Source organism: Lathyrus oleraceus, chromosome 5, assembly GCF_024323335.1.
Source record: "Lathyrus oleraceus cultivar Zhongwan6 chromosome 5, CAAS_Psat_ZW6_1.0, whole genome shotgun sequence".
Lineage (NCBI taxonomy): Eukaryota > Viridiplantae > Streptophyta > Magnoliopsida > Fabales > Fabaceae > Lathyrus > Lathyrus oleraceus.
Genome location: NC_066583.1, coordinates 380,626,507 through 380,698,595, shown reverse-complemented (window position 1 = coordinate 380,698,595; position 72,089 = coordinate 380,626,507). Strand labels below are relative to the sequence as shown.

The following is a 72,089-nucleotide window of genomic DNA, read 5'->3' as shown; positions in this document are numbered from 1 at the left end:
AAGTGGTAGAAAAATCAACGCAAATGCATGAAAATTCAAGTTCAATTACTAGTGACTCTTTGTCTTACATCATAACTTGGTACTTTTGCTAAACTCCAACACCATTGGTCTTTAACTACCCTTAACTACCTATTTCTCCACAAGTCATCCATTTACCTAATTATCCTTAACTACCATAACTTTCAAACAAATACAAAACTTCCAAACAAACACAAATCTCAACTACCATTTTTTTTCACTCAATCCTAATCACTTTTAACATTTAATCCTATGGTTGAAATTGTTGATCCAAAACTAAGGATTAAATTAACTCATAACCGTTGATAAACCAATTACTTAGATCATAATCCAAGGGTGATCATTCATCTATCAATTTTATATAAACATGTTATTTTTCATATTTTAGGGGTTAACTAACGTAACTTGGAAAATTCACAATTAATCATTATTTTTCTACCATTTTTTCTTCTTAATTTCTCTCTCAATATTTAGCTTCTCCCTCACCCTCACTAAAGTTCATCTTCATCACCATTTAGAACTTCACATTGAAGTTCTAAAATGGTGGAACTTAGCCACAATCCAGTTTTAATAAATCATCAATCAACAATCCTACATTATCATCAATAATCATCTAAAGTTTATCAAGATTTATCAACAATCATCATCTAAGATTCATCAATTCAAACTTATTCAACAATATTCTACATTCATGATTCATCTTCTACATTCACTCGTCGTCAAGAATAATTACCAAAGCTTGGGAGTTAATTAGATTTATGGAGTTTATTCTTGAAGCTTTCCGGGTTTTTTTTACGCTTCGATTTTCAACACCAACCGAAGCAAATCACCGCTCTGTCAGTAATCCTTGATCTCTTCCACACCTTTGCCATGAATTATAAGATTTTTGTTTGATGATCAATTTTAGCTACTGCTTTGAATGTTGCTTATCAAATAAATATTTATTTTGCATAAAACACACAAACTTAAAAATAGTGATTTTTTAATTCTTAACCATTAATTACATGTGAATATATCATTAGAAGCAATTTTTTGTCACGCTCCTGAATATGCAATTACTTTTTCACGAATCATTATAACGAATGTGAATCGATCGATTCTTTACATATTTTATTTGTCACCTTTTCGCTCGATTCTTCAAAATTCATGGCTCATTTGCAAAATTCAATCGTATATTTGGATTCCTCGCAAAAAATCGAGTTCGGCGATATATAATTTCCATATTGTTTATTGAATTTAATAATTTTGATAGATTAAATTCATGAATGTATGAATAATTGATGAACAAATGCATAAATTCAGAACATACAGTCTTGTGAGACGTGTCCTACCTCTTTTTTCTTTTTTTTTACATTTCTGCACATTGCCACGTGTCACAGCGTGACTGATTCAGCATGACATATAAGACAAAATAACATATATGACAAAACAGGAATAAGACAAAATTGATTATGTGGGTCTTTTGGGTCATCGAGCCTTATTTTAATTGTTTTTTACACCCCTAATCTGAGCTCATTATTCCTTTTGTTCTTGATTCATTTTGTTGTTTTTTTTGTTTAGTTTTTTTTATTAATTAGTTCATATAGATTTTTTTATGATTAGTTTAATTAAGTTAGATTTTTAGGATTAGTTTAATTAAGTTTGATTAAAATAGTTTTCTTAGAACTTGATTAATTTTTAGGTTTTAGTTAGGATATTGATTAGGATTTAATTTTGTACTTAAATTGAATATTCATGTGAAATGACCTTTTACCCTTAGGATTATTTTTGTCATTTTAGCCATATAAATACATGTTCCTTTAGGACTAAATTTTTAATTAGAATATTAAATAGTTTTAATCATGTTTCTGATTAACAAATGCATGCTCCCCTTAGGAATAGCCTAGATATAATCATAACCCTTAGATTAGGCAAATAGTTTCAAGCTAATTCAAACCTTTAATTCAAGTTGATCAAAAGCAATTTTGATCAACTAAATCCTTTGAGCTTGTATAATCCCACAGTCTATTCAAGTGATTAAAAGATCCTTGATCACATGATAAGACTCTTTTTGTAAGCTGTGGACCTCGAGACCTCAAGTCAGACTCTCAATCAAGACAGCCCAGTCATATCAAGCAGTGGATCATACAAGGCACATCAAATGTGGTTCTTCAAGAGATTGTTAATCAAGGTTAAAATTGGGTGGCATACGCCTTAAGCAATAGAGAAGGAGTTAGAGTGGAGAGTTCCTATCCTTATTCTGAATATCTTTGGGTACGAGACGAATGACCCAGTTGCTCAGCGTATTCACCTCTATTTATAGACTTTAGCACAATTCAAATCATATGATTGTCAAGTCTCTCCCTCCAGCAAGCAACATCAACACAAGGAGCAACACATATTCTTCTCCAACAACTTGAAAGTTATGATGAGAACCATATGCCATAAGCCTTAAGTAATAAATAAAGAATCAAAGTGGAGAATTCATATCCTCATTCTGAATATCTTTGGATACGGTACGAATGCCTCAGTTGCTCATCGTATTCGCCTTTACTCATAGACTTTAGTGTGGTTCACATCAAACAACTGCCAAGTCTCTTCATATTCTATTATTAATCATTTCTTTTGCTTCAATCATCTCGCTGTCAGTCCTAGTGGGCTGAACTAAGAAAGCTATGACTTTCTCATTGCACGATGATAATACGTAGGCAGGAGAATTCAATTTCTTTACGAGCTACCCTATTTATTAATCTTCATTCTTCATTCATCAATCAATACCATCCTTTTGAGATCAAATATACTTCTCCTTGGACTTCATGTACATCCTTTTAGGATGATATAGCGGCAATCCACCTTGTGAGCCAAGAGTTGTTTGGATTGTACCCAAACATTGCCCATTTACTCTTCGGTTCAGAGTCTTTCCCTTCATGGATCCAAGATATTATTCCTCTTTGATCTCAAAGTGATCATTTCATAGCAAGTGATATGTTATTCCTTGTACCCAACCATACTTTCTTTTGGGCCCCGTATATACCATTTTAGGACGATATAACGGCAGACCACCTTGTGAATCAAGAGTTGGTTGGCTCGTACCCAAACATTTAATTCATTTCTTTTTTGGCTAAGACACCTATTTACTTTTTCAGTTCAAAGTTCACTCTCCCTTGTGGGTTCCCTGGATACTATCGTTTTGGTGCAAGTTATACCATTCATCACTGTAATCATATCCTTGAAGTTGTTTGTCTTGTTAGTCTTAGTTGCCTATGCAAACACTTCCTTATCTCTTCCTTTGTTTTCGTGGTTCCACGAACTACGAATGCTCTAATTTTCTCATTGCACGATGAGAATACGTAGGCAGGAGGATGAGAATCCTTGGCGAGTATAATCTTAATTATTCCTCCTTCCACCTTAGGGCACCACTCATATCTTCCATGATCCATAATCTACCTTCAATCATAAACCACTCACCTTAGTTGTTGGTGTAAGCCCTAGAGGCCAATACTTTTGGTACTTGTATCGAATTATTTATTAATAATAAAAGGCTTTTTCTTTATTATGTTTATTTAATAAAGTCCCTAGAATAGCTAGTCCGTTTAATGTATCAAGTATGACTTAATCATGAGATCACATTAAACATAAGGACATTATTCTTAAAGTATCCGTAGTCGAGATTTATTGTGAAGTGGGATAACATTAAAGCATTAAGACTATTATGTATATAGACTGATGATCACATCTCATGGATCACGGATAAGGAGTTATCAAGTCTTAAACATAGGTATGAATATTAAGAGTAATATTTATACTGGATTGACCCGCTATGAGAATACTATATATAATGTTATGCAAAGTGTCATAAGTTATTCTCATGGTGATAATGGTGTATACCACCCTTCGACCTGAAACCACTATGGACCCTAGATGTAGAGTCGAGTGCCTTATTGCTGATCAAACATTGTCCGTAACTGGATGACCATAAAGACAGTTGATGGGTACTCCACGAAGCATGCTAAGGGACATGAGTGACCTAGACGGAATTTGCCCATCCTGCGTAACAGGATAAATGTCTATGGGCCCAATATTGAACTGGACAAGGATGACACGGTCTATGCCTTGTGTTCAATATAGACATAAGGGAAAAAGGGTAATTGTACACATAAGTATTATCACAGAAGAATTTGTCAGATCACATGACATTTTCGTGTCTTGGGTAGCAGTGATGTGTTGCTAGATACCGCTCACTATTTATTATGTTAAATACGTGATTTAATATAATTGCCAATGCCGCTAAAACCTACAGGGTCACACACAAAAGGACGGATTGATGAGAGATAGAGTAACTAAGGAACACCGTAAGGTACGATGCACTTAAGTGAATTGTAGAACGTCGTAAGGTACGATGTACTTAAGTAGAATACGGAATATGGTAAGGTACCACGCGCTTAAGTGATTTTGGCATATTATAAGATATGGGCCACATACACTTAAATGGGCTTTTTAGCTTGCAGCCCACATAAGTGGTTCTATAAATAGAACCCTTGTGCAGAAGCATTAAGTGCAGTTGCAATTTCGTTTTCTCTCTCTCACACACTCAAATCCTTCATTCGTAACAGCTAGCACTGAGATTGAAGGAATCCGTTCATGTGGACTGAGTAGAGGCGTTGTCATCGTTCAACGTTCATGATCGCTCTGTAGATCTGCATCAAAGGTTTCAATCGTCACAAGAGGTAACGATTCTATCACTGATCATGCCCATTCGTAAGGATCACTAAAGGAGAAAATTTTAAATTCCGCTGCATTTTGGATCGCCCTTCTCCTTCATTAGTGGCATACTATTTCTTTGAAACCAAATACAGTTTTTCTTTGAAATTCCATATATATCCTTTTAGGACGATATAGTGGCAGTCTGCATTTGTAGCTGGAGTTATTTGGCTCGTACCCAAACATTTTATTCCTTCTTTTTTGGCCAATAAACTTGTTTCCCTCTATGGTATAAATCCCATTTCTCCTATGGATTACAATATGCCATGACCTTTGGTTTCAAACTATATATCTTCTGTCACCATTACCAAATCCTTCACTTCTGTGACTATGGTCATTCATCCCATTCATCTCCATGATGCATTCATATACTACTTTCATTAACTTCATGTGATATACTGTTATCTTTGATCCAAATACATTATCTCTTTGAGCTTTATCTTATGTCACCTTGTGAACCAAGAGTTGTTTGACTCGTACCCAAACACTTAATTCTCTTTGTTTTCCGCTATACATTTCGTCTATTCCACATATTGGTCAACGCCAGTTTTACTCTTGGGTTCATATTTTATCCTTTGTTGGAGTCAAACAACATAATTATTTGGTTTAGACCATATTTGTTATAACAACTTCTTTTCACCTTCTGCCATTAGTTCTATGAAATACGGAGCTCTGAATTCCTTATTTCACTATAAGGACACGTAGGCATGAGGGACCCAATCCTCACTGAGCCCTTTATATATTTATTTTCCTTTTCCCCTTATGCTTTCATAAGTAATCTTTAGATCATACCTATTTGAGCAAGAACAATCAAAACGGTTTCCATGGAGTACCATGGATGTTAGGGGTGCTAATACCTTCCCCTTGCATAACCGACTTCCTAATCCAACATATCTCTTTCCCCCAGGTTTTATCGATGTTTTCCTTTTCTTTCAAGAATAAATAAAGTTCGATGGCAACTATGTTATATGTTCGAATATGCGATATGTTTGGGTATATTTCCGCTAGCTTCAGTGTAAAAGTGTTATACGTTATTTCACATCATATGAGTGTTAAACGTATCTGGGATGCTCCTCAAACTCTCTACGAGGGAATAAATGACATCAAGGATTCTAAAATCAATATGTTTACTGAGGAGTTTGAACTATTTTCTATGGAACTCGGAGAATCTATGGATTCCATACAAACTAGATTCCTCCATTTAATCAACAAACTAAGCAGTTTGGGTAAACCTTTTCTAAAAAAGATTTTTCTAACAAAATATTGAGAGCTATGTGCAGGGAATGGCAACCAAAGGTCACTGGTATAAAATAATCAACTTATCTTAGTACTTTGGATATTACAAGACTGTTTGAAAAACTAGTCGAGCATGAGAATAAGTTGAAACGACTTGTCGATAGCGAAGTAAGGTCGAAAAAGAAAAGAAAGTTAAATATGAGAAACTGGATCTTTCTTTAAAAACTTAATCATCAAAAGGGAAGAAGTCAAAGGAAGAAAGTGACAACTCTGACGAATAAGTTTCTAAAAAGGAAGAGATGAGTTTATTCGTCAGACGCTACAATAAATATCTAAAGAGAAACAAGCTCAAGTATACCAACAAAGGTCTAGTAAATTTCAGAAATACTCACCCACCTAAGAAATATTACAAGGAAAATGATTATGATATCACGTGTTAGGAGTGTGGAAAATTGGGACATTAGAGAACCACTTGTCCAAGTCTCACCAAACATCATAAAAATAAAGACAATGATTTCTACAAGACGAAGGGAAAAAGTTCCAAAGGTCGTAAAGCCTACATCGTGCGGGAAGAAGATGATGAGAGCTCCTCCTCCGATTCTTGCTCGAGTTCAGATGATGAATGGGCCAACTTTTGTTTGATGGCACGTAAGAAAGGTGAAACGTCAAAGGTATATAATTGTGATTCTAATAATGAGTATTCTTTATAGTAAATTATAGAAATCATTCAATTACATGTATGCAGATTCTATAAAAGCGTTTAAGAAAATTTCTCTCAAAAAATAAATGATTTTAAAACTTAAAGAGGAGATAAATCATCTTAATCAGGCTTTAGAATCTCTTAAGGAAACACATACATCTCTAATGAATGAGCGTTGTAATATTTCAGATACTTTAGTTGAAAAATGCTAATTATGGAATGTGTTGAGTGTCAAACTTTAAAATATGAAATTGAAACTCTTAAGGGACAACTAACACATGATACTCCACTATCTTGTATTTGTTCTAGTTCTTCAAGTGAAAGAGGGAATGTTTTTTAAAAAAACTCTCATGCCACTAAAAGAAATAGAAGAAACATTTCGTCTAAAGTTATTTTCCATTATCGTGAAGATAAGGGTCACACTAGGCCTCTTTTTCATGTTAGGAGCATTTGGGTTCCCAATGGTAAAATGAAATGGATTCCTAAGTGTACATAAACTAACCCAAAATGACCCAACTAAAATTGGGTACCTAATTCTATCTATTATTGTTTTGTGCAGGAGTGTCTAGGAATCTTTATGGATTCTCAAGACAAGTGAAGGAATATGTATCAAATCATATATTTGATCGTATTGTATTTTTTTTCTATATTAGTGTTATTATTTGCTAACGTTACTTGTGTAGGAAGTTTAGTCCTAAATCATCGTAATTGGTATGATCGTTTCATTCTCCTTTATCTTAATGTAGTTGTACTTTATTTATCTAATTTTCATTTAATTGATTTTCATATGCATAGAAGAATTTATTCATGTTGCATTTGATGAGTCCTCACCCAAAAATATGGGGAAAGACATTTGTTATGATACTTCAGGTTTGATAACAGAGAAGTTGATCAATGACAAAAGTTCCAAAGAGGATTTTCCACCTTCAATATAGGACGAGGACATTAAAGAGGATAAAGACTAAATCTTACACGAGGATGATAAACAAGAGACCCCGAACCAACTACCTCAAGACTGAACAATCACAAAAGATCATCTGTTGGATCAAATAATGAGAGATATCTAAAGAGGTAGTTTACAAATTCAAGCCCATGGGTATAGAAGTATGGTGTGTACCTCAAATGTGCTTATTGAAAAAGATGACAGAAGAGTAGATTTCAACGTAACCAGGTATAGAGGTATAATCGAATCCTTACTATATTTAACTGCAAGTAGGCCATATATCATGTTTAGTGTGTGCATGTGTGCTAGATATCAAGCATCACATAGGGATTCTCACTTTAAGATCATAAACGTATTTTGAGGTATCTTAACAAAACCTTCCATCATGGTCTTTGGTATACTACAAGTAATGCTTATAACTTAGTAGGTTTTTCTAATTTCGATTTTGCGGGGTGCAAGTCGGATAGGAAAAGCACTAGTGGTACCTGTCCCTTATTTGGAAGATGTTTAGTTTCTTGGCACAACAAGAAGCAACATAACATTGCTCTTTCTACCACCGAGGTTGAATATGTAGCCGTTGGTAGTCATTGTGAATAAGTTTTATGGCTAAAGCAACGATTACTAGACTATGATTTAACACTTGATTGCGTTTTAATTAAGTGCGACAGTACTAGTGCAATAAGACTCACTAAGAATCATGTACTTCATTCACGGACCAAACACATTGAGACCCGATACCATTTTCTTAGAGATCATATAGAAAAATGGGATGTTGTTTTTGAATACGTTGACGCTAAAAGTAAACTTGCTGACATTTTTACAGATCCATTGCCATCAGATCCCTTCCACAAGATTTGTAGGAATTTGGGAGTCTTAAACTCTTCATGCCTTAAATATAATGAGGATTTTGTTTAGTTTCATTTGCTATATATTTTGTTTTCAGTAACACTCTTTTGTAGCAAATTATAGCTTTTACCGAACTACAATGGTATATCTATGTAACTCTTGTATCTGGTTTATATCATTCTATGTGTTTGTTCTAAAGTTGTGCATTGGTTTGCTTATTTCCTCCTTACCTTACTCATTTATCTCTAGCTTATTTTTTTATTGTTCTTATTTGCATTTAAGTTTTTTTAAATGCTATTAATAATTATGTGCATTCGAGCATTTATATATTTGTTCATGTGTTATTTATGATTGTTAATACATTCATTGACATACAAGTTTTGATAACTTAACTATTAGTTGTTGAATGTTGGTGTTGCATGTCTATTGGCATTTTGTTGCTTGTGAGATGCCTATCTTCGTGTTCTATATCCGATCTTTGTTGTTATATATGCCTAAATTGCATGAGTCAGTGGAATAAGAGCCATATATGATATTGATTCAAGTTAGGTGGAAAGAAAAATATCAAAGTCTCATTAAAATTTTAAAAATTTGGGATTTGGGTGTTTGATTCGAATCAAGCACAAATCCTGATTCGAATCATTTTGGACAGAGGAAAACCCAAAAATTTCAAAACAATTTGATTCGAATCACATTTTACACATGATTCAAATCATTAAACTTTGGATCACCTTAGTCTCAATTGATTCGAATCACACTTTACACATGATTCAAATCATGCAAATTTCCATATTTTTTCAATTAGCTCATCCTGTTTGATTCAAATCACATTTTACACATGATTTAAGTCACATGGTGTTTGATTCAAATCACACTTTCCTCATGATTTGAGTCAACTGAAAAATGGCTATAAACTCTGTTACTATTTTATTCCACTTCACTTGTTCATTTGATTCAAATTATGAAATGCCTTGATTCAAATCTAAATGACTTTTTCAACCATTTTCAAAGCTTAATCTCAAGCATATATAAAACCTATTTGTCATAATTTCTCAAGTAACCAATCATAGTGAGTATCAAAATCAACATTGTGATTATGTGAAAAATCATTTTCATTTGTTTTGAAAGTTCAAAGTTCTTGCAACAAAATTCTTTCATCTTTAACTTTAATTTGATTTAGATATTGATAATGATAGATTTGTAATTGATTGAAGGAGAAACGCTCTTGAAACTAATCGTTCTTGAAGATTTGGTTGAGATTTTCAGGTTGTTTGCAAGATTGAGGTGATTGGCAATGGTGATGTCAAATTCCATTGAAAAGAAGTAGGTTATTCTCTCTAGAATTTCTTTAGTAGTGACCTTGTGGAAGGCTAAGGATAAGGAAGAGTTCTTCTCAAATCTTTTTGGACAATACATACGAAGTCTAGAAGAAGATTGGTGATATTCAAAGATTCAAGAAGCGTTGATCGAGTAAAGATTATGCAGAAGAGTTTGACATTGTTCTATATACAAGTCAAGATCCAGATATGAAATTTTAGTTTTCTCATAATTATTGTGGATTGGTGATTGTATGAATTGTTGCAAATATTTGTCAAATAAAAAGGAATAGTGCAGGTTCTAATGAGAAACCATTGAAGAGTGCATGTAAGCAAAACAAGGACGAACGCGGAAGCACTATAAATCTTGGTGTCTTCTCTTTTTTACTCTTGCATTTAATTTCGTAATATTTTCATGCTAAAATATTTCAATTTTGAGTGTAGTTTATCGTTTATTCAATTGATAGTGATTTATTATGTAAGCGTTAGGGTTTGTTAGAATTGGATACCTTGTTGAGTTGAATTGGTGATCAAATTATGAGAAACGATTGAGGTTAGAATTTACTATATTGAATTGTTGTATAAACAAACCTCGTAGATTATACAATCAAATCAATTGAATACATTGTGTTTCTTCGTATTCATCTTTAGTGTTTGTGAAACGATTTAGTGTTAACGTGATCAAAATTTCAAATACCCTGACAATTTTTTTAAAAAGCGGTTGGTTATTTTTGGGTCTATTCACCCCTCTCTAGACCGTTTTTCTACTCCCATATTTACACCCAACAATATTGATCATAATTTAATGTCAACTACTTTTTGAAACAGAATGTTTTCAGTGGTGAAAATATTTTGCAACTTATGACAAATATTTCATAATAACTTTGAAGAAGATTATAAATAGAAAAACGTTTACTCTGGTTGTATTTAAAAGAAAAAAAATACACTTCCCATGTTAAAAATCAAGGTGTTACACATGCGTAGAGAGAGAGAGAGAGAGAGAGAGAGAGAGAGAGAGAGAGAGAGAGAGAGAGAGAGAGAGAGAGAGAGAGAGAGAGAGAGAGAGAGAGAGAGAGAGAGAGTATGGTATACTAATCGTTGGAAAAGGAAGAATGCTGAAGAAAAAAAGAGTGCTACAAGAGGTAGATTCTTGATACACAATAGGCGAGCAAAATAGATTAGCACCATTAACAACAACAATTATGGCTAATTGAGAGCAGAATAGAAGGAATAACACTCTAATATGGTGATCTAGTTCAGAAATGAAGAGCAGACAACACCACATAGGGGAATAGAGAAGATTGATAGGATCAATCTAAAAGATTGTAGTGTTCTTGGATCGATTTTCGTTCTTGAAGCATGAAAGTTTAATTGGTTTGGGGAGCGTCATGTAAAAAGGTTTTATGTTCACTTTTGAATTTCTGTGAAAAAATATATTTAGTTTTGATTGTTATCGTATATATATATATATATATATATATATATATATATATATATATATCATGATAGAATTAGAGTTTGGTCTAATTCAATCCTATAAAGCCGACTTATAAGATGATGAGTGACACTCTATATAAATCATTTGTAGATTATATCTTTAATCAATGTGGAACTTAAGTTTTTCCCAAATACAACATAAGCAAAAGTAGAACATACAATAAAAACAATCGCCAAATCAACCAAGGAGAAGATCAGCGAAGACCCGAAAAACACCGGCTGAGCACCACCCAAAAAGAACCATGCTAAAACTCAGAGAATATACCCATTTACACCAAAACCAATTCGCATAAAACACCAAAGAACGACTAAACATCAGAGAGATAAACTATAACATTTGATCTGCTATTGTGCTATTGGTTCAAACATATTATAAGATTATGGAGCAATCTTAATTTTAAATTTTTTTTATAAAATTAATTTATATTAAAATTTGTTCACCTGGTATGTATTTAGACATATCTGGATATTTTAAAACAAATGGAACAAAATATAAAATATTCGTTGTTTAAATATTTAAATTTTTTTTTATTTGAATATTTTTTAAATAGAATGAAGTCATCTGCAAATAAAAAAATAAGAATAAGGATGATAAGTGAAGAAATAAGATGTAATATATAACACTTTATTTTGCCATGTACCATATACTTTTAACTAATCCAAACAATAAAACTATACTATTTCATTCCATATTTATTTTAGTTAGTCACATTGAGTCGATTCAAATAAAATTTTAATATTTAAAAAGTCAAAATTAAATATTTTATATAAAATTAGTTTTAAGATTAATTAATTTTTGCAAATACTAAAATAAAAATATAAAATTCAAAACAAAATAATTTTGACAAAAAATCATAGTTATTAGCTCTTTAAACATATTTAACTTTTATCGTAATGACCATTAACATTATAATAATAAGTTATTGTAATATATATATATATATATATATATATATATATATATATATATATATATATATATATATATATAATTCTATTATTTATGTTTATTTTATATATAATTTAAAATTTAATAAAAATAATAAAATGGTCATAATTTCACGCGCATGAGAATTAAAAAAAAAAACAGACAAGAGACTAGTAATAATAACACATATCAATTAAATTTATTAAATATTATTTAAAAGTCATATACATATTTAAAAAATTAGCAACTTATGTTTTAACTATACGAATTTTTTTACTCATGCATCAAATCAAATCAAATATTAATTATTTATATATATTTTTTTGAATAAAACACAAATTCATAATTTAGGTTGGAGAAAGAAACGACTCACAAATTCACAATAGTATATAAGAAAAATACCAACGTCGTTTGCAGGTTTCAGATCTCTTCTCATTCGATCATTCACAGCGAAATTCATCATCAGCAGAAGAAGCTTCTAGAGAGAAAAACGAAGAACCAATTTGCGATGGGTTACAGAAACAAGAGCTTGGTGACAAAGGATCAAACTATTTCTTCATCTTCAAATTGTGAATCACTGAGTGATGCAATGCTCGTTTTCACTATGAATATCATTGGTTTACCAGTTGATGTTCACGTTAAAGATGGTTCTGTGTTTTCTGGAATTTTCTATACTGCTTCTGTTGATGACCGTTTCGGTACTCTTCTTTCTCTCTCGTTTGTTTATTCAAATTGGAAACTCGTTTTCTATATTGAATCCCTCAAAAGCTTGATTAGGTTGTGATTCTTTTTGTATAATTTGTACAGTTCTCATGATTAGTGTCACCTTACTTGAACAATTATTGAATTTTTTCGTTGTTGTTGTTGTTTCCCCCAACTCTATTTGGTCTTATTGTAATCTATTTTGCTTAAACCTGATCATAGATCCTAAGAAAATTGATAGTTTTAGGGTTCATTCATTTTGTATGACTCCCATTGTCTAGGAGAATCTTAGGAATTGAGTAAGCAATTCTATCAGAAAAATTCATATGTGCTAAATTACTAACTACTAATTGTACTCATTATATAATCTTTGTAGTAGCGACACTTCAGATTGAAGACCTGTCTGGTCTTAAATGTCTGGTATTCGGGAAAAATGACATCAACACATGTAGATATAATCAATCACTTTCTTTTTCTAAATTTATTTTGGGTGTCTATGTGTGGCAACATGTAGACACCTCTCTAGCACCGACATCTCTGGAAAAAAAAGTGTATCAGTGTCGAAACTATCACCGGTGTCGACGTGTCTGTGTTGGTGTCGTGTTTCCGTTGTTCGTACTTTATGGGTAGACACCAACACAAATGACACCAACACATAAGTTTTTAAATGTCTATTTGTCTTAAATGCCTATGTGTTGGTGTCTAAAGGTCGGCCACACATAGATGCTCGAAATAAATTTAGACACTGAAAGTGATTGACTATATCTACATGTGTTCGTGTCAACAACAACAACCAAGGCTTATCCCACTAAGTGGGATCGGCTACATGGATCAACTTTCGCCATAATGCTCCAGTACTGTGCTTCTACTTCTATTCAAATCGTTAATCTCAAGATCTTTCTTAATAACGAGTGATAGGAAAAACAGGCTGATTTAACCTTCTTAATTATTTAGTTTTGGCGTGTAACCATAAGTGGTTTTTTTTCCCAAGGGAATGAATTGATTCAATTATACTCTAGAGAATTTTGTATCTCAGTTTTTGTTTCTTAGCGGTTAAATGATTACACGCGCTATAACTTACTTGTCACTAGTCTAACTAACTAAGATTGACTCACTTAGTCAGTTACATGCTAAGGTGCTATACATTTCAGTAAGTTACATGAGAAAGTGTTCCCTAAGGTGCATCCCCATGATTGACATGGTGCATTCTATGAATACATTAAAATTTTTATAATCTGTTATATAATTAAAAACTCATCAGCATTCACTTACTTTGCTGCTTGTTTAGGTATTGTTTTGAAGCAAGCAAGGATGACCAAGAAGGGAATTGGTCACAGCAATGTTGGAAAAGAGGCCTTGATAGATACACTAGTGGTTCAATCAAAGGATCTTGTGCAGGTCATTGCTAAGGTAAAACCATTTGTCCATGCAATGCATCTTTTATGAATACATTTTTTAGAATATAACTATGTGCTTAAGGTTAAGGTACACATGACTTTGTGCGTAGGGAGTAACACTTCCCGGGGATGGTGATAATGGAAAAATAACTGGCGAGGATGAGGAAGCAGTTACACCCAAAGTTTGTTGTTCCGAGAACCGTTCAGTGGATGCAGAACAGGTTAATCAATCAAGGTATTGTCTTTATCAAATTCATTCAAATGGACAGAGATATGTGTTATGTGTAGCCAAGTTAATTTGTTATTAAGTTTCATAACCAACCGCCAAGGAAGCATTTGACTATGTCTTCACTGCTTGACATTTGTCTTAGTTTTTGATATGATTTTCTCATACAAATAACTCCGATTAAGCACCTATCTTAACATGACATTGTTAAGCTAACATTTTTGCAAAACATTTTATCTCTTCCAGAATGTTAGACCTGAGTTAGGAGCCTTGTTTTTGAGTGAAGGCACTTTTCTGCCATTTTCTAATACACTAAGAATCAATGATTTTGATATTAGCACGTACCAATCTAAGTTAAAACATTCAAAACATTCAAAACATTCTCGCAACTTGAGTTTTCAGGTTACTAGGAATTTTCTATCTTAAGCCAGGAAAATATGTACTTCTTCGAGTCACTATTATAAGCAAATATTTCATTTTGAGATTTATTGAATAACTGATATATTTGACCTTAAATATAAACCAAGTACATAAGTTATTCAAGAAAACTGAAAATTAAATATTTACTTATAAAAGTGATCAGAAAATATTTTTTTAAATATTTACTTATAATAGTGATCGAAGGGAGGAGAGAGTATCAATTAACTATTTCTTCTTTGGTTCTTGTCTAAAATAACTCGTATACCTCAAGTAAACCCTTCACAATGAAATATCATGAAGCCTTTATCTATTCACAAATTTAGATTAACTCATTATATGTATTTAGATTTACTCATTGGTTGGTTGCAAAGTCAAGCTCCTACTACTGAACTACATTGTTAGACTTCTCATAAAGAAAAATTGATGACTTAGTCTCAGAATTTGGATTGAGTCTAACTCATTCCTATAAAACCGACTTGTAAGGTTAGGATTGACCCAATTTATAAACACAACACTTGCCATATATCTAAGCAATATGGGATTAAATTCATCCCTTCAAACCCAACACAATGAAGGTGTTGGAGGCTGCAATGAAGGCGAGACAGATGCCGCAATTAAGGCGACTAGGGGCGAACCGTATTGAAGGCGGAAATTCCAACACACCCCTCACGCTTGGGCCTCAATGAGTCTAGGGCATGGACGATGCGGGAAGCCCAACAAGTGATCTAGGATAGACTCTAATACCATCTCAGAATTTGGATTGGGCCTAACTCATCCCTACAAACCGACTTGTATGGTTAGGATTTTCCTTATTTCCTTAATTCCTTTCAGTTGGTTTCTATCATACACATCGTGGATTCACAAAAGGGAATGTTAAAAAATAATGTAGGACACTGTTACATAACGAATTGGAATGTCAAGTGACTTGATTATTTCCCACCTGCCAGCATGCAATTTTGATTTTGTTAATTACTAGTAGGGTGGTTACTCAATGGTATTTAGATATATAGTGTATTGATTGTTCAACTTAAGGAAGAAGATTGAATTTGCTCTTAAATGATATGTTCGAATTTAATTTTTCGTTTATCGAATGCTGTCATTTAGTATGCCTGTCTTTAGTAGTGTATAGTTAACACATTCACATTGTAAGATACTAAGATTTAGGCTTTATTTACAACAAATTTATATAACCAGTTTGTTAAAACTAATGTGAATCATGATAAAACAAAAGAAAGTAGAAATTCTTCTCTAATTCTTTATTTACCCAATGGTATTTTTTCTTTTCTTGGGCGGATAGCTTTCCCGTATCATGTACTTATTGGCAGTATTATACTTAATTGTTTTGACTTAAAAATGGATATTTAGATAGCACTTAACCACATATATTAGATATACATTTTTGTGAAATGTTATTTCATTTGACTTAGCATATTCAAATATCAATTTAGAGTTCATCCTTACCATGCTCCCCACCCTCCCTTGCTACTGTTCTCCAACTTAAGGAGATGAACTATCAAAAGTGAAGAGAACTATTTTACTATATAGTTCTAATTTCCATAAGAAAAACATAAAGTATGATGGACTTCTTAGATTATTGCATTTGTAATATATATGGTATGATATCAACTCTTTGGATTATATCCTTTTAGAGCATATTTTTTAAATGTGTAGATAAAATAGTGCGCTTCTAATATAAGTCTAATTTGTTAAAAATTTAATATTTAATATAAGAATCCTCAGTTGCTATCATAACAAACAATTAGCTCCAACTTGATAAAATTGTTTTCAGAAAATAGAGATCTATGACATTATTTTCTTTTGCCCTTCTGTTCATGCCAACTTTCTACTGACAGACAAGCTGGAGATAACAACTCAAAAGGGAAGGCTGATGACTGCAGGCAGAAGTTTGAATTTCACAGTGAAAAAAATGTATGTTGACGTAAGCATAGCTGCATTTTTGGTGGTTTGATTTTTTTTTTTAAATTCTAAAGCTGTGATTTTCCACAGGATGAAAAGATTCAAAGCCTTGATTCAGGCCATGAAAGTGAGTTGGATTTCTCATCTCGTATTTAATTGACCCCCCTCTTCTTAGCACTAGATGAGAACATTTCTTTTAAATTCTATGTTCCCTTATCAATTCTTATGTACTTGAATTGTAGTTATTACATGTCTGGGCCAAGTTAAAGCTGATAAAGCCAATGATCAGGGTAGTGAAAGGTCTACTTCACCAGATTCTACATCTACACATTCCACCCTTAGTGAAGATCTCAGTGAGGCGTCACATAATATTCCAGCAAAAATTATTGAAAAATCTGCTCCAAGGGGTGCAGATTGTACCAGAAATGCAAAGGTAAATAAACAAGTTTAGCTTCCATCAACAGATGCTGGCAATACAGTTCCTGATAAAAAAGGATGTAGATGGAAGGTTTATTTTGTCATGACAAAGCACATTGGATGCATTTGTGCCCTGTTTAATGCATCTTATTAACTGAAAGTCATTTTTGGAAACGTATGCGTTCATACATCATATATTTCTTCTTAATACTCAGTTAGCTATAGTATCGCTTAATTTTGAATGGGTGATCTGTTAAATTTTAATCTGGTTAGAGTATTAGAAAATAATAATATCTTATAATAACTTTATATTATATTGTAGTGTCTTAGTTTATGTCATAAGATCACTTCATAATTTTAGATTATGGGTACAGTACCCGGGGCGGATACTGATACCAGTACCGGATACGACATTTAAAAAATAAGAGTTTTTTTATAAAATGTACGAGTAGAAAACTAAATCGTTAGATTCACGACAAAAATTACTATAAAAATTTAAAAAATAATAAGTAATGTTAAGATAATATATATATATATATATATATATATATATATATATATATATATATATATATATATATATATATATATATATATAAGAAAATCACAAATTTCACTCAAAACTGAATAATGAAAAAAAATAAAATACCACAAGTAGTACCAGATACCGGTACTTCACTATTTTAAAAATACGCATGCTTCAAAGCTTAGGATTAGTTTCTATTATAATATCTTATGGTGTAGTGTTTTAGTTTATGTCATAAGATCACTTCATAATTTTAGATTGTCTCTTAGTCTATGATGCATAGATACAGGTACGGGTAGGAATAGAGTGGGAATAAGTTAGACCAACTAACAGGGCCTATGGTCTAGTCCACACAGGCCCATGCCAAGCCAGACTTTTTTTAAGCAGAAAAGGCTTAGGCTTTTTTATAAGCCTATTTAGCTAAAAAGGCTAGGCCACGGGCCATATAAAAAGCCTTTTAAACATGAATAAATTTATTATTGTTATATTGTATTTTACACTAAATTAAAATACCAAAATAAAGCATAGTTATCTTGAAGAAATTAGGAGAATAAGTTGAAAAATCCTTATGAACAATGTTGAGTTGTCATAAGTTATTTCAATACGTTCTCTCAAATAAAGAGTATCATAAAATTTGTGTTAATAGGTAAACTCGAACGAGTCAATGAAAACAAATAGTTATGCTCGTTGATCTTTTAATTTTTTAGTCTATTTAACATTAGTTGAATTGCTTATTTACAAATATTCAAATAAAGTAACTTTTAAAATGCTAGACTCAAGCCTAAAAATAAACCTATGATAGGTTATAGGCCAGACTTAGGCTTTTAAATTTTAGCATGTCAGACTCAGGCTTGGCGCTCGGCCCAACCCATTCCCATTCCTAGGTATGGTACCCTAGTATCAGTACGGGATACAATATTTAAAAAAAAAGGTATAGGTACGTTAATAAAAAATAAGAGTTTTTTATAAAATGAATGAGTAGAAGACTAAATCGTTAGATTCGAAACAAAAAATTACTATAAAAGTTATAAATAATGTTAAGATACAATAACAAAGAAATTAAAAAATATAAATATACTATATTGATATTTGAGAAAATCACAGATTTCACTCGAAATTGAATAATGAGGAAAAATGAAATACCACGTGTACTCGGTACCGGTACTTCACTATTTTAAAAGTATCCATCTTTAGAGCTCTTAGGATTAGTTTCTATATTACTTAAGATGTTATAATATCTTTATATTATATTGTAGTGTTTTAGTTTATGTCATAAGATCACTTCATAATTTTAGGTTATCTCTTAGGCTATGATGCATAGATATGGGTACGATACCCAGTGCGGGTACTAGTACCAGTACGGAATACGGCATTCAAAAAAAAATCAAGGCACATGTATGTTAATAAAAAATAAGAGTTTTTTATAAATGGTATGTTAATAAAAAAATAAGAATTTTCTATAAAATGTACGAATAAAAAACTATATCGTTAGATTCATAACAAAAAATTACTATAAAGATTCAAAAAAATAATGTTAAGATACAATAACGAAGAAATTAAAATACATAAATACATAAATATACTAGAAAAACACAAATTTCACTCGAAATGGAATAATGAGAAAAAATAAAATACCACGAGTACAGTACGTGTATTTGGTATCGGTACTTCACTATTTTAAAAGTATCCATGCTTCAGAGCTCTTAGAATTAGTTTATGTAATACTTAAGATATTGTTATAATTTGTTTTATGGTTTCCCTATTTATTTAACATTTGAAGTCTTGTATCCTTATAAAGAAGGGATTAACATTTAGTCTTCCGTATCAAGATACTACCAAACTATTAACAATAACTATTAGAGTTTGACATAACCCATTCTTACAAAACCGGTTTGTAAGGTGACGGGTGTCACTCTATATATAAAGCTTTTCAAGGCTCTATCTCTAACCAATGTGGGACTTGGGATCTTTCCGATACACCCCTCACGCCCAACACTCTATTGAGCTTGGTGCGTGGAAATAGTGGGTGGCCCATGGTCCGATCGCTAGGCTCTGATGCCATCTCAGAATTTGGGTTGAACCTAACTCATTCCTACACAACCGTGTAAGGTGAGGATTGCCCACACTTCTAAATACAACACAAGCCATATAGTAATATGAGACTAAATTCATCCCTTCAAACCCAACACAATGAAGGTGTTGGAGGCTGCAATGAAGGCAATTCAAATGTCGCAATTAAGACGACTAGGGGTGGACCACAATGAAAATGGAAATTCCAACACCCCCTCATGCTCGGGCCTCAATGAGCCCAGGACGTGGTTCTGATACCATCTTAGAATTTGGATTGAACCTAATTTATTCCACAAAACTAGCTTGTAAGATGAAGGGTGACACTCTATATAATTTCGTTTCAAACTTTATGTTAACCAACGTAGGACTTAGAATCTTTCCAATAATAACATTCAAGCATTTATTCTTTTTCTCCATTTTTTTTTAAAATCTAGAACTCATGATTTTAACATATCTATTGCTCCTTAGATACGCCATCCATCATTTATTAAGTTAAGAATACTAATCTAAAATTTAACAGACATTAGTTTGTCTATGCAGCAGCTTGATAAATAGCTGGTGCCAATTGTGATATAATATGGGTTTTTAGTTTGGTTTGTTGATATACCTTTAACTTTTTCTCTGTGACATTCTTATAGGAATTTAAGCTCAACCCAGCTGCCAAGATTTTCTCCCCGTCTTTTGTATATCCTATTTCAGCACCTTCTGCTGTGCCAACAGCTGCAAACATGGTTTACATGCCAAATAGCTCTCCAGCTCCAAATATGGTTTACATGCCAAATAGCTCTCCTCCAGTACATGTTGCTACTCTTCAACCTGAAGTCGGATTCAATAATTTTGCTTCTCGACCTTCTGTGCCTGTTAAGGTTTCACAGTATGGTAATTTGACAGTTGGAAATGCTGGCAGTGGTTCTCAATTTTCACAACCTGTATGTATTAAAATTTTTACTGATATTCTGTCTCTTGTTTGCATTAGCATGTTTCTTTGAAACACAGGTACTGTCAAAAAACATTTGCTTAGGAACTCATTTTTGTCATTTTTTCGATTTCTTTGGCGGCAGATTGTTGGTCAACTGGCACATAGGACACAACCTCTTCAGTATGCTGCACATTACACTCCAGTCCTATCTGAACCTGCTTATTTGCAATCAAACTCTCCTGCTGTAAGTACACAGATATTATGTGCCTGTACCATCTATCTAATTTAACATTTCTTCTTTAAAGGCTATTAATTGGTTTAGGAGGAATCAAACGTTCCCACGAGATATTGTCTTTTTTCTGAGTGCAGGTTATGGCTGGACGATCCACCCAGCTAGTCTATGTTCAACAAGTTTCCCACGTAAGATAGCATGTCTATAACCCTTTTCACCTAAGGAGTTTCTTCAATTTGTCTTGATCAAAATTAAGCCAAAACCAGAAGAAATTACTTCTATAGTAATAGAAAGAGAGAAATCAAAGAAAGATAAATGGGAGAGAGTTGCATTTTTCTGTTTTCTATTTCTGTTCTATAAAGTTAGTTACACAATACAACAAGCTGAATAGCTGAATATTTATAACTCAGCTGGACTCTGCTGACTCAGCACAGTCAATTACAGATTGTTAGAGCCCTTAGGCTTAGTTTGGCTTTGCACTTTATTTTCCTAATGCTTCTGTTACTCTATTATATATAAGGTCTTATATAACATTAAGAAATTTGCAGTGGATAAAAAATTAAAAGAAAATTTGTACGCAGTACATACTATTGAGCTGAATTTCATGTGTAAATTTATTTTCATAATATAGACTAATGATAATTGCACAAGGAATAACAATGATGATAAATCCCAACAATGTCTCTCAAGTTGGTGAATGAGTATCTATCATTATCAGCTTGTTAATTAGATCCTAAAACTACGCTTTGGTGAGTCCTTTATTCAATACACCTGCCAATTGATGTCTTGAGGGAACATAAGTTGTAGTGATCAAACCCTTGTCTAGTTTCTCTTTGATGAAGATGGAGTGTGTGTCTCTCCCTATGCTTTGTCATGTCATGCTCACTGGAATATGTGCAATGCAAGTGGCTGATTTGTTGTTAAACAATAGCTTCTGGGAGTTTCATGTACAACTCGTAAGTCCTCCAACACAATGTTCAACCGCAGTTGTTCACAAATTCCCAACGTCATGGCTCAGAAGTCAACTTTTGTGCTTGACTTGCCAACTACATTTTGTTTCTTACTCCTCGGTGCAACTAAGTTTCCATCCAAGGACATGCATTAGCCCGAAATTGATTCCTATCTGTGACTGATCTTATATAACCAACAATGGTATAGACACTTCCATAGATGAATCTCCACCTTTCTTTTATTAGTAGTCCTCTGCCTGGTGTAGACTTCAAGGTTTGTAAAACTCTACACTGCTTGTAAATGTCTCACTCCCAAGTCATACGTGATTTGGCTAAGAATACCAATTGCATATGCTAGGACAGGTCTTATATGCGTACAATATATCATTTTCCCACTAACCTTTGATATTGAGCTTTGTCAACTGTAAGAATTTCTTTCATCATTTCCAATCCCATGATGATTTGATGGGTACAGTGGCAGTCTTACAACCTAATTTCCTATTTCCCTTAAGGACATCAAAATCATATATCCTTAGGAAAATGAAGATTGCTTGTTATTGTTAGGAATATTGTTAAGTTTGAGTATAGAGAAGAAATGTAACTCTAGTACTGCTATAAAAGATTTTATAGGTAAACAAATCATGTTTCCTTCTCTCAGGGCAATAGGCAATTCATTTGGGTTAGCAGAAACATTTAAAAGCATATCTAAGGTATCAAGAGAAAGGGTAGGAGAACCAATACCTTCGATACTTACTAAGTTCAGATAATCGGACAAAATGTTGGCAAATTTGGATTTCTTCTGTATTTGTACAAGATTTGTGATGTGCTGTTGGGATATGGAACACGCTGATAAGTTTGTTGGTTAAGAGACTTAGTTAGTAAGGCTGAGATTGTTAGATGAAATGCATATGGCACGTGGCCTATAAATAAGAAAATGGGGGGTTAAAAGAGACAACAGTCAAGGCTGAACCTGATATAACACGCTGTAATAGGGCAGATTTGTGATGTGTTGTTAGGATTTGGTAAGACTTGAACTAAGTTTTTAATGTACAAATTTCAAAGACTTAAATGTGACATAGGAATACTCTCCCCCCTGAACTTGGACACCAGAGAAGAAAGACTTATTTATCATTGAATGTGGCCTCCATAGAGGCAATGGAGCGACAATTTTGAGGGTAAGTACACCCCAAGAAACACATTTGGTAGCATAATGATCAAGTACATGGACGTACATTGCTAGCCTGGTATTGATTGGCAACGGTTGCCAATACTAGTACATGACACTAAGTCAAGCATGGTGGGATAAACGGTATCAGGAATGATGGCTGGACATTCTGCCACATCCCACTAGAAGCTTGTTGTGTAAACTCACATGCAGAGAAGTTCACTTGCATGCAACAGCAAGTAAAAGGTATGGCAGTGGGCTTTTGGGGTTATGCCGGGCTGTCTCTGGTGGTCTCAGTAGGTTTTCTTGCAACTTAGGCTTTCTTGGTGGCTGAAGGGAAAAACATGATACAGAGAAGGGGTGAACAAGCTGTAATAGGGCAGAAGCAAGGAAAACAACTGCTATCAGATATTTTGATCTTGAAACAGATTCTTCCAAATCGAGAGAACTTTTACTGAATACTATTTCTGAGTTAAATTCACATGATGCCGACCAAGATCTATTAATAATTTTCTAAATTACGGTTCTATTTCACCTGTACAAATCTGTCATAAAATAGATATAGTTGTACTAGGTATAATATAATATAAAATCGTAATAACAAAGGTCATTCTCAAACAGATGATAAGAGTGTGCTATTTTCAAGTATCCTATGGATCCTTATAAAGGGATGTGACTTCTGTGAAAATGTATGGATGTATCTATTTGCTAACTGAACCAAAAGTTACGCAAGCTTTTCTATATTTTATATTTCCATGGTCAACCAAATCTAAAGTGCAAAGCATTTCCTTCCCTGCAGAAATGTTTATTAATTTGATCATAATATCTAAGTCTTTCTACTTGTGATTGAAGGATTTGGTACATGGTGTAACGGCTCCATTCCCAACCCGCCCCCTGTTGAATCACGTACAATTTCCAAAGCATCAAGGTAACAATATGATGATCTTTTTATTGCATTTGTTTTTCTTTTCAAAAGCTCTCTCAAGAAGCTGCCAAAAGAAAAGTGACTATTTCCTGAAAATAAGCTACACTCATTAGCACTTTCCCTATTGATATGAAACATAATTGAATCTTGACGTCCAAATTGAATAAAAAGTATGAATCTGCATTTCTTTTTGGCTAACTGTTCTATATTTCAAAAACAGGTGGAGCATTTAGTCAAGCAATACCAGTTGTTATGCCTCCATCTGTCATAACAAGTGCGCAACAACAAACCTTTGCATTTCAAAACCACATTCCAGTTTTGCAACCTGGCTTTTCTCCGCCTAGACCTATTTCAATCCCAGGATCAAATGGTTTCTATGGCACCAAATTTTCATGAAACTTTCATTCAGATTCTTGTGTTATATCCCCTCTCTGAGTTAAAGCTCATTTTTCTCTGCCATTTTTTTTGATTATGTCTTAAATTTTTTGACTTGTCTCATTTATTTCCCTTCTCTTGGTGAGAAGTGTATAGTAGTTTTGTGCTGGTTCTTTAGAAATTTTAGGGTTATACTTTTTTAGAAGAAAATTTTTGTGAGTCCTCATGTGAATTAAGAAATTTTTATTTTCTTTAGGGGTTGATATTGAATGGTTGGCAATTGCACTTAAATGGTTGGCTATAAACATCATTGAACATTATTGAATATAGATTTGAAATTGGTCTTTCATATTTAAAGAGATAGAAAAGTGATGTGACATTCAAATTTTATGTTTATTTTGGACATTTGATAATTAGATTTTGTTTATGATAGCTATCTTCATACCTTTATTTTTTCTATTTAGATTTAATGAGATCATAGACAGATAATTGTGTTAACTGGATACTTCAGTTGAGATTACAAGCTATGTAATATTTACTTGTTAAAATTGTCTATAAGGAGATTGTTAGATTTTTCAAAAGAGTACTCCCTTTAAAATGAATTATGGCTAAGAATGATCAAATAACTCATTAAAAAAGTAGTTGATTACATTTAAATTATGCAATTTCAATCAAAATAGTTAGAATATTTTTAAAATTACCTGTGCTTAAATGATGTCTGGGTTATATATAGAATCTTGTCAAGAAAAAAGAAGCCAAGATATAGTATCATTAAATATAGAATAAATTATTAACGTTTTGTTTATTTTTTATTTTAAAAGAATTAACATATTTGTTAAATTCCTAGATTTAATTATGCTTAGTAAGTAATGAAAATGTTTGACCTAAAAAATAAAATTATTCCAAAAAAGTTAATTAAAAATTCGACAATTTTACATGGACAATAAAAATAGATTTGGATATAATTTTTGTATTTTAAATTATAGTTTTTTTAATTATATTTACAATTTTTTTTTTGAATTTAGTCACTAAATTCAAAAACTGTTGTGTTTAAGTTTCTAACATCGGCTTATTAGGTACTATTCTGGTCTGATTTATAAGCAAAAAAGACAAGTTTTATGCTTATTAAAAAATATACTTAATTGCATTTAAATTTCTTGATTTTATGTGAGAGAGACAATACAATTACTAGTATACCCTCAATTAAATTGTCTTATAATAATAATAAAGTAATTAATGCAATGATACTTTTGGAATAAAGGTATTAAATGCATCTAGGTTTGTTGACATTTGCTTATATTTAAGATCAAAAAATTAGAAGATTTTTACTTATAAATAAGGCCGGAGGGAGTACTGTAATACGATTTCATTGCTTTGTGTTGCGAATAATTATTTTAATGTGGATGGTGTGATTCTTATAACTCTCATTTCTTATTTCACCCTTATAGTGTGGGTGACGCTTTTGAAAACTCAAAAATATTCTCAGATTTTTCTGAAAATGCATATTCGAACATACCAAATTTTATTTTTGTCAAAATTTAGTTTGAAAATGCATATGTGAATATTTTTGGAGTGAATTCAAAAATAAATCTCTGAAATCTTCTATGCATGTTTTTTGGGCTGAAACATTATTCTAAATTTGTATTTTTTTAATTCAAAATCATTTTAATTTGATTAACATTGACATTTATTTGATTCAAACATTAATAAACACGAAAATTGTAGAACAAGGTAATGCGTTTATTAAAAAAAAATCCAATCTTATAACAAACATTATTCTCAAAGTATGGAAAGAAATACAAAAACATCTCAAAATACAAATAAAAGCATACTCTAATGCGTATGCCTAATCCTAACCCTCCTACCCATCCTTTGTCGCCGATAACCCAAAACATTATGTGTCTTGGTAAGAATGGAGCATGTTAGGGCAACCACATTATCACCACCTCTTTCGAACAACCTAGACTATATACCCTCCAACGTACGCATAATATTTTTATATATACACATTAATGACATGGTCATCCATTGCCTGTTCATTCTCTAGGATCTCCTCATGAGCAGAACTTTGTGGATCCATGAGCGTCCAAAGTCATGGTAGGGTATGAGACACTATACAATCAAGCCATGTAACCGCCCGCATAAGACCCATGACTTGTGCCTGACATACTATGATACTCCTCTGGTACTAGATGACTCTCGTAGTCCGCCAATATGTCATCAAGATGTATGCAGACTATGCTATTAAGAGCAAACACGAATGGGGATCTCGAAATAATTTGCACATATCCAAACTGACGCATGAATCGCTTAGGCAGATACTTGCACATCAGATTTGTTCCACATGCCATCCATCCGGAGTAAAATGAAATAGGCTCGAAGGGAACAATGTCTTGGTTAGTGTTGTATGGTGTTCAATCGATGTCATTGTGCCGAGTCTGCTCAATGTACACACAGAACAGACGCACAACATCATTCCCTCTCCGCAGACAAAGAAAGCAAACACGTGTCCAATCCTTAGTATACTCTAGCACATAATCAAGCACGTGTATGCGGTGAAAGTGGAATATGATCCATCCCTGAAAATGAATCAGAAAAAAATATTAGTAACAAGTGTAAAAAAATGGTTCTAATATTAATAGTGGCTATGGAAATTACCGTAAGCAGGGTGCAGGAGCCTGCCATTTGCTTTGTCGTCCAAAGAGAACCTTCGCTCAACTTAGAGTACAAATATACCAAACAGGCAGCCCCCAGTTCCACTCGTGAATGGCCGACAAGTCGATGAAATACTTAAGATATGCGACATCGACGTAGGTTGCACTTTTGTCCACAAAAATGGACGTGCCAACCAAGAATAGGTGGAAACACCTTAAAGCATACTCCCTGTGGCAGGTAACCTATAGATCATCACCATCGACATTCTCGGCCAACTCCAAGTTGTTTTGATATAGCGTCTCCAAGTAAGAATTTTTTTCATGTGCATCTCTGGTGCTCTCATACTGCATCATGGCATCCATTGGATCAGCTCCCAAATAAATGACCATCATCTCCTGGACTTTATCATATCTGATCCTTGAATGATCAAGTAACCTCTCCCTAATGGGAAGGTGTAAAAGGTAAGCAACATCATCCAGGATGATCGTCATCTCATGAATGAGGAAGTGTAAATATGTCGTTTCCTTATGTCATCTCGTAGCAAAAGCCCTCTACATGCCATGGCTAATGGTCATTTACCCGGAACAACACATTCCTGCAAGACCGGAGTACTGAAGGACACTCTGGAACCAATGATTCTTAGATTGATAAAGCTTCATAATCTTTTTGTTAGGGTAAACAAACTTTAAACAATTGCACTCATGTTAAAAAAACAAAATAGAAGTCGCAGAGTAAATGTTTAAAACATATAAATAACAATTGTTAAGAAAAACACCTCTCCAACCCAGACATGCCCAACAACATGATCTCTATAGTATATCAGTAAGGAGGTGTCAGAAGACCTCATGAAAAAGATTTTGTAAGTGGAGGAACATCATCATGTGAAGCAGTAGGAGCTTCCTCTCGGTCTATGTGATCAGAGGATACGTGCCCCTGGAATGAGGACCCATGTGACAGGTGTAACACCCTTCTAAATACCCCAAAATATTTCAATTAAAATAACAACATATTAATCAGAGTAATTATGCCCCGAAGGGTGTCACACAATCATTTCACTGCATTCATCAATTCTATCCTGTCATGCTCATTTATTTAATCAAAATAAGATTTATTTGCATAATTCGCAGCGGATACAAAATATCGACATTCAAAACATGTACCACATTACATGTAAAGTGGATCAACAACTAAAATAAAACATAGTCAAACATCCCATCCCGATGTTACATCTACCAGAGCATGACCCACTAAGGAGACTACACTAGACTCCATAGCACTAGCTTCTATTCAACTCACTGCTCGTTACCTGAAAAATAGTTGTAAGGGTGAGTTCCTCAATCAATATAATAAGTATTATACAACAGCATGTAATGTTAAGTAATTAACACATTAATTCACCCTAACCAGACTACACGCTCAGCAACGGCAGTATCCATTCAAACATCACATTCAACAGTAACATATAACGTATGTATAACCTCAACCATACTCAACATCAACAACACAACACACAACACACATATAATACTGGAATACATCCATTCATATTATATGCCATACATTCATTATGCAATGAGACTCTATGCATGCGGTACCGACTATTTGTGAACATATAGTTCAACCTCACCGTCCAAATCCAGGCACGGCTACCAAGCCCACTAGTCCCACTCATTTGAGACCTAGTGACTCACTCACTAATTCCTCACCATGGGAATTAGCTACCACCCCAAATGGGCCATGAAATGCACGCTAATCACCTAGCATGCAAACAATCAACAACAGTCCAATAATGACTAACTCACTAATTCCTCACCATGGGAATTAGCTACCACCCTAAATGGGCCACAATGTGCAAGATAAACACCTAGCAAATGCAACATCAACAACAATTCAAGAATAGACACATGCTCACACTCTAAGCCACAAAGCAGTCTATTCACAATGCATACATAACTGATACATTCACAGCATCATGCATAGCATCACACATCATTAACACATTTTATCACAACAGCATATCATATCATGCCACATAATCAAACACAGTATTAGCACACTCTACTAATACCTATACTACTCAAGACCCAACAAAACAACAACAACATTACAACGATATCACATCTGGGAGTTTAAAACGTGAAATCTGTCTGTCGAACTGATATGGCGAACGCCATTAGGCTAATGGCGAACGCCATTAGCGTTAAACGCTCTCATTCTGGAAAAACTGTCTGTCAAACTGATATGGCGAACGCTATTAGGCTAATGGCGAACGCCATTAGCGTTAAACGCTCTTATTCTGGAAAAAAAACCCAAATGGCGAACGCCGAAGGCATAATGGCGAACGTCATTTGGCTGTTATGTGCATAGATGTTAAATTTCTACGAATTCCTTTCAATTATCATCCAATTTCATTCATCCACTGGCTGTTATGTGCATAGATGTTAAATTTCTACGAATTCCTTTCAATTATCATCCAATTTCATTCATCCACTATTCCACAAATTCATCATACATCAATCTAATCAGAGATAAAACAATGGTTATCACTACCCAGTACATATTATCATATAATACCCTTTAACCGATGATAAACCCCCCCTTACCTGAGTTAATCCGGCAAATCTCAAGCTTCAAGCTCTTCTCTTCTCCAACCTTCTTCCTCTTGCTCTGCCTTTGCCCTTTTCCTCTTTCACGATCGCTTCTCTGTTTTTCACGTAAAAACCTTTTTACCCCAAATGGGACTTTTTCCTTAATTCCAACTTATATATATTTTCCAATAAATAATTATCCCAATAATTATTATTCCAAAATAATAGTAATAAAAATCCAAAATTCCAATTATTCAATTAAATTAATAAAAAAAATATTAATTTAAATTAAATAATTATCTTATTTTAATTGGGGTGTTACAACTCTCCCCCACTAAAAGAGTTTTCGTCCTCGAAAACATACCTCAAGCAAATAACTCCGGATAAGACTCCTTCATCTGACTCTCAAGTTCCCAGGTCACATTGCCACCTGCTGGTCCTCCCCAAGCTACCTTCACCAAGGCAATCTCTTTACCCCGCAACTGTTTCAACTCTCGATCCTCGATCCTCATAGGTGATGTTTCAACAGTCAGGTTATCTCTCACCTGTACATCATCTATTTGGACTACATGCGACGGATCATGAATGTATCTCCTCAACTGAGACACATGAAAAACATCATGCAAATTCGCAAGCGACGGCGGTAAAGCGATACGATATGCTACCTCTCCTATCCTTTCTAAAATCTGATAGGGACCAATAAATCGAGGTGTCAACTTCTTTGACTTCAAAGCTCGACCAACACCAGTTATCGGAGTAACACGAAGAAACACATGATCTCCCTCTTGGAACTCAAGTGCCTTCCTCCTCTTATCATGATAACTCTTCTGTCGACTCTGAGCAATTCTCATCTTCTCCTGAATCATCTTAATCTTGTCTGTAGTTTGTTGAACAATCTCCGGTCCAACCACAGCACTCTCACCGGACTCATACCAACATAAAGGTGTCCGACATCTCCTACCATACAAAGCTTCAAACGGTGCCATACCAATACTCGAATGAAAACTATTGTTGTAGGTAAACTCAATCAACGGTAAATAACGATCCCAAGCACCTCCCTTTTCCAAAACACAAGCTCTCAAAAGATCCTCTAGCGACTGAATCGTCCTCTCAGTCTGACCATCAGTCTGCGGATGATATGCAGAACTCAATCTCAGCTTAGTTCCCAAAGCCCTCTGCAAACCTTCCCAGAATTTCGATGTAAATCTAGGATCTCTGTCCGAAACAATACTCGACGGAATACCATGCAAACTTACAATCTTCTCAATATACAACTCGGCTAATCTCTCTAACGGATAATCCATTCTAATCGGAATGAAATGAGCCGATTTCGTCAATCTATCAACAATCACCCAAATAGCTTCAAAATTCTTATTTGTCCTCGGCAAACCAGAAACAAAATCCATACTGATACTATCCCACTTCCACTCTGGAATAGCCAACGGTTGCATTAGCCCAGACGGCTTCTGATTCTCAATCTTTGACTTCTGACAAGTCAAACAAGAATAAACAAAACTCGCAATTTCTCTTTTCATTCCCGGCCACCAAAATAACTTTTTCAAATCATGATACATCTTCGTAGCTCCAGGATGAATACTCAAACCACTACGATGTCCTTCCTCAAGAATACTCTTCTTAAGTTCTGTGACATCCGGAACGCACACCCGATTACCAAATCTCAAAACACCATTCTCGTCAACTCTGAATTCACCACCTTGACATTGATTCACTAGAGTCAACTTATCACCCAAAAGCACATCGGATTTCTGACCCTCTCTAATCTCATCCAGAATACCATTCGTTAACTTCAACATTCCCAATTTAACACTATTGTGAGTACTCTCACACACCAAACTCAAGTCTCTAAACTGCTCAATTAAATCCAATTCCTTAACCATTAACATAAACATATGCAATGATTTCCGACTCAATGCATCAGCCACTACGTTTGCTTTACTCGGATGGTAATTCAAACCAAAGTCATAATCCTTCAGAAACTGTAACCATCTCCTCTGCCTCATATTCAGCTCTTTCTGATCAAACAAATACCATAAACTTTTATGGTCACTGAAAACCTCAAATCTTGACCCGTACAAGTAATGCCTCCATAACTTCAGAACAAACACCACAGCTGCCAACTCTAAATCGTGTGTCGGATAGTTCCTTTCATGAACCCTCAGCTGTCTCGAAGCATAAGCTATAACCTGCTTATTCTGCATCAACACACCACCCAAACCCAACAATGAAGCATCACAGTAAACCTCAAATGGTTCCGACGAACTCGGTAATATCAGAATAGGAGCAGTAGTCAACCTTCTCTTTAACTCTTGGAAACCTTCTTCACACTTTGAGTCCCAAACAAACGCTTGCCCCTTTCTAGTCAACATCGTCAACGGTAACGCCAACTTAGAAAATCCCTCAATGAACTTCCTATAATAACCAGCCAAACCAAGAAAACTCCTTATCTCAAAAACTGACTTCGGAGCTTCCCACTTAGATACCGCTTCTATCTTAGAAGGATCAACAGCAACACCGCCTCTTGAAATCACATGACCAAGAAAACTAACCTCTTCTAACCAAAATTCACACTTTGACAGTTTAGCAAATAACTTCTTTTCTCGCAGAACTCCTAAAACCACTCTCAAATGCTCAGCATGCTCTTCTTCAGATTTCGAATATACCAAAATGTCATCAATAAACACCACAACAAACTTATCTAGGCACGGATGGAAAATCCTATTCATATACTCCATAAATACTCCAGGCGCATTAGTCACACCAAAAGGCATTACAGAATACTCATAATGTCCATACCTTGTTCTGAAAGCAGTCTTCTGAATATCCTCAGTCTTCACACGTATCTGATGATACCCAGATCTCAAATCTATCTTGCTGAACACACTTGCACCAACCAACTGATCCATCAAATCATCAATTCTCGGCAAAGGATACCGATTCTTGATCGTCACTTTATTCAGTTGTCTGTAGTCCACACACAACCTCATAGTACCTTCTTTCTTCTTAACCAATAACACTGGTGCACCCCACGGTGACACACTCGGACGAATAAATTTCTTATCCAACAGATCTTCCAACTGACTCTTCAACTCCGTTAACTCAACAGCAGACATACGGTACAGAGCCATCGATATCGGCCTAGTACCAGGTACCAAATCAATCGAGAACTCAACTTCACGCTCTGGCGGCAATTCATTCACTTCTTCAGGAAACACATCAGGAAAATCACACACCACCGCTAGATCGCCAATCACCAGTTTATCTTTAGCCTCCAAAGTCGCTAACAGCATAAACAACTCTGACCCATCTGCTACTTCCTCGTTCACCTGCCTAGCTGATAGAAACAAACTCTTTCCTTCCTCAATCTCAGGAAAGATCACAGTCTTCAACCGGCAATCTGCAGCCAAATGACCACCTTTTCCACATTTGAAACACTTCTTCTCAGCACTGGTACACTCATGGACACGATGTCCAGCCTGACCACATCTGAAACACTTAGCAGGGGCACTAGAATCTCCCCCACTAGGCCTTTTCATCCCACTCTGCCTCTGAAAACCTTTGCCAGCTGCATACGGTTTTCCACGATCAATCTGATTCTTGCCTTTCCTATCAACCCTCTGCTGATAGCTCTCAGCTCTGGCCTTGGAATCCTGTTCAAAAATCCTGCAACAGTCAACCAGATCAGAAAACACTCGGATCCGCTGATATCCAATAGCCTGCTTGATCTCGGGACGCAACCCGTTCTCAAACTTCACACATTTCGAAAATTCTCCAGCAACCTCATTATAGGGAGTGTAATACTTCGACAGCTCTGTGAACTTAGCAGCATACTCAGTAACAGACCTGTTACCCTGCTTCAGTTCCAAGAACTCTATCTCTTTCTTTCCTCTGACATCCTCTGGAAAATACTTCCTCAGGAATCTCTCTCTGAACACAGCCCAAGAGATCTCAGTATTCCCAGCAGATTCCAACTCAGTGCGGGTAGCAACCCACCAATCATCAGCTTCCTCTGACAGCATATGCGTACCGAACCTGACCTTCTGGTTATCGGCACACTCAGTCACTCGGAAGATTCTCTCTATCTCCTTCAACCACTTCTGAGCACCATCTGGATCGTATGCTCCCTTGAACATTGGAGGATTGTTCTTCTGGAACTCACTCAGTTGACGAGCAGCTCCCATTCCCGCAACATTCGGATTTCCTCCAAGTACTCCAGCTAGCATACCCAGAGCCTCAGCAATCGCAGCATCGTCTCTACCTCTTCCAGCCATCTCTACTCTGAGAACCCAACAAGATAAAACAATAAGTACTGATAGGGTTATACAACACCTATCCCGTACAGGGGAAACAGAATAATTACGACTCGACTCGACCGACTATGCTCTGATACCACTAATGTAACACCCTTCTAAATACCCCAAAATATTTCAATTAAAATAACAACATATTAATCAGAGTAATTATGCCCCGAAGGGTGTCACACAATCATTTCACTGCATTCATCAATTCTATCCTGTCATGCTCATTTATTTAATCAAAATAAGATTTATTTGCATAATTCGCAGCGGATACAAAATATCGACATTCAAAACATGTACCACATTACATGTAAAGTGGATCAACAACTAAAATAAAACATAGTCAAACATCCCATCCCGATGTTACATCTACCAGAGCATGACCCACTAAGGAGACTACACTAGACTCCATAGCACTAGCTTCTATTCAACTCACTGCTCGTTACCTGAAAAATAGTTGTAAGGGTGAGTTCCTCAATCAATATAATAAGTATTATACAACAGCATGTAATGTTAAGTAATTAACACATTAATTCACCCTAACCAGACTACACGCTCAGCAACGGCAGTATCCATTCAAACATCACATTCAACAGTAACATATAACGTATGTATAACCTCAACCATACTCAACATCAACAACACAACACACAACACACATATAATACTGGAATACATCCATTCATATTATATGCCATACATTCATTATGCAATGAGACTCTATGCATGCGGTACCGACTATTTGTGAACATATAGTTCAACCTCACCGTCCAAATCCAGGCACGGCTACCAAGCCCACTAGTCCCACTCATTTGAGACCTAGTGACTCACTCACTAATTCCTCACCATGGGAATTAGCTACCACCCCAAATGGGCCATGAAATGCACGCTAATCACCTAGCATGCAAACAATCAACAACAGTCCAATAATGACTAACTCACTAATTCCTCACCATGGGAATTAGCTACCACCCTAAATGGGCCACAATGTGCAAGATAAACACCTAGCAAATGCAACATCAACAACAATTCAAGAATAGACACATGCTCACACTCTAAGCCACAAAGCAGTCTATTCATAATGCATACATAACTGATACATTCACAGCATCATGCATAGCATCACACATCATTAACACATTTTATCACAACAGCATATCATATCATGCCACATAATCAAACACAGTATTAGCACACTCTACTAATACCTATACTACTCAAGACCCAACAAAACAACAACAACATTACAACGATATCACATCTGGGAGTTTAAAACGTGAAATCTGTCTGTCGAACTGATATGGCGAACGCCATTAGGCTAATGGCGAACGCCATTAGCGTTAAACGCTCTCATTCTGGAAAAACTGTCTGTCAAACTGATATGGCGAACGCTATTAGGCTAATGGCGAACGCCATTAGCGTTAAACGCTCTTATTCTGGAAAAAAAACCCAAATGGCGAACGCCGAAGGCATAATGGCGAACGTCATTTGGCTGTTATGTGCATAGATGTTAAATTTCTACGAATTCCTTTCAATTATCATCCAATTTCATTCATCCACTGGCTGTTATGTGCATAGATGTTAAATTTCTACGAATTCCTTTCAATTATCATCCAATTTCATTCATCCACTATTCCACAAATTCATCATACATCAATCTAATCAGAGATAAAACAATGGTTATCACTACCCAGTACATATTATCATATAATACCCTTTAACCGATGATAAACCCCCCCTTACCTGAGTTAATCCGGCAAATCTCAAGCTTCAAGCTCTTCTCTTCTCCAACCTTCTTCCTCTTGCTCTGCCTTTTCCCTTTTCCTCTTTCACGATCGCTTCTCTGTTTTTCACGTAAAAACCTTTTTACCCCAAATGGGACTTTTTCCTTAATTCCAACTTATATATATTTTCCAATAAATAATTATCCCAATAATTATTATTCCAAAATAATAGTAATAAAAATCCAAAATTCCAATTATTCAATTAAATTAATAAAAAAAATATTAATTTAAATTAAATAATTATCTTATTTTAATTGGGGTGTTACAACAGGCGGTTCCTAGAAGTCGATGCTTCCTGCTCATGAGGCCTAAGGACAGTTCCCTGCCTAACTCTGGCTTGCTCACTCTAAAGCTTAGCCCTCTCACATTGAACATAAGCGTGATGGGTTTCACAACCAAGTTTCAGTCTATCATCGTTGTTTACATCCATTTCTCCTGAAACAATACGAGAAAAAGACATCAACTTGCATCCATGAGAGTTTCGAGTATGCATCTCCGAAAACCAGTAAGGATGCAATTCAGATATGCACCTCTGAAAAAGATTGTCCATGCATAAAGGGCAAAAATTGATACCAGTCTTGCCCCAACAACCCATAATGCTGCCAAATCCATAGTGCATGTCTCTAACAGCTATGTATTACAAATTTGAATACTATCTAATGCATTTATAATAAACTATTTTACATAATACGTTAATCAAAACTCAAAATAAGTTAAACGAGAAACTTCCTCAAAAAGTGTGAAGTATGAATGGGTGTTGAGGATAAAATGCTTGAAATAGAAGTAGTGTTTATGCTTGAATGAGTGTATGTTCATAAAGTCCCTCAAAACTCTGCTCCTTGGTTCCTAAAGTCGATGTAAATTGTGCAACTAACCTAGGTCTTTTAGGGCACCATGCGGCCAATGTAGAGTTCATCTTTCATGTGGCATGTCTAATGGTCATAACTTATTTTTATTTATCGTCTAATAGGCATAATATTCTTGAGAGGAAATTTTTTCTAATGCTCTTAACTTATCTCAGATATAAGTTATGGAAATGGCTGATTGTGAAGGGAAATTACGAGTAAAGTGTAGCGAAAAAAATATTTTTTCCATATGCTAGATCCTTACGAATAGTCATGATCATGAATTGAATGATTACCTTTTATAGTGATGAACTTTAAAGTCGAATTCATAGTGATCACGAGAACTACGTGAATAAATTCACCTTTACTCAGTTCGCAAAAATATAATATCTTTCCTCCTAGTGATAGTTGATTCGAATGAAGGCTTAGAGAGAGAGAGAGAGAGAGAGAGAGAGAGAGAGAGAGAGAGAGAGAGAGAGATGGGATTTTTAGGTTTCAGAAAGATAGGATTTCAAAAAGGAATTTGATCAAAACTTATTTACTTAAGCATAAGGGTTCTATTTAAAGAACCACTTGTGTGAGCTGCAAATTGAATTAATCCACTTAAGCACATCGTACCTTACTGTATATTGTATTGCCCTTAAATGCATTGTGCCTCATGGTGTATCATGTTTCCCTAATTAACACTAGTCCATTGCAACACCACACTAGTTTCACTTATTTATTTATTCTCTCGTCAATTTGTTCTTATGTATGTGACCCTGTAGCTTCTCGTGATATTAAAATTATATTAAGTCAACATTTAATATAATAAACAATGAGTGATATTTAGCAACATATCATTATTACCCAAGTGACAAAAAAATGTTATGTGATATGAAAAAACCTTTCTATGATAGTGATTATGTTTAAAATTACTCTTTTACTCTAATGTCTATATCTAACTTAATGTATAAATTGTGTCACTCTTGCCCAATTCAATACTGGACCATGATATGTGACATACTCATCAACCATCTTTATATTCATCTTATTATAGACACTATTTGAATACCGATAAATTACTCGACTCTACATTTAAGATCCATAGTGGTTTCAAGTCAAAGGATGATATACAACACTATCACTATGTGGATTATTTACGACACTTACTTAACATTCTATGTTGTATTCTCATGGAAGGTCTATCCAATACAAATATTACTCATAATATTTCTACCTTTGAAAAGATTCGATAACTCTGCATCCATGATCTGTGAGATGTGATTCTCAAGATATCTACGTAATAGTTTCTATTATTTAATATTATCCCACTTCACAACAACGTTGGGCTACATATACTTTAAGAATATTGTCCTTATGTTTAATGGAGTCTCACGATTAAGTCATACTTAATGTTTCATCAAATGAACTAGTTATTATAAAGACTTTATTACTTTGAAAAAATAAACATAATAAAGAAATGATTTATTATTAATAATAAATTATTTGATACAAGTAACAAATTCTAATAAAATTATTATCCTATAGAGCTTACACCAACAATTTTCCACTAGCACTAGAGAAAGTTAAGCATACACCTAATACCCATAAATCTAGTATGCCAAACATGCTTCTACTATGCAAAAGACTTTGTCAGCGACTCATCGACATTGTTAAGTGTTGATATTTTTCATATCTTCACATATCATCTATATATTATCTCTCGAATGAGGTGATAGTTCCTAAGTATGTGTTTAGAATGTTGGTGAAATGTAGGTTCCTTACCTTGTGTGATGGTACCATTGTTATCACAATAGAGATAAATGAGATCCACAATGCTAGGGATTACATACACCTTTTGTTCCTCCATTTGAAGCAACAATATACTCAAACTCGTTCTAGAATAACTGATTATATCCTACTTTGAACTTTTCCAACTCACACTACCACCATTTAAGTAAAACATATAACCAAATTGCAATTTGAAGTCATATTTATCTGTCTAAATGCTAGCGCCAATGTATTCTATTACAATGAGCTCTTCCTGGATTCCATATATAAAAATGAATCTTTAGTCCTTTTCAACTACTTAAAGATATTCTTGACAACAACCCAATGAGCATCATTGGAATCAGACTAGTATATACTTATTGCAGTTAAATCATGTGAGACATTTATTCGAGTATATAACATGATATACATAATATATCTTATTTCATATGCATATATGGTCTTATACATCTGATCCCTTTATTCCTTAGTTAAATGGAATTATATTTTTGATAGACACAAGCCAATGTTTTATAGGTATGAATCCTTTTCTTGGAATCATGCATATTAAAGTGTCTTAGAATTTTGTATGTGTATGTAATATGACTTAGGCCAAACAATTTTTATGATATATCTTTATAGATTCTAATTTCTAATATATATGTTGTTTCTCCTAAGTCCTTCATAAAAAATCTTTTCCCTAGTCAATTTGTTATTTGCTGCAAGGAAAAGACATCGTTTCAAATGAGTAATATGTCATCTAAGTATAATAACAGAAATAAGATCATGCTCCCACTAATTTTATTGTAGACACAAGGCTCACCTTCATTTTTAATAACTCCAAATTATTTTATAGTTTCATCAAAATGAAGATTCTATCTTCTGGAAACTTGCCTCAATTAATAGATTGATCGTTGTAACTTGCAAGTCTTTTTGGCTTCTTCTAGAATGCAAAAACCTTACGAACATCTCTTGTACACACCCTTAAGGAGATTCCTATTACAGAAAGCAAACTTGACATTCATCTCATATTTTATAATCACGACGACAATGATATTAAGTAAAACCTTAACGCTTTTAAACGGTGTAAGTTGTCATCATATTCTACCCCATCTTTTCTTTGTTTTTTCTTCTTCCTAAATTCTAAAATTAAAATCAAAAACCAAAAACCTCTAAAACCTATTTTAATTTTTTATTTTTTAAAAATAGTTTTATAAAACTAAACTATCATACAAGTTTTATAGTTTTTCAATTTTAAAAACTAAAAAATAATTTTACAAAATCATATTAAACAGACCCTAAATATTATTAATAAATACATGAAGGATAAGGAACACATGTTAAAAAGATTGGCAAAATTTAAACATACAAAACTTGAGTATGCAAAATATTTTTATTATTATTATTTTTCAAGCAATCTTTTTATTATTTTTAAAATTAAATTAAACATCCATATAAAAATATCAAACAATTTATTTCTTTGATTTCCTAAGCAACCAACCAACCACCAAGAGAGAGATTATTTCCTTGTAAGCCTTTAATTTTTTTGTTATAAAGCATTGTTACAAAATATAAGGAAGTCATGGGAGAGTTTAATATGGCTTCATCACAACACCACCAACAAAATATAACCAACCACCTTCCATTTATCTATAACTGAAATGCTCTCCTGTAAAGAACATCAACGGTTCAACAAAGAAAGATACATTATTTCGGGAGAAAAAGTATCTATGAAGAATCCAAACTTATCACCTCTTCTAAGCTTCTTGGTTTAAGCAAACTCGTACTAGTCACTTCCTATAAATTTCTCCTTTTTCACTACCTTGTCATTACACTTTGCACAGTGCACCTTTCCATAATAGCTCATTCTAGTTTCTTCATCAACAATCTCTATTGCTTTTTGGTTCCAAAATAGACTTTTCTTAGTGACCTCTCTAGGAAAATGTTATGCACGTAAACATTACTACCAATTAATATCAATATCAATGTGTATCAACATACTCAGAAAGTCTATAACACGAGTTACATTGTCTTACCAGAATAATTTTTCGTGCCTTATAACCATAATGATCTCTTTTTTTCAGTAATGTGTTTCCTCTCTATCATCTTCCTCTTCATCTTTCGAATCTTCATCATCAGAATCTTTATCAATTTAGGATCTAGGAAAGCCTCTCACAACCTCTTTTGTACATTCTTCACTTCCTCCTCATATGCTTCAGATAACTTGTCATCCCTTCACAATATTAACATTTATAAATTCATTGACAACACTTAAAAATACTCAATATAGTGTTTTACATATTACATACACATACGTAATTGTAATTATAATCATATATAACATTTTTAAATAACTACAACATAACAACCATACATGCAACATCATAAATGATAAAGTTTCAAAAAAAAATCACTTGCAAATCAACTAACATGACATTCAAACACTAAACATATTATCTTCATTTTTCCCCCGAATATCTCAGCACTTTGAAGTTTCACCGATGGCTTTTTTTGGGGCCAACAAATGGTTCCTTCATAGCCTTTCTTACTTCACCCACTTCATTTCTTGCAACTGCATGTTCTTTTCCTTTTCCTTTCTTTCTTAAACTTGCATCCGCGATTGCTTCTTCATTCACACCTAAAGCTTCACCATAAAGGTTGTCAAGTCGTTCTTGAATCCAGTCATTCTTCTTCTCTGAATCCGACGATAACCTGCAAAAAAAAAATGTTAACGATACAAATCTTGAATCCATTGCACCAACTTATAATACGTGAACATGCAACCATACCGGTTTGAGAAACCACTCGATTTCTCTTGATTCATTATTGCAGCACTTGAACCTCTTTGTATTCCTTCAACTTTTGTGCTTAACACATTGATTGTTTTTCCACAAGAAAACCATATTTTCCTTTTATACTAAATGATTTGGGCTAACCTTGGTTTCAATACTCATTCCATTCTGAGTTTTTCACGTTTTTTTATTAACATTTTTTGTACATTCAGTTTCTTTATATTTTAATACCCATATTACAATTATGTACATTGTGAGTTTTTACATCAATTTTGCTTTCCTTTTATTTATATCTCATAATTTAATTCTTAATTTAATTTTATCAAAAGTTACATAATTTACTACATTTTCAAGAGTTTATATTTTTAATAACTCAATCTATTTTTTTAAATCAACACATTTTCCTCACTCAAAGCCTTTTTTACATTTTCTCAACAAAAAACTATTTTATACTTCTACTTTGATTTTTTCTATTACTAATTTTCAATTTTCAAAATTTCTTTTGATCAAGTTTCATTTAATCACTTATGTATTCAACTATAAAATCTCTTTTTATTCAATATAAATAACAATTAACCTTCCATAAACTATACCTCTCTAACATTCTGGCTCGTGCATGCGCACGAGTTTGTTACTAGTTACTAATTAAATACAGAAAGAGAAAAGCATATCGATAACATGACCATTAATTAATAATTATCCATAGCCATCAGATTAAAATGAATTAATGGTCAAGATGTCGAGTAACAATCAATCACTTACTCTTGGAGTAAGAATCTCTCTCTCTCATTTGCATTTTTTTCATGTTCCAAAATAAATGTCTTCTTAGAATAGCAATACGATCTTTTTTTCATTACTATACCCCTATTTATTAACTTTCACTCTTTTCAACTACTCTACTAACTATAATAAATAAGAGTATTTTAGTAGGATAATGCTAACTTGTGCCACTAGGGCACAAGTTAAGAATCAAATGAAGAAATGTTATCTTGGAAATTGTGTATTAATTTTAATAAAAATATAAAATTAATTTTTTAATTGTTTTTTCCAATATAAACTTTCTATAAGGGGTTTTCTTAACTTGTGCCCTTGGGCACAAGTTAGCATTATTCATTTTAGTAAATGATATTAATTTTATCATTAAAATCAACACATCTAATCATTTTCTTAAAAAATATGCAGAGCTTAAATAAGACATTTATTGCGAGACGGGGGAGTAATTAATTTTATTTTATAACAATTGTAATTATTGTTATTTTTATTTCTAATAGTTAGAGTATTTTTATTGATTTTCCATCATCAAATCTAACTAAGCCTATTTCATCCCCTCCATTATATGAATATAAAATTTTCAAACCACGTTAATGTATTGTCTTTGATGATTTGTCATGACCACTTTATTCTCTTTGGTATTCTTCTTTCCATGATAAAATATTTGAACCACCTTCTCCTTATGAGATAGGAAAATATCGATAAAAATTTTGCATCCCTACAATGGGATGTTATTGGTGCTAGAAATTAAGTTGAATTAACAGATTAAAAATGTTCTTTATTTTGTTAATATATTAAAATAAAAAAATAAGTGTAAAAATATCAAATAATTGGGAGGAAATATTGAATTGTTTTAGTTTTTTGAAGAGAAAATATGATAAGTAAAACACATTTAAAGCCTTTAAGTTTTGTTATAAAGCATGGTTACAAAATATATGGGAGTCATGGGAGAGTTTAACTGTGATTTTGGTATCATAGCAACAAGCACCAGTGGTCTAGTGGTAGAATAGTACCCTGCCACGGTACAGACCCGGGTTCGATTCCCGGCTGGTGCAAATTTGAAAGAGCTGTGATGATAAGTATTGTGATGTTCGGTAACATTACTTCTCCTGAAATACTGGATGAAAATATGCCTCTGAGCTCTGATTTTTTTATCATTAATTACCACCGATCCAGAAACTACATTTCTGTTGGACACAAACCAAACAATGCTACTTACTACTTGGATGAATTAATGATCGCTGCTGCTGTTGCTGCAGACTTGTTCTATTCAAACACCTTCTCAAATTATAGTTTTACATTTGCACTAGACACACAACAACATCGGATTATGGTTATGGTTTCTTTTTCTCTCTTTATTTATTTATTTATGGAATGAGTTTCAACAAGGATTGGAATAATTGGTTTTCATATGCTGACAAATTAATGTTAGAGCTGTGATGAATAAATATTGTGATGTTCGGTAACATCAGCTCTCCTGAACACTGGATGAAAAGTATATCTCTGAGCTCCATTTTTTGTCCTTAATTTGCTAAAATGATTCTTGACAACTCCACTGTTGAAATCAATTACATGTCTATTTAGAAACCAAATTGTAAGCGGCGGCATAAGAGAGGATTCTAATGAGAAAAATATTAAAATGATAACAAGAGCTTTGGTAAGGCTGGTTTATTACAGAAGGCTGATAATCTTGCCACAACCATAATCCACTGTTTACATAACTATCATCATCAACCAAATAAAAGTTTACATGTTGTAGAGCTCGTTGTGCATAAAAATAACTTCATAAACATTTGGTTTTTTTCAAGGCAGGTACTCTTGATTGTCATAGTCTCTAGTACCTTAGTGTTGTATAATATATTTTACAAATTCGAACTCACATTCTCTATCTGTGTAGCCTTTAATGCTAACTATTTTAAGGTGTGACGAATGACATTCTAGAGCAATGATGGGATTTGGTGGAACCTTCAAACATTTTGAACAAAGATATATTGCACCCATTCAAAAATATCAACTGAATATTAAAATGTTGAAGAATTTGAAAATGTGGAAGTATTCCTATCAACGACCTGTTTCCGAAGTCATCTCCCATACCTATGTGAGTTGCACACGATAGCACATTAGAAATGTATCCTCTATATTTCATATATCTTATGTGCATATATAGATTTAAAAAATTAGTTAATTAATGTATATTTGTACACTAAATGCAAATAGTGTAAATACAATAAGGATATAGTTAAAAAACAAAATCCAATTATATCTTAAATTTCTAAAACACTTACGTGTTTTGAAAAGAAAAAAAAGAAACTCTAAAACTAGCAAAATGTAAAATGGATGGAGAATTTCTCTAAATAATTACTTATGAGTATAAATTCATACATCATCTACATGCAAAATCCTCGATATCAATTATCAAAATTTGAAATAAATAAGGGAATGTGTGAATTTCAATATCACATTCATGAGAATAACATTTGTATCCACGAAACAAACACCCCCTTAATCTTTTCATAGCACTCCTTCAATTATTTTTTTCTTTTTTCACTTGGTTTTTAGAACTAATGCTTGATTTTTTATTTATCAAAAGAGATAGTGTGATCCTTTTTGTTCATGGAATAACATAACTTTAAGCATCGCTAAGGCCTCGTCTTCTTTATTAATTTTTTTTGACAACTTTAGATGGTATACTCATGTCTCTTTCAAACATAAATTTGTTAATTTGGATTTCATTATAACTAGAGTTTTTCATGGCGCATTGGTAGTAATATTCTTTTTCTTCTCCATGATTCATGATTTTAAGCATATTTAATTTGACTATCTTATCGTATACCTTTAAAGCTAGTGCCCTCTTCTTCTAAGTTGATGATGTAATTATTTCTTAGCAAGAATAGTCGACAAAGAATCAATTAATTTCTGATAAATCTAATATCAAAAAATCTACAGTAAAATTAATTTATCCACCTTTACCAACACATTTTTTACAATTCCATATTGTGTCGCTTACTCTTACAATGAGAGCTTCTTCTCATGTTATATCCTTAATTGTAAAAGGGATAATGGCACTTCCAAAATCTTTTCACTTTAAGGGTATATTCCTTTGCAAGATGGCATTATATATCACAGTTTCTATTAGAGATAAGGTTTAGCATAACCACTTTTGTAGGTTGTTATCCCCCTTCCACTTTTATCTCTACTGTTAGTTAGTTTGTTGTTACTTCTTAAACCCACAATAGCATATATAAACAGCTAATTGTAACCTCTTGTTTCATGAAAATATAGATGAATGCATTTCCATAGTTAACTTTCAATATGGCATCCAAGCACAACAATCCTGATGATGATTAATCTGAGAAATAATCTCCTTTCATCATCATCCCACCCAACCCTGCATATACTCTGAATAATTCTGATAATCCAGGAGCTCCTCTTGTTTCTGCAACCTTGAATGACAACAACTACCGCACATGGCTTCAAGCCATGAAAACGGCTCTACGCGCAAAAGTGAAGATCAATTTCGTTGATGGTTCTATCAAGAAACAACCTCGCGATTCTACAGGTTTTTCCAGCTGGGAGAAAGTTGACTCTATTGTCATGACATGTATTATCAATGCGATCGATCTCAATCTACATGGAAGTATTTCTCATGCATCAACTGCTCGCGACATTTGGATCGACCTTGAAGAACGATTTACTCATATCAATGCATCACACATTCATCAATTATGGCACACCATATGCCTTCTGTAGAGAGATTCTGACATGAGTATAACAAAATATTACACCCAATTCAAAATCCTTTTCGATGAGCTTGATGAAATCCAACCGCTACCGGAATGCAGTTGTGGAGCCTTTAAGTCTTTAACCAAAAGAGATGATGATCAACGCGTTCATCTATTTCTTGGTGGTCTTGACAACGACCAATTTTATCACATCAAAGGCATCATCCTTAACTCTGATCCTCTCCCACCATTGTGCCACATTTTCAATCTCATACAACGAGAGGAATCACAATTGACAATTGAAACAGAAAGACGTGTTAACACTAATACATGTTCAACCTTTCACTCCGCCAAACACGACAAATCAAAGTGGCGCGAATATCCAAAACTCAAGTGTTTCAAAATTGTTGATTATTTTGCACATTGGGAACCTAGAAGAACTCCAAGAACAGACCACAACAAGCATGAAGGATAATAACTTTCTACATTAGTTTACAAACATGATACTATAAAAGGTTTGACATTAGGGCATGCTCTCATGGCACTCACACCAGAAATCCAGTTCCTCCCCTCGATAACATGAGCGGTAATGTACAAGCAACTCATACATGGATACTTGATAGTGGTTCATCCCATCATATGACTTATTTGCCATCTATTTTGTATAATATTAAGAAATTGTCAACATCTTTTCAAATCATCACTCTTACTGGAACATCCATCCTTGTTGATTGCATAGGAGATGTATCTTTGTCAAATAATTTCATACTACATAATATGCTCCCAGTCCCTTCATTCGACTGCTACTTGATTTTCATTCATAGATTGAATCGTGATCTATCTTGTACGGTGACTTATGATCAAAATTGTTGCATAATCTAGGACCTTCTTATGAAGAAGAAGATTGGATTCGGTAGCATGTGTGAAGGTGTTTATATGTTCAAAAAGCCATCTCAACATGGATTCTTAGGGGTAGCTAAGAAAGATTTAACAACTTTGTGGCACACTAGAATGTGATACCGTTCTCCTCAAGCTTTACAACAAATTTCACATCACCTTCAATGTACTTTTGACTCACATAAATCAGCCTGCTATGATATGTATCATAAAGCAAAACAATGTAGAAACTCATTTCCTTCTAGTAATAATAAAGCTACTGCAACTTTTGATTTGATCGATTGTGATCTTTGGGGAAAATATAATACTGCTGCACATAATGGTGCACAATATTTTCTCACCATTATTGATGATTACAGTAGAGGCACTTGGGTGTATCTAATGAAATCGAAAACTGAAATGCTGCACCACTTGATCACTTTCTGTAATTTGATTAGGTGACGATTCAACAAAACTGTCAAGAGAACACGCAGCGACAATGGCACATAATTTGTTAACTCAAAATTATTATATTTCATTCCCCAAGAGAGCATAATTCATGAAACCTCTTATTTTTATACACCACAACAAAATGTATGAGTAGAACGTAAACATCAACATATATTGAATACAACGTGAGCGTTACATTTCCATTCAAACCTTCCACTACATTTTTTGGGTGACTGTGTTTTAACTTCAACATACCTAATCAATATAAAACCTATTGTTTCTAATAAAGGTCTCACCCCCTATGAGTTTCTTTTAGAAAAGGAACACCAATATGATCATCTACGTAACTTTGGATGTTTATGTAACATGAAGAATGTCTCCAAACCACTAGGAAAATTTGATCCGCGAGCTGACAAATGCTTATTCATTGGATACCCATACATCTAGAAGAATGGAAAGTTTATAATCTTCAAACTCATACCTTCCATACATCTAGAGACATCTTCTTATATGAGTATACTTATACCTTACTTCAAGCATCAAACCTACCTTCCATCAACAATAACAAATACACTTCAAAATACTACAGTGATGATGAAGAACTACATCCCCCACAAACTAAAATAGTTCCATCACTTGCAGTTATCCCCTACCAATGCATAAGAAACTATCATTGCATTGACCAACCTTGAAACTCATGATGTTGACATCTTGCATCGGGACCATACACCCAAATCCCCTACCAACACATCTGAATCAGATGAGTACAATGCACCCAATCCCGTTTCAGCTTCAAACATTCCATACAATAATGAAGATGATATGATTATGGAGGAGTACAATGAGGAACATAATAATGCTGGAATAGAGTTACCACCAAGAATATGACATCCCCCACAACACCTCAAGGATTTCTATTGCTACAATCTGCACTCAAATATTAAATTCCCTATTTCAAATTTTGTTCACTATGATACTTTCTCCCCTAATCATAAATCTTACCTTGCGACAATTAGTAACACTGCAGTACCTACATCATACACTCAAGCAAGTAAACTGCAGGTATGGAAATATGCCATGGTTTAAGAACTTCAAGCTTTAGAGGATAATCAAACATGGGAACTAACCACTATACCACCTGGTAAAAAATTAATAGGTTGTCGATGGGTGTACAGGATTAAACACAAGGCCAAAGGAGAAATTGAGAAACATAAAGCTCAATTAGTTGCAAAAGGGTTCACTCAAATCGAAAGAGGGGACTTCAATGAAACTTTTGCGCCCATTGCAAATATGACAACTGTTTGATGCTTACTGACTGTTGCAGCAACCAAACAATGGATCCTACATCAAATGGATGTTAACAATGCCTTCCTTCATGGCGATTTACATGAAGATGTATATATGAAACTTCCACATGGCTATAACATTACGCTTCCTAACGTGGAATGTTGGTTGAAGAAGTCCTTGTATGGGTTATGCCAAGCCTCTCAAAACTGGTATTCCAAATTATCAAAAGCATTGATTGACTATGGTTTCAAGAAGAGCAATGTTGATCACAGCCTCTTCACGTATACTAAGCCATCTATCTTCATAGTTGTCCTAGTTTATGTCGACGACTTAATCATCGCTGGAAACCATGATGAAGCTTGTGCCAAATTCAAACAATACTTAAGTCAATGCTTTCATATGAAAGATCTTGGAAAACTTAAATACTTCCTTGATATTGAACTAGCACACACCCAAGAAGGCTTATTTCTTTGTCAACGAAAATATACACTTGACATTCTTATTAAATGTGGCATGCTCGGTTCTAAGCCTTCTTCATTACCAATGGAGGAAAATCACAAACTCTCTTTGGCTAATGGACCACCATACTCCAATCCATTAAAATATAGACGACTAATTGGCCGCCTCATTTACCTCACAATCATAAGGCCAAAATTAACATTCTATGTTCATGTATTGAGCCAGTTTATCCAAACACCTCTTCAAGATCATTGGGACACAACCATGAGATTCATTTAATACCTTAAATCATCCTCGGGTCAAGGCATCGTCTTACCTAAAAACAATAATTTTCAACTAGTTATTTTTGTGATTCGGATTGGGCATCATGTCCCATAACACAAAAATTTACATCGGGTTATTTGATGAAACTTGGAAACGCTCCAATTTCATGGAAAACAAAGAAATAAGTAACCATCTCCTGCTCTTCCAGTGAAGCTGAATATAGAGCAATGACACATGCTACAAGTGAAATTATTTGGCTACGCAAGCTACTAAATACTCTTCAAGTTCCATGCACACGTCCTACACGTTTATACTGCAATAATCAAGCAGTTGTCGCATCCTAAATTTTGACCACCTTTATACTAATGTGTCCAGTAAATCATATAAGTCATCTGGTCAACCCCAATGGCCTAAAAAGTTAAAGGGGGATCATTTTGACTTTTTAGAAAAATGGCCTTGATCCCATTTTCAGATGATTAATGGGTTAATAATATCATTAAATCTTGAGGTTATTTGTTTTAGGATTAATTGGTTTTAAATTTTTGTTCAGGGCCAATGGGGGGCTTCGATTGACAATAGTAAAATTATTTATGTTTTATTGAGATTATTAACTTAAGTTTATTATTCAAAATTTATAAGGTTAATTGGATTTTATTAATTTATAAAATGTTGTTTAGGTTAGGTTATTAAGTTATTTATTCCTTAATTGATTTATGATTAAATAAATAGATTAATTAGATTATTTTTGTTATTAGATATATTAAGTGTTTAAGAAGGTAATTAACTTGTTTTAAAATTAATTAGGTTTTTTATTTTTCGTACAATATTCTTATTGGGCTTTTTGTTGTGAGTTTAAAAGATGGTCTGGCACAAACCGGACCCCTTCCAATTGGTTCAAGTGTGACCCAAGTCAACAATTCAACCGGATAAGCAAGACCATGGTCCATCACCCATGACCCAAGTCCAATTCTTCCCCAATCCAAAGCCCTAATTTTGCGCAGTGGTGAATCAAAACAGATCCAAAGAATCAATTTCAAAATTCAATCAAAGTTTTCCATTATTGAATCAACATACATTTGAATCACGAATTAAAATTGAAAATGGACTAGATACATCACAATATCAGTTACAATTCAGAATCCTAATTTTATTTTTCTAATCAAATCTCAATACAATTAATTACAACACAAATCAAATTCTAAATTTCCTAAATCAATCAATCTAATTAAAACCTAAGAGCTAAATTAATCTATATAAACCTAATGCTAAAACTGGATTAAGGGGACGAAAAAAAAAACCCTAAAAACTTCTTGAATTGCTATTGCGACAAAACACTCACCAGAGCTTGAATTATCATGAGATTTGGGTTTCACATTGAAATCCTAATTCTCCTAAGCTTAGCCTTGCACCTTGCATCTATAAATAAAGAACAAGAAGGAATTAGAAGGATAAATAGGTGACAATCTAGAGAAGAGCAGAAATAGAAGATTAAAAGTGAGCTTTTACCTTTATTGGGGAATCCATCCTCTCTGAAGGTTGGTCATCCAATTTCTTTGTTCTTAATGCATTACTTGTTTTGATTGCTTGCCTATGTATTCTGTATGCTTGATAGTATTTGTGTTTGTGTAACAACCCGTATAATATATATCTAGAATAATATCATACAACTATTATTATTTGGTATTGACACAATCATAAGTTCCTATTGGCATCATTATATACACATGTCCAAACTAAAAACATCGAGGATACATGTCATCCAATAAAGCCTAAGAATAAAATCTAATAACTATGTATAATATCTTGATTATACATAACTTCACAACGAAATATAACAATAATCAACATCCCTTGAAACATTAGTAGACAACTCCTCATGAATTCAACCTGCAAGGAATACCTGAAAATTAAAAACGATAATGGGATGAGATAATAATCTCAGTGGGTTCTCCTATCCTATGGGTCCACTCAGCTCTACAGGGTTTCTAATCGATTCTAACTCAAATATTCACCTTCCGTTACTTGTGCATCACTCGCACCTAGTAACTAGGACTTGAGTAACTAAGAGATAATCACAATGTATGAAAACATGCCACTTGAGTTCACATAACTCAATAAATCACTATTCGGATTCATGAAACATCAATCCCCAAATGGACTTACGTCTAAGCCAGGCTCGGTTGACGCATGCTCGTATGATTCGACTTTCACGGTGGATATTAGGTCCTCTATGAGGTTTAATCCTCAGCTCAAGTGATTGTCACTTGTATGGGACTGTAACCCACTTTGAGTATCTTTTACCGTATGGGACTCTAACCCACTTTGGTGTCCACCTTTCCCCCATGTCCTCCATGGTTGGGGCTCAAACCCAATTGAGGCATGAATCATTGGTGCCACATCCCCACTTGCCTCTTTACCTAAGCCTTTGAAGAGGTATATGCACAATCACAAATAATTTTGAATACATGATTAGTTCTCATATACTCGTGATTGTTCTCATAAATCACTAGGTGTTCACAACCACAAATTCTCATGATATCATATCAATTCTCATGGCATCATAACATGATCCATTCTCATTACATAAATCACACATGTTCCATACAAAGTATGCCAATGCATTATTCCTGTGACTACTTGTCTGTTGTACACACCACGAAACGATTACATTCAAGCATCACTATCTAAATCATTTCATCACTTAAGTTATCTTTCTAAGTCATTTACCTAGTATTCTCCTAGGTTTACCTCACTCATAAGTTTTAGTCATTTTATTGTGTAACCAATACAATCATAAGCTCTTAACCATTCATGCAAACACACAAATACCACAACAAACAACATATATAACATACATTAACATATTGTTCATAGCATACATTAAAGTCCACAAGATGACATAACATGCTACAAGGTCCATAGGCAAGGTTATCACTCAACCTACCTCAATCTAACTTATTTCACTTCCAAGTTTTAAACAACATGTGTCTGATCATCCTAAGTTGGGGGTTCATCAGACTAAAGGGGAAAGATTTAGTGGAATAATTCATATACACATCTCTATATATCATATGCCTCTACGTTAACTTCATAACGTATCCATCCGTTCATCAATATGAGTTATCAAACTCATTAACCGATCATTCCAACCTAGTCGATATTCTAGGTTGAAACACACACAAACTCATATAAATCGACCGATTAATGTTAATCTAATGCATACACATCATGGTACAAGTTATAATACGTCCAAGGTGGTTTAGAAACACAGAAGAAGTGGTTTTAGGAAAAACAAGACTGGACCAATCATTTGCACTAAGAGCCAATCGATTGTATGAAGTTACTATCACGGTGTGAATCAGAGACCAAGCTATTAGGTTAACTTGACTCGTAAAGTAAAATGTCACCACCAAACTTTAATTTATCTAAGGGAAGGGGAAAAGATCAAATACCACATAAATATGCAATGCAAAATAGTACAATAAAGGGATTGAAGGTCTGGGGGTTTGTTATGAAAAGGGAAGGTACTAGCACCTTAATCATCTATAGTATCCTATAGGAACCTCTTGAGATATTTGTGTTTGGTTATTGTTTTTTGCTAAATATTGGTGAGATGAGAAGAGAAGTGTATTTTATTTCTTTTTTGATTTGAAAAGACATAAAGTCTTATGTCTAGGATCAAAATACCATAGTTCGGGGTACAAATAACAATAGGATTTGTTTAGTTAATTTTAGAAGAAGAGACAAATTGTCATATTAAGGAGAATACTCATCTAAATCACCAAAAATATGAGAAGATGAATCTTTGCATCATTATGAAGGAAGGGCTCCAACTTGGATATAGAATCTACAAGTATGTCATTAACTCCTTCGTATGGAAAAGAATCAACATCAATTTCAATCATTATTATAAGGTAGGATATTTATATCTCAACTATAAAGATGATTCATGTTTAGTCTATTTTGAGAAAGGGTTTAAAATGAAAAATCCAAGTGGCAAAAGTTTTGAGTGAGATTTGTGTTTTTTAGTCTTATAGAAAGAGTTTGATATGCTTAAAGTGTTTTTAAAGCATTTATGAAGAAAGAAAGTTTAAAAATTCAATGACCTAAAGTCAAGGTTTTTTTTATGAAAGAAGTTCAAGTTTGAAAAATCCTAAGATTGAAATAGGGTTTAGAAGGGGCTAAAGGGCACAAGGTGGGTAAATGAAGCTACAAACACACACAATGAATATGCACATGATAATAAGTCAACTATAATCTGTTGCCCTTGGATTGGAACATAAGCACAAGTATCATGCAAGAAATATCATGGATTAACAATATGCACTAAGCAAGCATGTGAACAAAATCACTACCATGTATCAAGCTTAAACATCTTAAGACACCAATAAAGTCCATCAATAAAGAATGGAGCAAAAGGCATGGCATAAAGAATAGTTCATAACACATGGATCATACAAGCATACAAGCATGTTAAACCTTAAACAACTATGTCATACATCAAGACTAAATAAATGTTTAGGAGTAAGTTCAAAGCACATCAAAACATCATTTTATGACAAAATTTCACATCATACAAGAGTTCAAGTCATTAAGGTTCATACATTAGGGTTTCAAAGCAAGTCATCAACCATAAACATCCATGTACTTCAAGCACAAATCAAGTCTAAGTCCAAGTTATGCAATGTTTAGTCATTTTTCGTTCTAGATAGCCTTGGCTAATTTTCTAAAAGGGAGCAAAGATGTATCTTTTATTAGATAGGAAAAATGTACATGTATAGCGAGAGTAGTCATCCACGACTACAAAGGCATATTAATTCCCGCAAAAACCCATGGTTCTGGATGGGCCAAAAAGATCCATATGCAATAGTTGTAAAGGCTTATTTGTAGCAACGATGTTTTTATATTTAAATGGGGTATTTACTTGCTTAGCATTTTTGCACTTATCACATGATCCATTCTTTGACAAACTGATTATTAAATCCTTGCCGACCAACTTTTTCAGATGATCCACATGGAATTGAGCTACTCTTCTATGCCATATGCTTTGAATAACATGTATCAAGATACCACCTAGCATTTGATAAATATTTTTACTATATTTCTCATGAGGGTCATAGTTACATAAATATGATGAATCATATCATATATATTTCTCATCTTGTGATCATGGTGTTATTTATAAAAATGTGGAGGATAACCATATTTACTTCCATGAGTTTCTTAGTAAAGCGAAATAGAGCAATATGACCACTCTCATTATAATAATTACATTTGAGAGTTTTTCATTTAGAAGTTTGATGATCATGTCATATGTTACAGAAGTTTTCAATGTTATTCTTTGGTTCATAACATAAACCATCTTTATTATACAACCTTGTTCAAACTAAATCCCAATCATGCCAAGGGACAAAAAAATACGAACCTGAGTATGATGAAGTCCAAAACAAATTCGACTAAGCCTATTTCATCCCCTCCATTATATGAACATAAAATTTCCAAACCATGTCAATGTATTGTCTTTGATGATTTGTCATGACCACTTTATTCTCTTTGGTATTCTTCTTTCCATGATAAAATATTTGAACCACCTTCTCCTTATGAGATAGGAAAATATCGATAAAAATTTTGCGTCCCTACAATGGAATGTTATTGGTGCTAGAAATTAAGTTGAATTAAGAGATTAAAAATGCTCTTTATTTTGTTAATATATTAACATAAAAAAATAAGTGTAAAAATATCAAATAGTTGGGAGGAAATATTGAATTGTTTTAGTTTTGTGAAGAGAAAATATGATAAGTAAAACACATTTAAAGCCTTTAAGTTTTGTTATAAAGCATGGTTACAAAATATATGGAAGTCATGGGAGTGTTTAATTGAGTAGGTATAAAGTGTGATTTTGGTATCATAGCAACAAGCACCAGTGGTCTAGTGGTAGAATAGTACCCTGCCACGGTACAGACCCGGGTTCGATTCCCGGCTGGTGCAAATATGAAAGAGCTGTGATGACAAGTATTGTGATGTTCGGTAAACATTACCTCTCCTGAAATACTGGATGAAAATATACCTCTGAGCTCTAATTCTTTTATCATTAATTACCACCGATTCAAAACCAATTTCAGAAAGCTGTCAAGAAAACTACATTGTTTTCAGTTACATGTCTATACGTGCTCAAGATCACCAACGCGGCGCTACTTCTATTGAAAACCAGCAACAATCTATGGTTATTAGCATTAGATAGCAGCCAAGATACAATAGAAGCTACAACAACATGAGATTCTTTTTAATGCAATGTAAGTAGCAAACTGAAAAGTACTAACATTAGAAAGTCGTTACCAATAGGATATATATCCTCTATATTCCATATATCTTATGTGCATATATGTATTAAAAAAATTAGTTAATTAATGTAAATACAATAAGGATATAGTTAAAAAACAAAATCCAATTATATCTTAAATTTCTAAAACACTTAGGTGTTTTGAAAATAAATAAAAAAGCTCTAAAACTAGCAAAATATGAAATGGATTGAGAATTTCTTTAAACAATTATTTATGAGCATAAATTTGTTCATACTTGATCTACATGCAAAATTTTCGCCTTAGAATATCGACAATATAAAAAATTCTTGCACTGACTAAATTAGGTAAAGCATTCAAGTTTTTCATGGGATCAAAGAATGTTTTGAAGATTTCTGATTTTACATTCAAATCTTCTAGAAGAGAGCAACCATATAGAAACTTGACAAAAAGTTTAGAAGATTCGAAATAAACTCTATCCAAATGAAGAGTTTTGAGTCAAGAAAAATTCACTCAATCAAAATCCCACATTTTACTATTTTTCAACCAAAGAATTTGAAGTGTCTTACTACTAAGACTTTGAAGAGATAATTTGATACAACACTCTTTATCATACATGTTGAAGCTAAGATTTTCGACTCCTCGTTGCATAACAAATTTATAAACGATTGAATTCCCTTTAGTAGAAGCGAGTACACTTGCCTAATTTAAATGTAAATAATTGGATTGAAGTGTGTTTGTCACGTAAAGAGAACATGAACATGGTTGAGTAAACAAACTTGTGAAATGTGCTAAAGTTTTTGAAGACTTTGTCATCAAAGTTGAGAATGAAGAGAGAGAGAGGGGCATAGCGGTTTCTATCTCTTTGAGATGACACTTGTGGTTGCGTTGAGTTTGGTTGGAACGAAAGAGAGAATGTGACAGAGAATTGAACCTAACAAGTGGCTTATTCAATCCAGCGTTAGAATTGAATGAGCAGAAGACATCATTTCGAATTGTGAATGGGAAGTTAGGATATTGACATACAAACCTTGTTGCTATGGCTTCTTTACTCCACCACATAGAGACCAAATTGACCTTAGTTCAATTTATCCTAATTGATTTTAACCACGATATACGTATCATGGATTACGATTTGAAAGGTAAATTTTTGATTTTATGGTAGGTCCAATATGACTCCTTAAACTTTGGCTAAATGTTGAAGCTAAGATTTTCGACTCCTCGTTGCATAACAAATTTATAAACGATTGAATTCCCTTTAGTAGAAGCGAGTACACTTGCCTAATTTAAATGTAAATAATTGGATTGAAGTGTGTTTGTCACGTAAAGAGAACATGAACATGGTTGAGTAAACAAACTTGTGAAATGTGCTAAAGTTTTTGAAGACTTTGTCATCAAAGTTGAGAATGAAGAGAGAGAGAGAGGGGCATAGCGGTTTCTATCTCTTTGAGATGACACTTGTGGTTGCGTTGAGTTTGGTTGGAACGAAAGAGAGAATGTGACAGAGAATTGAACCTAACAAGTGGCTTATTCAATCCAGCGTTAGAATTGAATGAGCAGAAGACATCATTTCGAATTGTGAATGGGAAGTTAGGATATTGACATACAAACCTTGTTGCTATGGCTTCTTTACTCCACCACATAGAGACCAAATTGACCTTAGTTCAATTTATCCTAATTGATTTTAACCACGATATACGTATCATGGATTACGATTTGAAAGGTAAATTTTTGATTTTATGGTAGGTCCAATATGACTCCTTAAACTTTGGCTAAATGTTGAAGCTAAGATTTTCGACTCCTCGTTGCATAACAAATTTATAAACGATTGAATTCCCTTTAGTAGAAGCGAGTACACTTGCCTAATTTAAATGTAAATAATTGGATTGAAGTGTGTTTGTCACGTAAAGAGAACATGAACATGGTTGAGTAAACAAACTTGTGAAATGTGCTAAAGTTTTTGAAGACTTTGTCATCAAAGTTGAGAATGAAGAGAGAGAGAGGGGCATAGCGGTTTCTATCTCTTTGAGATGACACTTGTGGTTGCGTTGAGTTTGGTTGGAACGAAAGAGAGAATGTGACAGAGAATTGAACCTAACAAGTGGCTTATTCAATCCAGCGTTAGAATTGAATGAGCAGAAGACATCATTTCGAATTGTGAATGGGAAGTTAGGATATTGACATACAAACCTTGTTGCTATGGCTTCTTTACTCCACCACATAGAGACCAAATTGACCTTAGTTCAATTTATCCTAATTGATTTTAACCACGATATACGTATCATGGATTACGATTTGAAAGGTAAATTTTTGATTTTATGGTAGGTCCAATATGACTCCTTAAACTTTGGCTAAATGTCGTTTGTTGAAACAAACTACTATAATTGCCTTAAACTTTAGCTTATAGGAAATTTAAAATTTACAAGTAATTAATTAAAAATATAAAAAATCATAAAAGATAATAAATATTCAATTTATAACATAATTAAAGAATTACATGAGAAATAAAACACAAAAAGAAAATGGTGTGATCTATGAGAAATAAACGCAAATATAATGGATTGTCTTTCATTCAATATTTATTTTTATCTATGAGTGAAAGTTATCATAGTTCCAAGAGAAATGAGTCATTGTTTGTACTAGGTTGCTCAATCTTTTCGTATCACTCCTTTGATTTTTCTTTCTTTTTTTGCTTGATTTTTATAATTAATGCTTGAAAAACTTTTTATCGAAAGAGATGGTGTGATCTTTTTGGTTCATGGAATAGCGTAACTTTAAGTATCACTAAGGCCTTGTCTTCTTTATGACTTTTTTTTTACAATTTTAGATGGTATAATCGTGACTCTGTCAAACATAAATACTTTAATTTGGACTTCATTGTAACTAGAGTGTTTAATGGCGCATTGATAGTAATATTCTTTTTCTTCTCCATGATGCATGATTTTGAGCACATTTAATTTGACTACATTATCGGATACCTTCAAATCTAGTGCATCCTCTTCTAAGTTGATGTTGCACTTATTTCTTAGCAAGAACAGTCGACCAAGAATCAATGAGATATCGTTAGTTTCTAGTAAAACTAATATCACAAAATCTACAATAAAATTAACTTACCTACCTTCACCATCACATTTTTTACAATTCTACATTGTGTCGCTTACTCTTACAATGAGAGCTTCTTCTCATGTTCTATTCTTAATTGTAAATGGGATAGTGACACTTCCAAGATCTTTTCGCTTTAAGGGTATATTCCTTTGCAAGATGGCACTCTTAGACAATATCATAGTTTCATCATTTATCTTCCTCTTTTTAGAGATAATGTCCTTCATCAATTTCGCATGAATGGGCATATGCTATAATGCTTCAGCAAATGAGATGTTGATCTGAATTTTTTTGAACATATCAAGAAAATTTCCAAACTTTTTGTTATCTTCCTAATTTTGCAATCTTTGAGAATGAGGAAGTCTTATCTCCAACTCTGACAAATTCTCTTTCTTTGATATACCTGATTGATCTTCAACATCTTTCTCTTTTTCAATTGGTTCAAGGATTTCCATCTTTCTTTCTATGAGGTTGGGAGATGGTTCACCCTCACTTATTATCTTTTATATTGATTTTTCTTCAATATCTTTTTGATTTTTAGTTGTAATAGCATTTACGTTGTTATACTATCTAAATTGTTTGGTTGGTGCTTGGAAAATCTTCTTGAAGAATTTGTTAATGTTGTTGAGTTAACTAACCATCTTGAATTCCAAATTTTTAATTGACACATGGGTCTTCTTTAGAGAGTTTCTTACATCTTCCTAAAATTGAGCAGTTTAGAAAGCCTTATATGCATTTTGAGCATCCATGTGTGCATTTTGGATGGTTTGAACACTTCAATCCTCTTGTTGTTTTCCTCCATTAACTTTAATTCAACCGTATTTTATTTAAAAGTAAAACATATTCCATACATCAAATATTCATTAACAATAATATATTTTCAATTATTTATATAATTTGGGCAGTGGTTTTGAAATTTGAGGAACATAATATTGTTGTGTCAAGTATTTGCTTTATCTTAAACTTTAGTCTGTTGTTGAATATGTTATTTATGATATCTAAGTTATGTGTTAGAAATAAATTTAAGAGTCTCTTGAATCTCATGTAAGCTTCACCAAGTGGTTCTCCGTCCTTTTGTCTAAGGGTGGCTATGTCATACCGCTTTTAAACAAATATAGGTGTATAGGGAATTCTTTGAGGAATGCACTCTTCATTTTATCCCAAAATGTAATGTTGTGTAGTTTAATATTTTCATACCATTCTTTCACATTATCTGCTAGGGTATAAAAAACATAATTGCTTATTTTCTTTCGTATGGCCTTCTACTTGACAATTATCCACGGGGTGAGAAAATACTTTAAGTTTTGTTCACATATTCATTTATCCTTCCATAAAATTGGTTTTGTTCCAGCATACGAAGTATTGATGAGTTGAACCATCAGAAGTGATTATTGCAATAAAGAGTTAGAAGACCTAGAGCATCATTAAAGAGCACAGGTGATTAAACTTTCATAAGAAACGTAAAAGATACTCAAGATCTTATATAAAAGCATGAACCTATAAGTTAAAATCCAACATCTTCATCCAACTCTTTCTCTTCTTAACAACACGAGTACTCCTTCTGAAGATATCAAAGGTCTCGTTTCTGAGAAGACCAACACCATCATGGAGCACCATTAAATGAGAAGTGAATAAGTCCAACCTTCTGGGTCAAACACTTTAAGATGAGGAAGACTTCAAAGAAGAAGAGGAAGCTCAGGAAGAAGAAAAAAAAGGTTCCCAAGAAGATCGTCTACTTTGACTCTAATGAAGTTGAAGAGTCATATTTAGACTAGGAAACTGCTTTTATTGCTCAAGGATATAGCGATGATTTAGATAAAATATTGTATAACAGTTCTCTTGTAATCTCTTTCTCAGCTTAATGAAATATTAATCACCTCTTCTTTTGTAATGATACTCTCTATAAGATCTCTTGATTCCTTTTTTTTAATGATCCAATCGTCAGAGAAGTTTTAGAAATTTTTCTATCAATTAAGCCCAAAGTAAAAAAAATGTTTTTAATTTTACCATAAGATAGAAAAATTCCCAAAAAGTAGCTCAGAGTATAAAACACATAAGTAAATGAGACAGAAAGCATAACAAATATAATTTCAAGTAAAAAAATTTATCCTTTAAATAAGACCAGGTAAGGAGATAAAAGACAAGACATGTTCTAAATCCTAAGTCTAAGGTTTCTTCAGAAGCTCTATAATAGCTTTTAGATCAACACCCATGATATCTTGTCTGGCATCCGTAGTCTTCATTCTATCATCCATTTATGTCTGCTTAATTCACATGGCTTCGTGATTAGCAGCAATAAAGGTCCGCTTTTCCTCCAAAAGTTTTTGTCTCTTACTGGCAGAGGTAATTGACTCTGAAGAGACATCCTTCAAATCCTGAAAGACTGATACAATAGAGGTTATGAGAGAATTCCAGTTAGCAGCATAAGTTATTGGATACTTATCCAATATTTGAGAAGTATCCTTGAAGATTATCTTCACTTTCACTTGGAGTCTAAACATCTTAGATCTAGAATTCTTACATATGATTTCGCTTGTTTTCAAATAGAGTTTGTTAAGTATTAAACGTGTCCATATTTTAAAATCCAGAATCTAAGAGAATTTTTGGAATTTAGCCATGGTGTGTGGGTAAGTCATATGGTGTATTAAACAATTATCACTAGATTTTTTGAAGTTTAATTGTAACTTTGGTCAATTTAGGACTTAGGGTAAATTGAAGGAGTTGAGAAGGGGATGAGAGTTATGTTTCACATGGAGAAGTAGCAATAGAAGAGGGAAAAGGCTGAAAATGTAAAAATGCTTTGGAGAAGAAGAGATTGGGGTTGAGGTTGAGTTTTTTTTATTGTTTGATATCAAAGATAAATGTGTCTACTCTTTATTACAATTAGGATTACAAATGAGATATTGTGACTTGGGAAAATCGTTCGAGTTAGAAGAATATTTTAAAGAGTACTCCTCTAAAATAAATTATAAGTAAATATATACATATCTCATTAAAAAATGTAGTTTGTTACATTTAAATTATGCATAATGATTTAAAAATTAATTAATATCTTAGTCGTTTGAAGATTAGATATTGATTTTGTGGTGAGTGTGATGGGAAGAAGGAATCAATTTTGCATGCTTTGCGAGATTGTCCAATCTCGCAAAGCAGGCCTAGCTTTATTCATTGAACAATTGTGGTAGACGTATTTTTTTGAGTTAAAATTGCAAGAGTGTATTGACTATAACATAGAGTAATAATTAGGAAAGGATGATGAAAATTGGAGCTCGGTATGGTCAACAGTGTGTTGTACCATTTGGCATTTGAGGAACCAACGTATGCATGTGGCAGATTTTGTTGTGCCTTAAAATTTAGCCCATGTAATCAAAGATGAAGTTCTAAGATATACTATAGTTATCAATTTACAAAACAATATCAACAATAATCAAACTCAAAGGATGCAAAGTCATTGGAAGTTTACTGAAGCTGGTTATTTGTGTCTCAACACAGATGGCGTTCTTCAAAGCAATGATAATGTTGGTGCATAGGTTTAATCAAAGACAATAATTGAAGAAGGATTTGTGTATTTTCAAAGAGCATAGGTAAATGCAAGCATTTTGTTGCAGAGCTCTGGGTGTGTGGAAAGGACTCAACTTTGCTCATGCAAAAGATCATAGATATTTGATGGTCCAAATTGATAATAAAGAGGTGTTTGAAGTTGTTTTAGGAATGTCTTTCAAAAGAGGACCATGTGTAACACCCTAAAAACCGTGTGTAATTATCAAAGAATTTAATTAACAAAATACAATCACTTAGAGTGTCACTCACAATAATCATAGTTTGCTTCGTAGCACTGGTTACAACAAAATATTTTACTGCATACATTTGCACTTAAGATGTTTACATGACATCCAACTCATTTGAATATCTTCACAGTGGAATCATAATAAAGAAAAATATACAAATTTAAAATCTCATAATAGTTTTCATAAAAAAAATTAAAAGCACTGCCTCGTGAGTCTTCTCCAAGTGCTATCACACCAAAATATAAAACAAACATGAGGGCATGCATTGTCTCTTAGGAGATTTTAACACAAAATAAATAATTATCTCCCTAGTGTTACATATCAGAGCATAACCAAAGCTAACACAAATAAACTAGAAGAAATAGCTCCAGAAGCAAACTTCCACTCACAACAATGTCTCTACTCTTGACTATTTGTACGATGCCCATGTAAAGGAAACATTCAAACAAAAGGGTGAAAATCATTTCAATAATAACAACATAGAATGTAAAATAGAGTACAACATCTACACAATCATGCATAATAACATATCACATACTCACGTCCAAATTATCATCAACATCACATATAACAACACCATTGTTGGAAAATATATTATTTCTGATTTTATTATTGTCTTTAATACTATCTTTATTTTTATTTATTCTCCATTAAAGAGAAAATCATTTTTAATAATTGTATCCTTACTATATAAACCAGCCTAAGGCTGACGAATAAAATATAATAGCTTTTACCTATTTTTTCCAATATGGTATCAAGAGCACTGAGTTAGGGGTTACCTTTTGTTGGGTTAGGGGTTACCATAAAGCTTTCCTCAACATATTTTTGTTTGACCCGCTTTCTTACCCGACCTGATTCACATACCCGTTTAGCCTTCTATGGCGAATAACAACAACAGGTGACCTTCCCCATCACAGACCTACACTGGATTCAACCATGGCGAACAACCGCAACTTGAGTAGGGCGTCGTCCACGGAAACGGAGTACGAACTAGGAACCTTGACGAGGGAAGAAGATCATACAAAGTTCCTTGGTGTGATCACTGCAAACGCGAATGACATACGCGTGAAACTTGTTGGAAGCTTAAAGGCAAACCTTCTAACTGGAAGAAGAAAAATGGTCGTGCATTTCAGGCTAGTAATTCTGATCAAGGGCAGAAACCTCCTACGTCTCAGTTTCCACTCACTACGGAGCAACTAGACGGACTGTACAAACTCCTCGAGTCTTCAACCCCTTCTTGCTATATAGCAACAAAAGTTAATTCTGCATTTCTTAGTGTCAGTCTCAGTCATACTTGGATAATAGATTCAGGTGCCTCTGATCACATGACAGGTGAATCTATTTTGTTCTCTTCATATAATCCATGTGCAGGTAATCAAAAAATAAAATCGCAGATGGCTCTTTTTTAGCCATTGCAGGTAAAGGGTCGGTTGTGTTGTCTCCAATGTTAACTCTTAACAATGTCTTTCATGTTCCAAATTTATCTTGTAATTTAATGTCTGTCAGTAAATTAGCCCAAGATATAAATTGTCAAACTAATTTTTTCTGATCTTACCGTGTCTTTCAGGATTTGAACTGGGGAAGATGGTTGGCCAAGGAGAGTGGAGGACTTTACTACCTTGACATTAGATCTGCATCACAACTACCTTCAAAAACAATAAGTTCCTGCTTTGAGTCTTTTTCTGTTTTGATTAATAAAGATGACAACATTATGGTATGGCATTTAAGATTAGGCCATCCTAGTTTTCGTTACTTAAAACACTTGTTTCCTAAGAAATTTCATAATAAAAACTTTTCTTCATTTAAATATGAAGCATGTGAGTTTGCAAAGCATCATCGTTCCCAATTTTCAATACAGCCTTATAAACCATCAAAACCTTTTTCTATTATTCATAGTGATGTTTGGGGCTCTAACCGTACAAGTACACTCTCTCTCCAAAAATGGTTTATCACAATTATAGATGACCATACAAGAGTATGTTGGGTGTACTTGTTAAAGGGAAAATCAGATGTTTGTCAGGTTGTAAAGAATTTTTTTCAATGGTGCGGAACCAATTTCAAACAAATATCCAAGTCTTTAGAAGTAATAATGGCAAAGAATATTTTAACACTATCTTGGGTGATTTTCTTCTAAAAAATGGGATTGTATATCAAAATTCATGTCCTAATACTCCTCAACAAAATGGAGTGGCCGAAAGGAAAAATAGACATTAACTAGAGGTTGCTAGAGCTCTACTTTTTTCAAATAAAGTACCAAATTATTTGTGGGGCGAAGCTATTTTAAAAGTTGCATATTTAATTAACAGAATGCCCTCCGAAATTCTCAATTTTCAAACTCCTATTAATGTCTTCAAAGAATGTTAGTACTCGTGTTTTAACTGATTTGACTTTAAAAATCTTTGGTTGCACAACCTTTGTTCATGAACATAAAAATGTTGGAAAACTTGAGCCACGTGCTATAAAATATGTCTTTGTTGGATACTCCCCAACCCAAAAAGGATGTAAATGTTTTGATCCAAAAATTAAAAAAAATGTTTTTCACTATGGATGTTATATTCTTTGAAAATAAACCTTTATTTTATGACAGTCATCTTCAAGGGGGGAGATAAACGAAGACTCGTTTCAAATTGAGGACATGAGTTTTTAAAATAACTTATCTTTGCCAGTATCACAAAATTCTGAGATTTTTACACCTGCACCAACAGAAAATGGCCATGATTCTTTATATGATCCTACTCTTGTTATAAGTAAGGAACCTTGTGAATATGAGCCTTCATTTTCTCTTGTAGAAAACAATGAGAATCCTGAAAACGATGATAATGATGATCTAATTGAAATGCCACAAGATAATGAGTCAATAAAACAAATTTGAATTAGGAAACAAGACTTGGAAAGGAAAAGTTTTGTAGGGTTGAGTTACGCCAACCACTTGTCTTAACATGGTATCAGAGCACCATAAAGGAAATGACCAGTCCACATCTTAACACTGCCAAGAATCTGAATCGGGGAATGATCAATTTCCTAACATAAGAAAAGGTAAGTCTATCTTTGTTTCTGAGAGTCGTATTTTATATCCTGATATAGATGATCTTGTTGCCATTAGAAAACCTGTAAGATCTTGCACTAAACATCCCATGTCCAATTTCATATCATATTCAAATTTGTCTTCATCTATGTTTGCCTTCACTTCAAAATTGTCTAGTGTAGAAATTCCAAAAAGTGTACAGGTTGCTCTAGAAACTCCAAAGTGAAGGGAAGTTGTACTTGAGGAGATGAAAGCTCTTGAAAAGAACAAAACTTGTAGTGTTACGTCACTACCAGATGGCAAGAAGACAGTTGGATGCAAATGGGTGTTTACTATGAAGTATAATTCAGATAGGTCAATTGAAAGGTACAAGGCTCGCTTGGTGGCTAAAGGCTTTACTCAGACCTATGGTATAGATTACTCAAAGACATTTTTTCCTGTTTCAAAATTGAACACTTTCAGAATTCTTTTGTCTCTTGCTGCTAACATGGATTGGCCTTTGCATCAGTTAGATGTTAAGAATGCATTTCTTAATGTCAATCTATAAGAAGAAGTATATATGAACATTCCTCCTGGATTTGAAAACAAATTTGGATCAAATGTGTGCAAACTAAATAAGTCTTTGTATGGATTAAATCAGTCCCCTGGAGCTTGGTTTGAAAAATTCACTTTGTCCATGAAGAAACAAGGGTACATCCAAGGACAGGTTGATCAGACCTTGTTCACAAAATTCTCCCATGATGGGAAAGTTGTCGTCCTGATTGTTCATGTTGATGATATTTTCCTTACTGGAGACGATACAGTGGAAATGGCAAGAGTAAAAGAGAAATTGGCAGTAGACTTTGAAATCAAGGACCAAGGATTCATGAGATATTTTCTAGGTATGGAGGTTTCTCTGTAAAAAAATGGTATTGCGGTTTCACAACAGAAATACATTATAGACTTGTTGAAAGAAACACGAATGAGTGGATGTCGTCCTGTAGATACCCCTATGGATCCTAATGATAAACTTTGGGGAGAAGGTAATGTTTCTGCTGATACTGAGAGATATCAGAGATTGGTTGTGAAACTGATTTATTTGTCACACACTCGACCTGATATTGCTTTCTCAGTTAGTGTAGTGAGTCAGTTTATGCATTCTCCTTTCGAGGGACATCTTGAGGCAATCTATATGATACTGAGATGTTTGAAGGGAAATCCTGGAAAAGGATTATTTTTAAGAAGACTAGTGAAAGAAATATGTCTATCTTCACCGATGCTGATTAGATAGGTTCAATCACAGATAGAAGATCAACCTCTGGATATTATACCTATGTTTGGGGTAATCTTGTAACATGGAGGAGCAAGAAACAATGAGTTGTAGTAAGGAGTAGAGCAGAGGTCGAGTTTAGAGCTATGTCTCAAGGTATTTATGAAGGATTATGGATCCTTAGAGTCCTAGAAGAACTTAAGATGAAAATTGAGTTTCCATTGAAATTGTACTCTGACAGTAAAGATGCTATTAGCATAGCTCATAATCCAGTTCAACATGACAAAACCAAGCATATCGAGATTGATCGACACTTCATAAAGAAGAAGTTAGATGCGAGAATCATATGTCTACCCTTCGTGACTTCAAGTCAACAAACTGTGGATATCCTGACCAAAAGTTTGACAAGACCTACTTTTGAGTATTTGATAGACAAGTTGGGCATGATAGATATCTATGCACCAACTTGAGGGGGCGTTGGAAAATATATTATTTTCGATTTTATTATTGTCTTTAATACTATCTTTTTTTTCTTTATTCTCCATTAAGGAGAAAATCAATTGTAACAATTGTATCCTCACTATATAAACCAGCCTAAGGCTGATGAATAAAATATAACAGTTTTTACCTATTTTTTCCAATAACCATCATCACACATAGTCAGATTTCACGCATATAATTCATTCTTGTTATGCGACTCACGACAACGATAATGACTCATATGCATGTGGTACCAATTCAACATTTGGTTCTTCTTACGAACCTGATTCTCCCTTAGGAATCCCAAACTCTCCCTTTTGAGTTCCGAATAAGTCTTTTGTCCCCCTTCGGACGTATGACTTATCTCCTTCAACATATCAACAATGGATATATGGCATGGTAATAATGCAATTAACACGATAATTATAATAATATTTAGTGGTCCACAATCAATCAGACAATTACAACCATGCGCAGCGCAATCCACCCTTCTGGACTACCACCAATATAATCAAATACATCATCTCAATCATTCACAACACATCAAATAATTTGTAATACGGACCTCATCAATATTCATCACATCATACATTTCTTTTCCACCTACTATCAACCTCTGATAAAATCGTTAAAACTATTTTATCCCTGAAACAAAGTTATGGCCCTCTGTTTCAACTACCCAACGCTTCAAACCCCGTTCCAAAATAATTTACGAGTTGAAAGTTATTATCAAAACCGTGCACGAAGGCGTTACCAAATAGTTCCTGTTTTTCTGAAATTTCCAGCCCGATTTTCATCTTCTCCAACCACAAAACGTCCTTGAAATCATATAAAAAATATTTGATGGTTTTAAATTCAGTCATAAACATACACATATCAATCACTACTTATATTCATATAATCATGAATCTATATACTATATTATTCCCTAAGTTTTTTAAACATCACCAATGATGGACATACATGGACACTTTAAAACATAAATTTCATTGAACAAATATCGATATTCATCATCAATCCAAATGTTCCTCTACCCTTCCATTCATGTCCCTATTATTGAACCAAATTCTCACCCTTACCTTGTAATTTTAGAAAAAATCAATCTTTTGCCTATGACATCCCTTCCTTAGAGCTCTCTTTAGGTTTTCCTTACTTTTCTCTTCTCTGGTCTCTTTTTCTTCAATTTCAAAAGTTTCACAGAGTCTAACTTTTTCCTTCACTTTTCTCCTCATAAATCAAAGATCTAATTTCTATCTTCTAATACTCCTATAAGACTCAATTATTACTAACTCACATTATTTATTTTAATTCTCCACAATTCGCATTTTCCACCCCAAACTCATTTTTTTTTTTTATTATTTCATTTAAATAATAACACTAAAACATTATTTTAATCAATTAAATAATTATAAATAAATTTATCAACCTCTAATCACTCTCCACGCTCTCTATCCAAAGGTCACCCATCCATGATGCCATAACACATCCCAATTATCACACAAATAATAATTAAATATTCATATAAAATTATAATTAATTAATATAAATAATTTTTTTTTAAAAATAGGTATTACACCAAACCTAGTTTCATTTAGCAAGATGGGAAAATACGATTTGTTCATATTTTCCCCAAGACTAACAAGAGTGGAGATGCTCTTGCAAAAGAAGGAATTAATCTTATACTCACTATGATGAATGCTCAACTTTTATGATTAACTTTTTTCTAGAAGATAATCGCGTTAGTCGTAATTGTATTTGTATTGTGTTGTATGTGGTTCTTTCTCTTTGTTGGGCTTAGGCCCTCTTAAAGCACCCCAAAAAAATGTATGCAACTTCAGTAAAATTAATTAGACTATTTTATAAATTAGCATGTGTTTAAATGAGAGTAGGTTATATACAGTGTCATGTCCAAAAAAAAGCATAGATATGGTATCATAAAATATAGAAGAACATGGTAAATTAGAATAACAGGCCTCTTAAAATGACATGAAATTAAAATATTAAATCATGTTTTGGAAAACATTTGCTTTGTAAAAAAGTAATTAACATCCAAAATTAAGGTAAAATCGACAAACCAGTCTTGGCTTGCAAATTTAATTTATTAAAGATCCTAGAAACTAACTTGAAAACCCTAAATATTTCACTTTGCCAATAACTTAAACTATTTTTTATAGATAATCCTGCTGGCACAATAGCCACTGATAATTATAAAAAATATATATAAATTAAGCAATGAATGCTCAGAAAGGATTTGTTGAATGAACAGTTCCACCATCTTGAAATCCAGTTCCAAAACTTCTTATATCATCTAACTTGTCTCCAGATCCTGCCTCTGCTGCTTTGGCTTCCTGGTTTTCTGTTTTGTTATTCTGCAGAACCTTATCACATTACAACACATCAGTGTATTGAAATCTCAACTAATTTCATCCTATTTAACCAAGTTATTCCTATATTATCCTTCAATTAAAATAAGTCAAAGCCTTTTTTTTACCTGCTGCAAAAGCTCGGTCATTTTGCCAGTTTCAGTGTAGTCTGAAGCTTTAGAAGCAGAAATAGAAGCATAATTAGGCTCGATCAAGACAGATTGACCTGCATCATTGACTTTGTCTACCTGAATAATGTTATCGCCTGACATGCTGTTTCCGGTCTTTGAATCCAGGGCATCTGTTGGAGTTTCGAGCCTTTTAACACCTTCAGTAACCAGTTGCTCAAAAGGCATGCTAGCCACTGTTGATGATTTGTCCACATTTTTATTCAACACGTCAGAAGAAGATTGATAATTCGAGTGAACACCTTTGCTTTGCGCGCTACTTGGAAACAAATTCTGGCTAGTTTGAGCAGGAGAGTTAAGTGCTTGATTTCCATCTACAGGAATTTCCTTGCCCACAGTATTCACTCCACCCGCTAGAGAAACTGGGGTGATTTGTACTGGTGAAGTAGAAACCGTCATCCCGTTTAAAAAGCTAGGTTGGAACAAAATCGGCACCACATTACCTCTGGCTAATTGATCAGCAGTTTGACCAGTCGCATAAGGAGCGTTCGTTCTGGAAGCAGCAACCAAGTTACCAGAACTAACTGTTCCTCTGGGAACCTGAGGGAGAGATTGTGAACCATTCATTGGAAGGGTTTCAATTCTAGAAGCGCTAGCAGGTTGCCCATTCTTTTCTTTTGAAAGAGGAGTATGAAACTGAGTAGGTCTTGAAGGGAAGGGAACCTCATTTCTTTGGATCATTGGAACACCTGGAGCCACATCATTCTCAGGGGAAACGGGAACGAAACGTCCAGTCTTAAAGACTAGCCCCCTCAAAGTAGTATCAGAATTACCAACTCTAACACTGAGCAAATATCCAGCATCAAATATTGCCTCAACTACACCAGAAACAACCTGACCCACCGCTGCATCATTTGGTTCATTTTCTAGGCCCCTTTGAAGGTGTTCATTACCATTAACTGTTTGAAATCCAGGAGGTACTGGAGCATGTTCAGCACGAATAGGAGTCTGCTTTCTGTTTTGACTAAGTTGCATGTAGGAACTCTCTGCTGAATCTGGCCTTGGGTATTTCCGTGGGCGACCACGTTTGCGCTTCAGAGGCACATCTCCTGAACCATCTGGAGTATTATTTTGGTTCTGTTGCTCCATCTTGGCTTATCTGTTAAATTAGTGCCTACAATAAGAGGAAAAATGTCTTTAGCTAATTATAAAAAGAAAAACAAGTTAAAAACTGTCAAAAAGCTACTTGGAGTATTTTAAATATCAGCATCATAGGATCATAGATAGTTTTCTCAATAATCTAAGAAAAACTATGAAGTCTGCACCAAGGACGATGAAAAATCTACTAGTCCAAAATACTAAGATCATAACAAATGACAACAAAATTGCATCTAAACTAATCCATATCAAGTAGATTTGACAGTTTTATGTTGGAATAACACTTAGGGGTGTTCAAAAAATCCAAGAACCAAACTGACCTGGAGACCCGAGCTGATTTTAAACTGAACCGTTGGGTAAAATTGAGAGCCAGACCTTGATTATTAAAACGGTTTGTGAACCGAACCATTCATTAGAAACTAGTAGTGAACTATAACATAACTGAACCAAAACAAATTCTAATAGCATAAAATCAGATCAGTAAAACCAAATTAAATCAAACAAATCCTAAAAAAAAAGTAGAGATAATAACTGAAGCTCTGTCTGCCAAATTTTGTCTTAAATTCAGCCGTCGGGCGTAGCATCGCCACCCATTGCTCAAAAAGGTCAACCGCATAGCAGTGTCGTCGCACACTTGTATCATGTGGCAACACTGTAGCGAGTAACATTTGCATCACGTAGCAGTGACGACGAGAGTAGAAACTATGTCACAACTAGAATCTCTGTCGTAAATGGATTAGCCACCCAAAATTCTCAGCAACCTCTCAATTTAATTTTCTGCAAATATGGCAGGTGTATACATTTGATTTTGGTTTTTGATATTTTTTTTATGAATATTGTTGCTTTGTGCTTTGACACTTGCCTTTGATCTTGTTTTTCTATTTTCAATTTTCATGTATGTTTCCGATCTATCAGGTTGAGGAATTTTTGTTTCTGAACATAAATGACCTCCTTCTGAATCTGTCTACTATGTTTGTGTGCATCAACCTATTAAAATTGATATATAGAAATATAGAAAATAATTTACATTTTTAAATAATGGTTTCCATTCTATTTTGGTTCAGTTCAGTAAGAAAATGCAGAACCGGTTCACAGAACTGTTATGACAGTTTGGTTTGGCACAGAACGGACAACTAAAAGTTGGGTTCAGTTATTGTGAACTGAACTAATGTTAGCTTAGGTTCGCTTCAGTTTTCTCTACAAACCAAACCATGAACAGACCTAATAACACTAATACCACAGTACTAGCTAACTCCATTGTCACCGTGTTTCTAGACAATACGGTGGCTTCCCAAAATAACATGACTACTAAGGATAACATATATCACAATACAAAAAAGACAAATACTGGTATGAAGTCTTCCCGGCTTTTACAATGACATTAAACTTAGGGCGCTGTTAGCATGTGATGTAACTATACCATGCAAGACTAGTGAATTATATTTCAAACTATATAATCAGACCATCAGAG

The 72,089-nt window shown here is 33.8% G+C and overlaps 2 protein-coding genes and 3 non-coding genes across 8 annotated transcripts in view; 4 read left to right on the top strand and 1 right to left on the bottom strand.

Annotated features, from left to right (window-relative positions):
* Positions 1 to 12,567: 12,567 nt before the first annotated feature.
* On the top strand, positions 12,568 to 24,814 carry LOC127084933 (polyadenylate-binding protein-interacting protein 4). 2 transcript variants are annotated; one of them, XM_051025464.1, is made up of 11 exons: positions 12,568 to 12,922; positions 14,215 to 14,336; positions 14,434 to 14,558; positions 16,823 to 16,898; positions 16,977 to 17,013; positions 17,129 to 17,319; positions 20,538 to 20,828; positions 20,961 to 21,062; positions 21,188 to 21,238; positions 24,018 to 24,093; positions 24,311 to 24,814. In XM_051025464.1, the coding sequence occupies exons 1-11, from the start codon at positions 12,733 to 12,735 to the stop codon at positions 24,484 to 24,486; spliced, it is 1,437 nt and encodes a 478-aa protein (XP_050881421.1). In that variant the 5' UTR covers positions 12,568 to 12,732; the 3' UTR covers positions 24,487 to 24,814. The 2 variants fall into 2 exon arrangements, with proteins under 2 accessions (XP_050881421.1, XP_050881422.1); XM_051025465.1 differs by lacking the exon at positions 21,188 to 21,238.
* An 18,138-nt stretch (positions 24,815 to 42,952) lies between these two features.
* Positions 42,953 to 43,023, top strand: TRNAG-GCC (transfer RNA glycine (anticodon GCC)). The gene has a single exon. It is a non-coding gene; the product is annotated as a tRNA-Gly (tRNA).
* Positions 43,024 to 43,032: 9 nt separating this feature from the next.
* On the top strand, positions 43,033 to 43,111 carry LOC127089996 (small nucleolar RNA snoR114). The gene has a single exon (XR_007791540.1). It is a non-coding gene; the product is annotated as a small nucleolar RNA snoR114 (small nucleolar RNA).
* Positions 43,112 to 54,943: 11,832 nt separating this feature from the next.
* On the top strand, positions 54,944 to 55,014 carry TRNAG-GCC (transfer RNA glycine (anticodon GCC)). Its single transcript has one exon. It is a non-coding gene; the product is annotated as a tRNA-Gly (tRNA).
* A 13,914-nt stretch (positions 55,015 to 68,928) lies between these two features.
* Positions 68,929 to 72,089, bottom strand: part of LOC127084931 (protein METABOLIC NETWORK MODULATOR 1) — a 4,003-nt gene continuing 842 nt past the window's right edge. Inside the window, exons 3-5 of one of the 3 annotated variants that reach the window (XM_051025462.1) lie at positions 70,939 to 70,993; positions 69,461 to 70,634; positions 68,929 to 69,347 (exon numbers count right to left, since the gene is read on the bottom strand). In XM_051025462.1, coding sequence (XP_050881419.1) covers positions 69,210 to 69,347; positions 69,461 to 70,609 — 1,287 coding nt within the window. In that variant the 5' untranslated portion in view covers positions 70,610 to 70,634; positions 70,939 to 70,993 and the 3' untranslated portion in view covers positions 68,929 to 69,209. The remainder of the gene's footprint in view (positions 69,348 to 69,460; positions 70,635 to 70,938; positions 70,994 to 72,089) is intronic. The other 2 variants (XM_051025461.1, XM_051025463.1) reach the window with 2 other exon arrangements.

Excerpts from the sequence above, each read along its gene's own strand:
- LOC127084933 (XM_051025464.1), top strand. The coding sequence starts at position 12,733 with ATGGGTTACAGAAACAAGAGCTTGGTGACAAAGGATCAAACTATTTCT. Across the intron at positions 14,337-14,433 it reads TTGTGCAGGTCATTGCTAAG|GGAGTAACACTTCCCGGGGA; the intron begins GTAAAACCATTT and ends CTTTGTGCGTAG. Across the intron at positions 17,014-17,128 it reads CCTTGATTCAGGCCATGAAA|TTATTACATGTCTGGGCCAA; the intron begins GTGAGTTGGATT and ends CTTGAATTGTAG.